A 72089-nucleotide genomic window follows, 5' to 3' on the forward strand; every position below is an offset into this window, starting at 1 on the left:
GAGGGTTACCTTCAAAGCATGGGTCTACAGGACCATTCGCGGGTAAACTAGGACAAGTGGAAGTATTGTTATACTGGGCCTTTATGCCCTAGTTTATTGTTTTGTACTTGTAATTTTCTTATACATCCCACTAGCTTTAGGACAAGTGGGAGATTATTGGGGTTGATGCCCTAAATCTCGTAGGGTTCAGTAGTTTGTAAACACTTGTATGAACAAACATATTGTGATGTAATAATATGAGATATTTTATTCACTACAGTCTTTGAAATATGAAATATTTTAGTTGCATTAACCACAAACCAATAAACTAAGATCCCTGGTTATTGTTGTAACTTAAGCATGTATGTGATGACATACAAGTGGATCATGCTTTAAGTGATAACCTAAATGGTCTGTAGTATATGGATAAAAGATGGAAACCTTATCTTGTTGACGCTACGAGTTTGGCTCGCTTTGTAGATGTTACAAGTGTTGTAAAATGCTACAAATGGTTTGATCCTGACCATTCATGTATTAGACATGTGTGCGGGGATACTCTATATAAAAGAGTTTATATAATACCGGACCACAAAATTTTTAGTCTCGTTATATAATATCATTCATGGCAGAGACTTTCATTTCACTAGGATGATTATAGGTAACATGACCTTAATCCTGAATGAGTTAGGAATTCCTACCTATGAGGGCGGTCTTTTGATTTGTATGGGTGAAAGTGGCCAGATCGCCGACTCAAACCTACCACTTTGAGAATCGTCTGATTGAGGAACTAGGAACTCAGCTACACAAGGCAGAATTCATTCCTTCCCTGATTCAGAGGTAAGTAGATAAATTGCTCTCTTAAAGGTTGATTCTGGGACTTGAACAATGTGGTGCCACACCTTATCTTGGCCCAAGAAGGATTTACTCATAGTAGGAGTATGATGTATTGTTCATTAGAGGAATCAGTTGCACTTAAGAAGTTTTATGTAATTATAGGGGCAAAACAGTAAATTGGCCCGACTGTACTTACGAGCGATTTGTGAAGGGTCATCGTACTATAGATTAGATATATCCAATGGGCACAAAAATATATATGTAGCGTGAAGAGTGCAACTATCAATCTTTAGTAGAATGTCTGGTAGTTAACGGATGGTGAATATCGTGATCAAAAAGTTTAGTCAGTTATTTACGTACTGTTGGAGCTTCAAGCTACAAGTTCATAAGGTCCCCTTGGTAGCTCAATGGATTCATGTTGAGATATAATTGACTTAATGTATTAGTTACATTAATTAGAGGAATTATTATTAAATATTATCAAGGAGAAAAAGAACTAAGGTTTATATATTGCATGAGATGTGATATTAGAACTATAGGTTATGAATATATTATTTATTTGTAATTAAATCATATTTGGGATAATTGGTTTCGGTTTTTTCTCCTAATAACCAACTTAGTGGGAAGTTGTGATTAGTTATGGTAACTGATGGATAAAATAAAAATCGTTTTCATTTTTTCACTATGCGATCATTAAGCGATTGATAATCGGACACACAAAAGAAATAGCTATACGATAGCTTAAGAGCATAAACGATCATGCAACGTGTTTGATATACGATAGACACTTATTTTCTAAACAATCAAATACTCAGTCTATATTACAAACTTTAGTCCCACTTACTCGATCACCTATACGATCTGTCAATTCCTTCGACCCTCTACCAGATCTATACAGAGACCACAACTCCTAGATTCTCACACCGAGAACACCAAGGTAGCCTTCTAGTGGTGTCTGCTTATGTTCGAGGGTCAAGTGTTATTTGTCCTTGTTCAAGGATATTGCTGAGGCGTGACGTTCGTGCTGGTGAACGATCGTGTTATTAGATCAAAGGAACGAAAAGAAAAGTTCTTCCAAGGGCAAGTTCTTTTGATCCTTAGTATTTTCCTTTTGAGACATGCTGTAATTTAGAGCTTATGCATAACTATTACGGTTTGATTGTAAATGTGTATATTCTGTCACAATGGGGTTTGTAACAATCTCGCTTTCTCTCACTAGTCTCTTTGGTAAGAATTCCTTCAAAGATAACATTTTAGGCCCAAAATATGGTCTAATGAAGGCACTCAACCTCGACTAAGGTCGAGAACGACCCTAGTCAAACATAAAATTGGGCATACCCCTTTGCCTGATAGGTTATCTAGGAAGGAAAATTTCAAAAAAGATACTTTGAGCGGAAGAAAAGATCGCCCCAAATTCCACTTTTTATCAAATATAAAGTTTTATAGTAAAACAACAACAAGATATGCATTTACTTAAAATTACGGCATGCTTTAAAACAAATACTTAGGGTTTCAAAAACCCTTACCTTTAAAGAACTCTTTCTTCAAAAAATCCTTTGCACAAGCCACGAACGGAACTCCTTCCACGCGGATCTCTGAACCATTTGAGAACTCTCTATATTCTCTTAGGATAAAGGATTCAAGCAAGAGTTACAGGTTTTGCTTGAAACCTTGGAAAAGGGAAAGATATGGAGAGGAGGAGAGAGATGAGAAGAACTTTTCTTCTCTGTGAGTTTTCCTTTAGAGAGAACACTTCTTCTCTGAGAGAATTAAGAAAGAAGGTGATTAATTCAACTTCTTGAATCCCACGTAAGTTAACTTGAGAGAATATGGGGTGGGAGTTATAACTCCTTCCCTTTTATTAATTTCAATTAAATCAATAAAGTAATATATACATATATATATAATAACTACTTTATTATATATATACACTATATGTTATATCAAATATAACATATAGCCTATAGTCTTATATTGCATCAATACAACATAAACTATAGATTTTATTTTCTCTCAACAATACATGGTATTTAATATAAATCACATTTATATTAAATTCACGTATATGGATCTCATCATATAATTAGTATTTGAATCATATTAAAATTCCTCTCATATTACTTTAAATTATAATGTATCAAATACATTATATTAATTATATCATATATATAATTAATTTAATTAATTATACCATATATAATTAATTCCCTCAATTAATTTGAACACTTCAAATTAATCCTCGATTAAATCCCTATTGAGATACAGAGGGGACCTTATGGATCTATAGATTGAAGCTCCAATGGTACCCAGATAATTAATTAAACTCTTTAATTAAATTACCCAACATCCGTTAACTATTGATCACTCCACTAAAGACCGGCAGCTGCACTCTTCACACTATAGATAAATTTTTGTGTCCATTGGATATAACCAATCAACAGTGCGATGACCCTTCAAAAATTGCTCATAAGTACAATTGGGACAAAATACCGTTTTGCCTCTATAGTAACATTTAACTCCTTAAGTACCACTGATTTCTCTAATGAGCAATAAGTCATAGTCCAACTATGACTAAGTCCCTCTCGAGCTAGGAGAGGGTGTGGCCACTATGTTCAAGACTTGGAATTAGCCCTTAAGGGAGTAATTTATCTACTTGCCCCTGCATCGAGGAAGGAGTGAATTCCATCTTGTGTAGCTGTGTTCCCAGCTCCTTAGTCAGAAGAGTCCCCAAAATGATAGGCTTGTTAAGTTAGCAGTCTGGCCACTCTCATCCATAAAAATCAAAGGACTACCTTCAGAGCATGAGTTCACAACTCACTCAGGATTCAGATCATGTCACCTATGGTTATCCTAATGAAATGTAAATCTCTATTATTAACGGCGTTATATAAATAGACTAATCATTTTATAGTCCAGACTTATACAAACTCTTTGTATAGGATACCCCGCTCACATGTCTCCACATAAATGATCAGGATCAGATCATTTGTAACACTTTACAACACTTGTAACAACACAAAGGCTCTTAACATATCTTTCAGTATCTGAATCATCCCCTCCAACTATCCATCTGTCTGCGGATGAAAAATCATACTGAATTGTAACTTAGTACCTATAGCCTTCTACAGGCTAGGCCAGAACTTGAAGTAAACCTTGGGTCTCGATCTGACATTATCGACACTGGGACTCTATACTTACTGACTATTCTATCTACATAAATCTTAGCTAGACGGTCGAGCATAAAGGTAACTTTTACTAGTACAAATTCGGTCGTCTTGGTCAGTCTATCGACTATCACCCAAATGCCATCATATCCTGAGGGCGTTCTAGGTAGTCCAAATAGAAAGTCCATCATCACGTGCTTCCACTTCCACTCAACTACTGGGAGTGGATTGAGTAATCCTGTCGACCTCTGCCTTCCAAGTTTCACTTATTGACAAATCAAACATCGGTCTACATACTCAGCTATGCCTTTCTTCATTGCAGGCCACCAATATGATCTCCTCAAGGTTCTGTACATCTAAGTGCTTCCTGGATGCATGGAGTAAGCAGACTGTGCGCCTATTCTAGAATAGCTTGCTTAAGCTGCAACACGTTAGGCCTAGAAAATTAGGTATTAAAATCGTAAGTTAAATCTGGAATCTTAAGCAAGCAGGCAACTGCTTGGGTTGAACAAGCAAGCAAATTTAAGGGCTTGACGATGATGTTGAGCGCATGCATTGGAGGTTGAATTGGCGCAAGGACGCGGTAAGAAGCATTAGACTATGCAACGCATATTGAAGCCGTAAGCGCAAGGTTGCGTTGGAGTTTATGGGCACAACCAGACGAACGCATGGGGCATGCGTTGATGTGCCACAAGATGGGCGCATGAGCTAAACGATGGGCACAACCAGACGAGCACATGAGGCATGCATTGATGTGCCACAAGATGGGCGCATGAGCTTAATGATGGGCACAACCAGACGAATGCATGAGGCATGCGTTGATGTGCCACAAGATGAGCGTATAGCTGAACGATGGGCGCAACTAGATGAACGCATGGGGCATGCGTTGATGTGCCAAGGATGGGCATATGAGCTGAACGATAGGCGCATGAGTTGAACGATGGGCACAACCAGATGAACGCATGGGGAATGCGTTGATGTGCCACAAGACGGACGCATGAGCTAAACGATGGGTGCAAAGGTTGCTGTACTATTATAAGTNACGCATGAGCTAAACGATGGGTGCAAAGGTTGCTCTACGATGGGCAATAGGCGTGAGCTGAAGGTTTGGTCGCATAGGAGGCTTGAATGCCTAACGCAAGGCATGGATGCATGGTAATGAAGTTGTTGCCTAGTCAAGTTAAGGCCTAAGAATTTGGCTAAGTGTTCGATGCACAGTAAGCATATACATGAAGAGGATTGCCAAAGACTGTGAGTGACTCTAAATGCTCTAAATTTTTTAAGTAAATTGCTAATGCTTATGAATGTTTAACAATGCATGTTTACTGAAAGCTATTTATGACAACTATTCTCAAATAGTTACTAAGCAACGCATCTCACATTAATGTTATACTTATGCTATGTTTTTCAATGACCATGAGGATACATTAGTATAGAATGTTTTGGGCAACTAAGTCGTTAAGAGATAAGAAAATACAAGTTGAGTATGTGTAGCTCAGTACTGAAGTACACGGAGAAAGTACTGAACCTCAGTCTTAGAAATTGAATAGCTCAGTATTGAAGTACACGGAGAAGGTACTGAAGCTCAGTCTTAGAATTTGAATAGCTCAGTACTAAAGTACACGGAGAAGGTACTGAAGCTTTGTTTTAAACTTTGAATAGCTCAATAATGTAGTACACGGAAAAGGTATCTGAGCAGCTCGATACTGAAGTACACGAAGAAGGTATCTGAGCAGTAGTACCTAAGGTATGACGGTACTTAAACTAGAATCACGTGAATGTAAGAAAAATTGTTATTGGTAGTGTCAAGATCACTCCACATAAGATATGGATTGACGTTGAGGAATTGAGTAAAGGCTCTCTCACAACTAAGGATGCAAGTTATGATCGTAGGAAGTGAACAAAAAGGGTTCCTTCCCAGTTAAGTAGTAATGCGCTAAAGAATGTAAAGGACTGAGCAAAAGGGCCACTCTAGACAAATAGACTAAGGCATAGTCTAGCAAAGTAAGAAAAGTGCTATGTGATGTTGTTGATAACATGAATAATAGTTGTCAAGTTTATGTTTTCAGTGAAAGCTTTCAGTTTTAATATGATATTTAGGTATGAACGTTATGTTTTAAATGTTATTCACTCACTGGGCTTTTAGCTCATGTTTTCAAATGTTTTCCTTTCAGATAGCAGTCAGTTCCCAAAAGACTTCTCTACTACTGCTCTGCCACTCAAAGCAGGTCGTATCCGTAGTGTCACTAGGATAAAGTACCCAGCCTTATCCATCTACTACAGACCGTTTAGGTTATTATTTAAACAAGATCCACTTGTATGTCTCTACATACTTGTTTAAATTACATGAAATAACCTTGGATCTTAGTTTATTAGATTGAGTATATGCTGATAAAATAACACTTATTTTATTAACAACAATATGTTTATACAAAGTTTACAAACTATGAGACTACAAGGAGATTTAGGACACCATTCCCAATAATTTCCCACTTGTTCTAATGTTTAGAGAGACTAATGTACAATACAAATAAAGTATAAAAATACAATAAACTATGGCACACACTATACCTCAGTAACATCTCTCACTTGCCCTAGATAATGTGCTGCATATCCCGTAGACCCAGACATTCTAAATGATCCTCAAACACTTTAGCCATGAGAGCCTTTGAAACGAATAAGCAATGTTGTGCTCCAAAGAATTCTTCGTGACAATCACATCACCTCGATGTACAATCTCCCGAATAAAATGATATTTTTGTTCTAAGTGTTTTCCTCTTCGGTGACTCCAAGGTTCCTTAGAACTTGCCACAGCACCACTGTTATCACAATAAAGTGTGATGGGCAAAGATATATTTGGAATAATTTCCAAATCAGTAAGGAACTTCTTAAGCCAAACAGTCTATTTAGCAGCTTCACAAGCATCTACATATTCGGCTTCCATATTGGAGTTTGTGATGCATCCTTGCTTGATGTTTCACCATACTATAGCTCCTCCATTCAGAGTAAACACTGACCCTGATGTAGATTTTCAAGAATCCCAGTCAATTTGAAAGTTAGAGTCTATGTATACTGTAAGGATCAAATCCTTATCTTCATATATGAGCATATAGTCACTCGTTCTCTAAATATACTTGAGAATCGTTTTGACCGTCATCCATTGATCTAATCCTGGATTGGATTGATATCGACTGACAATCCCTACTGCATAGCAAATGTCAGGTCTAGTACATAACATTGTAATATATAAGGCCGCCAACAGCCGATGCATAGGGAATTCGTCTCATTTCCTCAATCTCTTGAGGAATCTTAGAACATTGTTTTTCAGACAATATAATTCCATGCCTGAAAGGTAATAAACCCTTCTTGGAATTGTGCATCGAATATCTAACAAGCATCTTGTCAATATACGATGCCTGAGAGAAGACCAACCTTTTGTTCTTACGATCCCTTATAATCTGGATCCCTAGAACAAACTGTGCCTCTCCCAAATCTTCCATTTGGAATTGGGTGGCTAGCCATTTCTTAACATCAGTCAAGAAACTTACGTCATTCTCAATGAGTAGAATATCATGCACATACAGCACGAGGAAAGCTACTGATTCCAAGATTTTCTTGTAAACACAAGGCTCATCAACATTCTGATCAATGTATCAAATCTTATATTCCAAGATCGAGATGCTTATTTCAATCCAAAAATGGATCGATTAAGCTTGCAAACTTTTTGCTCTTGATCTTGCTCAATGAATCCTTCTGGTTGAATCATGTAGATGGTCTCTTCAAGATTATCATTCAAAAAGGCAGTCTTAACGTCCATTTTCCATATCTCATAGTCATCATATGTGGCTATGGATGAGAGAATCCTGATAGATTTTAACATGATAACAGGTGAGAAAGTTTCTTCATAGTCCACTCCCTCAACCTAGGTATAACCCTTTGCCACAACTCTAGCTTTAAAGGTCTATACATTTCCATCTACACCTCTTTTCCTCTTGTAGATCCATTTACAACCTATAGGTTTTACCCTATCAGGTTGATCTACATGCTCCTAGACAGAATTGAAGTACGTGGACTCCATTTCTTGATTCATGACTTTAATCCATTCATCCTTGTCAACATCTTCCATTGCTTGTTTATAAGACAATGGATCCTCAACACCATCATCAATTATGATGTTTTTGGGATTCTATTAACATCTTTTATTACAGGTGGGTTCACAACCCTTCCACTACGTCGAGGCAATCTCAACTCTTGAGATTGATGACTAAATGAACTAACATCAACAACCCTTGTTGATCTATCAGCCTGTTCAACAACTCTTGCTGACATCTCAGCAACCTCATTAGAAATCTCACTTAAAACAAGTTCACTTCATGGTTTATGATCCCTCATGTGATCTTCTTCCAAAAAGGTAGCGTTTGTCGATACAAATAATTTAACTCACTTGGATTATAGAAGTATCCATCTCTCATTTCCTTGGGGTAACCTACAAATAGGCATACTTTTGAACGAGGTTCCAACTTTTTAGGGTTTGCCATAAGCACATGGGCTGGACATCCCCAAATCCTAAAGTGGTGTAAACTACCTTTACGACCTCTCTATAACTCAAAAGATGTTTCAAAAACACTCTTTGAGGGAACGTTGTTCAAAATATAAACTGTGCTCTCTACTGCATATCCCCAAAACGAGTCAGGAAAATGAGCATAACTCATTATAGACCGAACCATGTCCAACAGGGTTCTGTTTCTCCTTTCTGATACACCGTTTAGGTTATTATTTAAACAAGATCCACTTGTATGTCTCTACATACTTGTTTAAATCACATGAAATAACCTCGGATCTTAGTTTATTTAATTGAGTATATGCTGATAAAATAACGCTTATTTTATTAACAACAATATGTTTATACAAAGTTTACAAACTACGAGATTACAAGGAGATTTATGACGCCATCCCCAATAATCTAATTATCTTGAGGCAACTTCAAAACCCTAGAAAACAACCTAGGTCAATTTTCTTAAACTCTCATACTTCTACACTTTTTCACTCTCCAACTTCAGCATTAGAGCGTGTGTGGTAAGCATCACACCAGTATACAGGTTTTCTCTTTTGTAGACCACGTTCTTCTCTCTTTCAAACAAATTCACTACTGGTGTCACGTGAAGGCCAAGTGTGTTTCCCCTATTCAAATTTTGGCATCAACAAGTTTACTTAAAGTTATGAATTTTTTCATATTTAGTATAGCTGGCAATCCCCGATTTGGTGGGGACGGGGGCGAGGATGGGGGAAATACCCCCCGTAGGGAATATTCACTATTTCTATTACTATTATCATTATATCTAGGGGTCAAACAGTAACGGCAACAGTAAATGTGTAAGAATTCATAATTCTCATGTTGTAACAGTAATAATAATGGTAACCGCAATGGTAGCGGTAACTATATAACGTAATTCTCAAACGCAATGGATTGAGCACCCTTCACTCGCCAATTAGTTTGTTTTTTTAATTATAGATTTGGAAGTGAGCCCTATATGTCATTATGGGTGCCAGATACAAGTAAACAATACCAAAAGTAATCAAATTGGGCCAAATTTTTATATTACCATTGATTTACTACATTTTCACTAGAGTAAACATGGCCTTAGAGTAAAATAATTTGCACCCTAAACACAAACAATTATACCCACTGACTATAATAACCAACTCGGTGCCCCAAAAACTCTCTTCACTTTTATTCTTGTCTTTCTATGATGGAGAGACGGGTGAAGAGATTTGAACTTCAATCTTCAACCTCACTGGTTGGATTTGAATTTGAATTTGGATTGAAGACCACCCACCTTGGATGACTATTAATATTCATGGAGGCTTCCAAAATTTTAAAATGAAATGAAGTAGAAAACTTGAACTACCAACTTTATTAGGAAAAAAATATAAATTATTCTTCGCAGAACTATATTTAAATTTTGAAAGTAAGGAATTAAACGAAATTGTATTTCATTTTTTAATATTTTATTTTAGTCGATTCAGAAATTAGATTTCAGTTTAAACAATTGTTTAAAAATCATAAATCTAGTTGTAGTTACCAACTAAATATTAGGTTGAATATGAACTAAATTATCAGTTTATGAACCTGTTTTATGTAGAAAATTTTATAAAGTTATTATTTTGTAATGTCTTTTAATTTAAAATATCTATTTTAATTTAAGAAAAATGAATTTAGTTTGCAATATAAAATATAATATTTATTAACATTTTATAAATATGTAAGTTTACATTTCAAAATTTTAAATTCAAAATTTGGATAAATTGAAAACATAAAAATATTGTTTCGAAAGTCGGACTTCATAGTCTAAAACTAATTTTCAAAAGCATAACCTAAATTGCCTACAATATTCGAATTCAAATCCATATTAATTAGTTAGTTTCTGAATAAATCTCGTGTGAATTTCTAAACCTATACGATAATTATTGTAGAAAATGAGACTTGAATGAATAATTTATGTGTGTTTCACATATGACAGTAAAGTATAGGTATAAATAGGGATACAAGAACCAAAAATAGTTAACAAATCTCCTAACAAACATCCTAACAAATCTCAACCTAATATATGGAAATCCTAACAGAAGAATATTTTTATAATTTAACATCCCTCCTCAAACTCAAGGTGAAAGGGTAGAGACCAACTTGAGTTCCCACAGTAGCTGAACAAAGCGGCCAGTGGGGAGGGCTTTGGTGAAGATGTCAATCGATTGCTCGGTCGTAGGTATGGATTGAAGACACAGAGTAGAATTCTGAAGATGATGGGGGACAAAGTGGCAATCAGTCTCAATGTGCTTTGTATGTTCATGAAACACGTCATTATGTGCTATCTGAATGACACTATGATTGTCGCAATGAAGGATAGTGGCAGAATTTTGAGGAGCCCTCATGTCAACCAAGAGCCAATGCAACCATAAGACCTCTGAAGTTGCATAAGCAAGTGCACGATACTCCGATTTAGTGCTGGATCAAGAAACAACCGTTTGTTTCTTACTCCGCCAAGAGATAAGACAATCACCCAAATAAAAGCAGTAACCTGTGGTGGATCGTCTATCCGAAGGATCACCTACCCAATCAGCATTAGAATACCCAGACAGAACCAAAGAGGATTTAGAGGAGAATTAAAGTCTATGCCCCAGTGTACCTTTAACATAACGCAGAATACGAAGAACAGCTATGAAATGGATAATGTGGAGAGTGGACATGAATTGACTGACAACATGAACCACATAAGCTATGTCTGAACGAGTTACTATTAAATAGATAAGGCTATCAACCAGTTGTCTATACAATGTTGGATCCTAGAGGGAACACCATTAAAAGAGGTCAGACGAACATTGGAATCCAACAGTGTTAGTGCTGTGGCAGAATCAGTGATACCTGAATGAGCTAAAAGATCTGATGCATACTTCGCTTGAGATAAGTATATCCATCAAAGCGCGATGAAACCTGAAGACCAAGGAAATAACTGAGCGGTCTCAGATCTTTCATCTCAAAATGTTCTCCTAGATAGCATCGGAGAAATGAAATATCCTGAGGATCATCACTAGTAATGATCATATCATTCACATATAATAGGAGGAGAACAATTCCACAGGAAGTTTTTCTAGTAAATAGGGCAGAGTCATGAGTGCTGGAGGTAAAACCAAGCTAGGTAACAACAGAACTGAAGGTTGCAAACTAGGCACGAGGAGTTGTTTGAGCCCATATGATGCACGATGAAAAAGACATACCTTCTTTGGTGGAGAAGAGCCATATGGTGGCTGCATATAGACTTTTTCAGACAGTGTGACATTGAAGAAAGCATTCTTAACATCCATTTGAAGAAAAGGCCACTACTTGGCAATTGCTATGGCTAATAGACTCTGGACAGAAATCATTCATGCAACTGAAGCGAATGTTTCCTCATAGTCAATACCATATTCCTGTGAATACCCTTTGGCCACCATACAAGCTTTATAGTATTCGATAGATCCATTAGACCGAGTCTTAATTTTATAGATCCATCTACATCCAATAGGTTTCTTGTCAGGCAGTAAATCAACATACTCCTAAGTGTGAGTCTTTTCTAAAGCCTGAAGCTCCTCATCCATAGCTTGCTGCCAAAAAGGATTAGTACAAGCCTCATGATAGGACTGCGGTTTAACTAAGGACATAGTAGTGGAAAAACAATGATAGTCTTGTAGATAATTAGGGATTTCTCTTACCCGGGCAGACCGATGAACAAGTGTAGGGTCATGATCAGCATCAGGGACATACGGTAGATTTGAGAGTGTAGCAGAAGGAGAAGAATAATCAAGCTTTGGGATGGTGGAGTGAAAGCCTCAAGCTCTAGTACGGGTGGAGTAGGAGACTCAAAGCTAGATGAAGATTCACAGCGGGAAATAGATCCGTGTTAGAATTAGTGAAGAATGATTGGGTACCAAAAAGGAAAGCATGAAAAGAAGAAATACTAGAAAACATATGATGTTCCCTGAAGGTGACATGGCGAGAGATAGGCAAATGGTTTGATATGAGATACCAACACCAGAACCCTTTATGTTCAATTCCATAACCAAGAAAGCAACACAAACAATCCCGAGGTTCAAGTTTGGAATGTCCATGGGGGTGAAGTAAAACAAAGCATGCATAGCCAAAAACTTTGAAAAATAGAATAAAAGGGAGGGGTGTCATACAACCGCTCAAAATGAGATATGTTGTGGAGAACAGTAGAGGAAAGGCGGTTGATAACATAAACAGATGTGAGTGCAGTTTCACCCCAAAAATTTTCAGGACAAGATGTGGAGAGAAGTTGTGCACGGACGGAGTTAAGAATATGATGATGCTTTCTTTTAGCCCGACCATTTTGTTAAGAAGTATAAGGACATGAGCGTTGGATAAGAGTGCCCTGTTGGGTCAAGAAGAAGAGTAGGTGTGAGTGCTTATACTCCATTGCATTGTCAGTCTGAAGAATTTTGATGGTTTGAGAAAACTGAGTTTGAATCATTTAAGCAAATTCAATGTAAACTTAGGGTAAAGAGGAACGATTCCTAAGAAAATATATCCAAGTAAAACGAGAGTAGTCATCAATGAATAATACAACATACCGATAACCATTTATTGTAGGGGTAGGAGCAGGGCCCTAAATATCGGAATGATAAGACCAAATGGTTTATCACATAGAGAAGCTAAAGTAGGAAATGACAGTGCAGGTTGTTTTGCCAGTTTGCAATGTAAACAATCAAATGAACGAAATTGAGAAACATTACTTAAGGTACCAACAGAAATTAAGCTATGAAGTTTGTCAGATGACGCATGACCAAGAAAGGTGCCACTAATACGTGTCGTATCTATGACAACTTCAAAAACAGATGACAGGACAGGAGGCTGAAAGAACGTGAGCTCAAATAATCTTCTCACAGGATTCTGAACCTGAAAATCATGAGAGGAAAAGAGAACAGTTAATCCCAGGTCACACAGTTGTCCAATAGAGACAAGATTAAAGGTCAAATTCGGGACGTGATAAGTAGTGGATAGGCTAATACTCACTTGACTCGACGTGCGTGGCTCATCTTCACGGCTTGGCAACAAAGATAGGAAAAAAAAACAGCACCTTCATCTTCATGGCTCAATTCTTCATGAAGATCTGGGCGGAACGAACGGAGGTGCGAGGGCAGGCTGGGAGCAGCAGAACGATGCGCGTGGATCTGAACTGCAAAACGCTAAACAAAAACACAAATAGAGCTTGATCAACGTGGATTAGTGCAGATCTGAATGAAGTAGCTACCGTCTGACAATGCAGATCTAAACGGTGCAGATGAACGATGTGGATCTGAATGGACAGAGCTTGATTAGTGGCTTTCGTCTGACAGTGCGAGAGGGTGCATGAGAAGCAGATTGGATTGGTTGTTTTGGGTGCACAGGGTTGACAGCAACAATGGCAAAAAAAGGGGAAAAAAAAAAAAAAGCAGAGCTCTAATACCATGTAGAAAATGAGACTTGAATGAATAATTTCTGTGTGTTTCACATATGATAGTAAAATACAGGTATAAATAGGGATACAAGAACCAAAAATAACTAACAGATCTCCTAACATATGGAAATTCTAATAGAAGAATATTTTTATAATTTAACAATTATAATTATGAATTTGTAACATGTTCTTGGTATATTAAATACATTGTCCATGATATTTGTCTTTGTCAATGATGTGTTTGGCAAAAGTTATTTGAAGTTTCCCAATAGAGATAGGTACGTGATAGGTTTGGTTTAGTAGCAATTTGGTGGTATCAACAATTAGAAGAAAAAATGTTATCGTCTTAAATTGAAATTAAATGAAAGGTTCCGTTTGGAAGAAGTATTTTGTGCCAAAATCTGAATTAGCTATTACATTAACGTTATTCAACTAGTTTTAGACCAAACCATGAGTATCACAAGATTACGTGCACATATCAATCAAATTATCCCATCTCCATTGATTTTATTTCCAACTTGCTCTTCTCCATCTCTCAAGTGGGTTTCTCCTCCATTTGATTGGCTCAAACTTAATGTGATGGTGCTTGGTCGGTCAAAACTTCAAATTATAATCGTGAATTTTGTTAAATCAATACTTATAGGAGTCTACGCAAGTATAAGAATTTATGCATTGATAATTTTCAAATATAATCCTAATAAAAGTTCTAAATCGATTCACTTATAGCAATTTATAAGTTTTATAGAAAATTTTAAATGATTTGCATGATATTTTTCAAACAAAATATAAAAAAATATGTAAATTGATACATTTATAAAAGTTTAATGTTTAAATTGATATACTTATGAAAATTCATGGTTTAAATTGATACAATCTACAAAATTCAGTGTTTAAATTAATACAATCATTAATTTATTGTTTAAATTGATACAACACGAAATCTAGGAATATAATTTGATATTTCTTCTAAATTTTATTTTTTAAAAACTATTTTTGTATTTTGTAATAATAGTGCAAAAATTCTAAAAACAACTTTTTCTTTTAATGTTAGCTAGTTCATCCAAATTTTAGATTTAAATTTTAAAATGCATAATTATATTGAATAAAGATGAGAACGTTTACAAACATAGTGTTTCATATCATAAACTCAATCATTTTTTAAAACTAAAATAATTATATATTATTACAAAATAATTATTATACAAAAAAATTAACGTAAAACTAGTTAATAAATTGATTGATAATAATTATAGGTCAATCTGCTGTAGGGTGATAACTACAACTATTTTTATAGTTTATAAATATAGTATAAAATATTTTTAAAATAATCATTTAAATTATAATTCTATTTTTAAATTTACTACTAAAAATATATTTAAAAATCTGGAATATAACTCCATTTTAACTTAATCTCTTATTTTTAAATTCCATATCAATCAAATTCTAAAATAATCCCTAATCACTTCGAATAACGACGGGGAAGAAAATTCCATTGTCAACCACTTAATTAGCAAAGATCTCGTCATTAAAATGATGCGATTGCTCTTAATTATGATTTATGTCAGCTTTTAATACAATAATTGATTAATAAATATATACGTGTGTCATGACGTTCAATCTCAAATTTCATTGTGACAATTTTCAAATTTATATTCTTAAAAGATTTAGATATAATTTTAGTTCCAGACTTTAGAAGAGATTATTTGTTTTATGGAAATTTATATATCTAAATTATAACATTTGTTTTATGATATGTAAAATGTTCAAATATCTGAATATTTTTTGATATCTTATGATGACGAACATCTCGAGAGTTTTTGATACCCTATTGAAACATGGGTTTTCTTGATACTCATGTTGACGACATCATTTTTACTTTGTTAACGCTTCTTATATATGTTTATATAAATATCATTCTTCTTTATTTTCATTTTGTAATTAAAATGAATCTTGTATACTTCACTCTCTCTGTGATATTGTAATTGTGTTTTATTTTTCTTAAGAAACATATTCAATTTTGAATTTAAATTAATATTCTAAAAAATATTAAATTAACATGTATTATTTTGTTAAGAAAAATAACAAATAAATTTTTATATAAATTTAAATTATATTAAATTAATTATAGATAATAAACATAGTAAAAGCATTATTGGAACTTTATATCAATTTTACATATTCTTGAGAAGAATACTACAAAACAAACCGTTATCTAAGTATTTTCGGATATTAAAAAATATTTTATATAAAAGAAACGTGATTATCTAAAAACATCATACATTGTTTATCTACCTTATTAAAAAAACAAACCACCATAAGAGAATAACTAATTTAAAATCCAAATTTTCAAAATATATATATACAAATAATTGATATATCCGAGCACCTATTTTTTTTTTTTTAAAGAAATGTTTGGATTATTTATTGGTATTATTTTGATATCTAATTTTCATCCACTATTATGGTCTATGGACGTACTTCAACTAATCTATATATGTAGTTTGAATACACTACACGTTAACACATTATATACACATTCAAAATCACATTATTCACATATTAAAAACATTGAAAATCGCCAACAAATTAAAAGTCCTCGAGTAAATTATCAATAAAATTCAAAATCTATTAAAAAAAAAAAAAAAAAACTCCCATTCTATATCGGTTAGAAACGGAAAGACCTTCAGAATGACGAACAGCAAACGGTCACGGTGGTCAAGTAAAGAAGAAAACTTGTAAAACATAAACTCATTATAGGCTGAGTCGCGGAGCTCGCTCTCTTTAAGACGTTTCGCAGCTCTGCCCAAGTGTGCAAGCAAGTGTGGAATATTTCTACGTCATCTTCAGAATAAAACAGCCAAAGAAACCCGTCGAAAATGCACCGTCACCGACCAGAACACACATCCTTTCTAACCCACTGCTCAAAAAACGGAAAATGGAAGAGTTAGGAGAGGAAAAGAACATTTGAATGGGAGTGAATGAATAATTCATGTAAACGCCTTATATAGGCCTTCATCGTGGAACAGTAGAGAGCGAAAGAGGCGGAGAGCCTCAGAACGTGTAATGCTCGGGCGAACGGAAGGACTTTTCTTTTTTTTCGGGTTTTAAAATAATAATACTTTTATTATAATCAATCACACACGCCACGCCCGACAGAACGGCGGCGCGTGTGAGATGTCCATCGAACCTACGTTGGTCTATCTTCCCATTCCCTCCAAAACATGGGTACCCTTGGGACCCAAACTCAAAGCTCAAGATTGGAGTGAGACTTCCAAATCAAAATTCTCCAATGTGGGATTCTCCAACCGAAGGTTGATTTTCTCTTTTTTTTTTTAAATTAAATTTTCACTCAACAATATCTCATCTCTTTTATTTGTCAAAAATATAATAGTGAATGAGAAAAAGACACTACTGATAAGCCATATAAAGGTAATCTTGATCAAGTAAATGTTATAGTGTAAATTTACTTGGTTATCTAAGCATAGTTCAGTAAATAAAACTAAGTCACTTTATTTATAATCAAATTAAAAAAAAAAAAAAAAAAAAAAAAAAAAAAACAAATTACAAATATTATTCTTAGAAATATTATGGTAGTTGTAATTGAACCCTCAAATTTTGAGTTGAAAGTTGAGCTTAAAATTTATACAAGTGTTAAAATTGGACTTTCAAGCTTACATAATTACAGAAATTGTAACAATTGTATAAGTCTGAGAGTTCTCTTCTTACAATTTGGAGTCCAATTTCAATAGTTATTGTCAGTTTAAGGATTTTACAATTAAAAGGTATATTTTTTTCTTGTGCTTCTACTCTTTCTATCTTTGTGTTGGAGTGATGAAAGAAAGTAATGCGAATCCTCATTCTATTATCATACAAAATTGGGAGCTTTCTTGACGTGAGTGCTCATATACCACTTCAAACGATCTTTGTTTGGTTCTCGTCTTCGTTGGTCATACAAATTATTCGACGAGTTAGAACAACACGCAGGAGAAAGCGAGATTTTAATCTATTGTTGAAAAAAAAAAGTTTATAATTTACACATATTTAAAAATTTCGATATTCTTAAAAATAATAATAATAATAATTCACAAAGTAAGAGACATTAAATATGAAAAAGAAAATGAAAAATTTTGAAAATATAATATTAAATTGTTGGTGGCGCCAAAGGCATGCCATAACGACAACCGCGACAATATGGGAGGTTGACTTGTGTGCTACGGAGTTAAATAAATCCGTGACGTCGGCAAAACCAACTCGCCTCCGTAACGGTGGTGGCACGTCGGCTTCCACTAAAGGAATCATCACGTGATACTGTACACGTGGCGTGTTCCACACAAGAGTCTTCCATGTGGGCCCCTTTCTTCTTTATGCCTCCGCTGTATCACGTGCATCACAAGCTGCCGCCCACGTGCATCACTCTCTCCTAGTTTTTCTTGAACCACACTATAGAAGTACAGATATAGTATCACTTGTTCTTGGGGAAAATTTTATTTGTTAAAATTATTAATTTATTCTATGAATATTTACCGTTTTAAAATTTTAAATATATTTTTATATGGGTTGTTTTTAAATATAGATAAATGAACAAATATATTTACAAAATATAAACGTTGATATTTACCACTATTGAAAATATTTACAAGATAATAAAATTTTAGAACTATCAATGAAAGACACGGATGAACTTCTATCCGTGTCTATCAGCGTCTATCATTAATAGTTTTAAAATTTTTCTATATTTGATAAATATTTTACAACAGTTTTAGCATTTGAAATAATTTCTCTTTTTATAAATTTTTAATTTTTTTTTTCATTTTGTAGTAAATTGATTTCTAATTTTTTTTAATTTATTTGACGTTTTTTAAATCATTGATCTATTGAATATGAATTTGAGAATCTATTATACATTTTTTTTTTTAGAGTTTAATAATTTGTTAAACATAAATTCAAAATTTATGGATCTATTAAATATATTTTAAAGTCCACGAATGTTTCAGACACTTTATTTGATAATCATTTGATTTTTAGTTTTTTTTTAAAAAAAATTAAATCTATAAACACTACTCCCCTTTCAAATTTATTATTTCTTAATTTCTAAAAACAAATAACAAAATGATTTTCAAATAGGGTATAGTGATTAAACCAAGGAATTTAAACAAAAAAAACTGGAAATTCAGTTTTTTTTTTTTTTTTTTTTTTGGGAAAAAAGAATTTGAATGGACGTTAAATGTTAAATATTTAAATCAACATTTTCAATGAGATTTCTTAGTTATAAGCTGCAACATTAACTATTTCAGTGTAACTTAAACCATTAATAAACTAAAGTTGAAATCCTCACTGTATTATGTATATTTTTATTATGTGATATGCTAAAATATTCTAAATTGGATAAATTCTGATATTTGGCACTATGATTATATTTAAAACTAGCTAGGGTGACTGGAATACTCATATTGATAGTTTAATTTGATATCACATGATGCCCTCAAACCTTGATTCCATCCAATATGATGGGACAAATATTTGCATTTGAATTTTACTTATATATATAAAAAGTGAAATTACCTCTCACAATTTACAATGAGATAATTGGAATACATTTTCAAGTGTTTAATTTAAAAAATATATATTTTAAAAGAAATTGAAACGTTTAGCGACCACTCAAAATAGATTTTCAAGTATATTTTAATTAGTTTTTATCCAAAATATTTAAATAAAAGTGAGTTTTTTAAAAATATATATTTTTTTTCACAAACCAATCAAAACGAGCCCTAAATCTAGTTGTTTGGTAGGCTATTTAGTTATATTATTCCGTTCTCAAATTTTCATTTAGTCGTGTGTGATAAAAGATAATTTGTGCAAAAACGTGTGATTTGATTTGATTTTTCTTAAAGGTGTTTGGAATATTGATCTAGTCAAAGAGGTGTTTCTTCATCATGATGCGGAGAATATTCTTAATAAAGAAAAATTTTATGTGAAAAGCGCATATCATTTAGGAAAACGTTTAATTAGTTCTCTTTTGGTTTCTCAATTGTCAAAAAGAAAGCTTGTAAGCTTTTGGAGAGTAAGGTGGGAGTCTGATTCGTGTCCAAGATCAAGATAGTAAGATGGAAAATTATTAATTACAACATTCCTATGACGCATAACCTTTGGAAAAAAATGGATTGTTACGAACATATCATTCCCATGATGGTTAGTTTTTTAAAACTAAAAATTTGTGAGTATAGTTGCAACTAGATTTGACTCGACATCAGTGTCATTCAAATTTAACATTTCTTTTGTGTCTGATTAAAAATTTTGTTTACATCGTGGATTAAAAAAAAATTAATAATAATAAATAAGGGCGGTTTGTAATCTAACCTAAAAAAGCTAATTAAAATTTACTTTTTCTAAGAAATAAAAATTGATAGATAAAAATTAAATGTAATTCAACGATAACTAGCACATATTAGTTATTTAGCAGCTGAAAATTTAAATCCCCATTATATGTTGTATTAAAAAAAGATTAAATTTAAAATGGAAGATAAAAGAATTACTTTTAAAAAAATGTAATTAGGTAAAGGAAAAATGAAAGGTTGGAAAGTCTGGCATATGATATGAAATGGATGAGTGTCGGTGGATCAAAATACATGGGTTTATTTTCCAAATAATAATAATAATAATAATAATTTTCAGAAAAATAATAATAATTTCGTGGATTTCACGTGCACAAAGTATCAAATATCCTGCCCTTCCATTCAATTTTTCTTTTATATATATATATATTTTTTATCAAACATTATGGGAGGAGGTCACCTGCTGCATTTAATTCTATTTTTCAGTGGTCCTAATTATACTAACTATATTTAAAAGTATTACTAAATAAATTTAAACACTAAATTAATAATTATATTGATTTTAATTTACATTATCTATTTCGTTCTCTTCGAAGAAACCTCGTGTAAAACTTATAATTGTATCCATTAAACTCATAAACTATCATAAATAATCTAATTTAAAACTCCTATACAAAATTTGATCATTTTGAAATCGTCCATACATTTACTGCTCTAATCATCCATTTTGTAAAATCAACATTTGAATAAATCTACACGTTTGAGAATTAATGTATAGATGATTTTAAAAAGTAATCATATACTAGATGGTCTAAATTGATTGGTTTAAGAAACTTAAAAATGTAATTGACTCAAATTATAAGTTTCACACGATTTTTGGTTGAACGAAATCTTGTGGAAAATGTAAATGCACAAAAGTTCATAGTTTAAATTGATATAATTATTGGTTCAAAAAATTGTCATGTCATTAAATTACTATTTTATTGGTATATATACGTTGCATGTCAATTGGATATACAATTTTAACATATATTATATATATATATATATATATATATATATATATATATTATATATATATATAATATGTATTGTATATAATGGTATATAATCTATTCAACTAGTTTTTAGAATAGAATTTAAATGAGAACTATTATTGTTCTTTTAAGCAACTTAATTGAAAATTATTAGTATTATTATGATTGAAAAGATCAATTGCCAATTATTAGTATAGTGCTATATGAAAAGCAAATTTGAGAATGTTAAACTACTTTAGATCAAATTGAAGGTCGTCAGTATAGTTAAGTAAAAAAAATCAAAGTATTAATAATTTTATTTAGAAGTACCATTTAAAAAAGCACTTAAAAGTAGTGTGTAAAATTACTATTCATGTTTGACTTGAAATTGTACATTAAAAAAAGAAGAAAAAAAAAAAACTTTTCACATCAACTCTAAAAGCCGAAAGAAAAGTCCATTGTCGGTTGCCATTAATATAGAAATCATAATTTAAGGAAATTACTCTTACACATATTAGCAACAACAATAAATATAATCAATTAAGATTTATTTACGAATTTACTCCTTATAATTTAAGAAAATATATAAAAGTTAACCTCAATAATTTTAAAATTTAGATTTTAATTCATATTATTTTATAAAATCTCATAAATAGTCCATATAATTGGATAAAATTTTCATACATAATCTTCATTATTTATGAATGAACTATTTTTAATTATAAATCAGAAGAATCAAAGTTATTTTCTCCGAATTATCAAAACTAAATTTAGTTCAATATTTGTTTTCTAAAAAAATAAAAATAAAGAATCTAGCTCAATATTCTGATGATGCTCTACGTGGCCCTCGCTTTAAGCGATGATTTCCACTTCACGATCAACGGCTCAGATCTCACCATCCATTTCCTAACAGTATCACACACAATTATTAGGCTAATAATTATTGGGATCATTTACCACATTATGGGACTGCAAAGATTTTATGGTTGGATATTTGTTCCCAATTGCATGTCTAAAATTTTCCTTTTTTTCCCCTTTTTTGTCAAATATTTCAAGTTGAAGTTTGATAGAAATTAATGGGTTAAATATATATAATTGTCATTCTTTTTTCTTTTTCGTCTCAGTATGTTTTGAATTTTCAATTCCATTTTTTAAAAAGTGTATTTTTTTTATAATGAGGGGACCAATCATTCACTTTAATATGTAGTAAATGTTCCTTGAACTTATTAAAACAGATGCCGTAAAGAGTTGTTGCATCGTGGTGGAACCATTGCAAAAGTGACGGTGCTAATTGCTATGTTGGTTGCTACCCAAGGTTAATACAGGCTCCAAATTCAGGTAAAATAAAATATTCGTAAAATAGTAAATAAAACAAAATTTAGTTCTTTTTCGCACAAGCACGATTACTCGAACCCGCTCATCTGTCCGATGTCAATGCGTGCGTGCGGTGAAAGGGTTATACTTGCACTACCAACACAATTTAGACTTACATCTAGCATACCTTAGTATTTATACCCTTTAGACATAGCTAAATTTTCCAATGTGAAACAAAATACTTGCACTCCCTTAACTTTTGCTATGGGCCTAAACTCAAAAGTCATTTCCAACATAGTTATGCTAAAATAACAATAATTTTGTTCTTTTAAGTTTTTTCCATTGCAATAACTCATTTTGAGTTAGTATACGCCTAGATTGTCACAAATCTATTTTAATACAATAAAAACAAGTCATTTGAATCTTTTTAAGAGAGGGTAGATACATTAATTGCTCAACTTTGCTCCTGTTCGTATTAGGCTTTTGCCTTCTTTTTTTCTTTTTTGAGTTAGGTGGAAAGATTTGAACCTTTAATATCCTTATCCAGCCAAGTTATGTTCAAATTGACATAAGCATTTACAAGTTTAATCTTGTATATGACTTAAATTTCCCATTATAGTTGTTGTCATATTCAATATATAGCATAAAAGTGAGGCCTTTCTAGAAGGCAAGGATGAGGAATTTGGAATAATTTTAGAAGATGCAACATCAAAGTCCATGGAGGAGAAAGAAAAAAAAAGGCAACCAAGAAGTTGTTAAAAAAAAAATGAAGCTTAAGCCACACACAAAATCAATCAAAATGAAGAGTAGGCAAAAATGAAGAAACCTGGTGGAAGTTAACTCAAATAATTATTGCTTCATTCATCGATCTCCTAATAACTTAAACATGAACACTTCCAAATACAACTTCTCACCCTTATTTCTCAATCCTTCCCACTCATCGAATGGAATATCAGCTACCCTTTCTTTTTAAGATCTTTTTAACCACCAAACAATGAAACCTGATCTTTTAACCTTTGAATCTGCTCAACATATAGGTTATCTTTTGAACCAAAAGTATAATTTTTCACAATTTCTTGATGTTGTTAAAGATGGAAATTGAATATTTGTTTGACAGAAGGATGGTTAAATAATAATAATAATAATAATAATAATAAGCAACTAGGAGAAGATCTCGAATTACTAACTGAAAAATATTCGAACGACAATATATGTTACATTACACATTTGGTTCCTACGGTTAGAAGAGTTAGAGTTTAATCCCTATAGCCATAAAAGTTAAAATTTAGTCTTATAGATAAAAACTAAAATTTTGTCAAACTATAGGGACTAGATTCTAATTATAAACTATAAGAATTAAATTCTAACTTTCTCCAAATCATAAGGACCAAATTTGTAATTTAACCAGCAATATATTAGAATAATAGACACCCTATTCTCTAAAATTATCCCTGAATCTAAAGCAGATAGGGAATGAAAGGATTTTATTTTGAATATACTTCTCATCATGGTGTTGGAGCTAACTTCTACATCACAAAATGGTTTGACAAATACAGGTCAAAAAATACATGATTTCTTTTTAATCCTATAACTTAGGGGTCAAGTCCATGCAACTGAAATTAGGGACTTAATCTAAAATATTTAGACACAAGTTCATGTAATACTTTAACCAACAAGAATTATATTCTTGCAATTATCTAACTTGAGCGATCTAGTTGGATGTTACATATCCAGAGCCAGGGACCTGTGGAGGGTAGGTTCCATTGCAATTGAAAACCAAATGCCATGCTTTACGATCAGAAGGCTTTTCTTTTAAAAGAACAAATATATAACTTCCAAGCCCTGGTTCTTTGTTCCCCTTCAGTTCTATTCCCACTCAGGACATCATCAAATCGACCACTCATAGAAACCGTGCTTTCGTTAGGAGAAGTAAAAGAATACACAAAGACATATAAAAAGACACCAGCTCCAAAAGAGGAAAAAAAAAAAACCTACAAAAAATAACTCCAATCCAAATGAACAAAACCGAGCTCATAATTACAAAAAGATTTGGTAACCAACGCCCAAAGGAGTTTAAATCTAGCCACTTTCCAAACACTGTCACTTGTTTCCTCTACCTCCCTCAAAATCTTTTATTCTTCTCAATCCAAATACCCCACAAAACCGCAAAGAAGCAAGGACAACCCTCTAGAAGTGCAAAAAATTTCTGGATACAACATTAATACCATGATTAAAATTCCTTTTGTCATGTTCAAAGTTATTTTCAAATGTCTTTAATCATTTGAAAACGAATTTAAATGTTTGGTTTTATATTTTGAAATGTAATTTTCATATCATCAATTTTTTTTATTTTGAACTATGTAAGACATATAAGGGAGTGAATTTATACATGATCAAATTGATTTTAACCATTTCAAAATGGTTACATCCATTAATAGAATGACGTGAATTCTTGGTATGCAATTTCTAAGAACGATGCAAATTCCTTCTTTATCTTTATTGATTTGACACAGATTCAACAAGGAATATAAATTTTTAACACTCCATCCCTAGGGTAAATAGCCTAACCTATAGAGCTTCTCTACTGAGTTCGTCTCTACTCACAGATCTGTACTCTTAGAAACACTTGTCCCCCTTCCCCAATAACACCACCTCTGATTCGGCAGCAGCCATTACAAACGTAAAAACACGTCTTATTATTCTCCCTGATAGTCTTACCTAAATGAGCAATATCGTTATCAAGGCAATTAAACAACGGATACAGTTATGAGTATATATCAATTCCATACTAAATTTGAAAATATAGAGATCTCCCCGAGAAAGTTGGAACCCTTTGTTCCATGACAAAATACATCAACGGCCATAAAATGATGAATTGATTGAATACAGTTCCGTATAATATAAGATATTTGGAAGAACGCGAAACCAAATGATAGTATAGTTACCATGCACAATGTTTTCCCGGATTTGCACATCAAATTAAGAATGCTTCTATATGACAAGTACATGTGACGCCCCAACAAAACAACCTAAGGGACAAGGGGAAAACTTCAAGACTAATCATCAGCAGGAAAGAGCAACAAAAGGAAAGCAGAAAGAACAGAATGGAAAAAGGAAGTCGTCAGTATTCTGACTGAAAACTGAATATTATAGAACAATAATTTGCATAGACCCATTTACTATTTAGGGATATCGAAACCAAAAAGAGTAATCTACTGCCAAGAATCTCCAACCAACAGTCAATCATCATACAACTTCTCAACCAGCTTAGAAAATATCACCATACATTATTTGGTAGTAGACTAGACATAACAAGAGTACCTGAGTTCATGCCGCAGACCATTTTTCATCAGTAATGCAAAAATGCCTTCATGAATAGTGATGAGAGAACTCCATTTAGCAACTTGTCCCAATTATACCCAGATAAGAATAGCTTTACAAACACAGAAAGATACAGAACTATAGAAAAAAAAAAAAAGAACTAATAAATCATTTCCTATGTAACAAATAAATGGTAAAAGTAAAAGCAGTGTTCATTCATACAAATGCTTAGTACTTTGATCCGCATGGGTCCATGGACTTTCCAGGATAAGTGAAATGGCTTGAAGGGAAAATGAAGAAGAAATATTTTGAATCTCCAGTAATCGTAGGCAAACGACAGCAAGAATCAATGAAAATTTTATTTTCCCGAGATCTTTAAACATTGCGTATCACAATTTAATTTTTGTGAGAAAATGATATACAAATAAGAATGCCTACCTCTTTGAGGTGTTGATTGATGGATAAAGATCCAAAACCTCATATGCTGATGGAAGCAAAGATCAACCTCATGAATAGTACTACTAACGCTGGAGTAAGAGCACTACCATACTGAAGTTGAAGAAACTTTCCAATTGATTAATATCAAACCTAAGGAAAAGAACTGAGAATACATTGGGTTCTATTGAAATTTCAGTAGATCATGAGTTTCCTAAGACTCAACGCAGATTTTGGTTCTGCAAATGCTGATAAAATTCATCATTAGCCTTATCCAGTCTACCACTTGCTTCATCCGAGCAATATGGACTTATTTCTTCATTGGGTATATTGTCATCAACTATAGCACTCACGCCACCTCTGAAGTTCCCTTGGCATCCCCACTGATTTCTTTTCTGTAACCAAGGGGGACCATACTTTGTATTACGCCACTTTTGCTGCCTAAAATACCTTCTTCCCAAGTCATATGACGATTCTTTTGTCCGATTCGGTATCTGTTGGTTGTTTGATGAAGTGCACAAATCCGGTTGGTAATTAGTACTTGTACTAGGAGGGCTTTCTTCTGAGAAAGAAGTTCGAGAATCATGGCTGTTGACCTGCCCTTCTTGAGAGGACTGTCCAACTGCAGTACCACAGGCAGATGTAGGCGGGCCTCTCTTACCTCGGGGATATGGTGGCAGGGGTGGAAAAGGATGAAAAGGCACTCCAGGAGCAACATCCCAACACTCCAGATTCTCTGCATGGGATGTTCCACATTGCTCAATGATAGAAAATGGAATTCCATAGGACACAGGCATGCGAGAAATAAATCTTTCCTGTGGGTGTCCAACCGTGGAAAAAGCACAACCCAAATCGCAAATATTCTGTCGAGGAGGATCTAAAACTGTTGAAAAAGCACTTGAGGAAGCCACAGGGGGATTGAAAGGAGATGAAAATCCAGGAGGAATATCTTCAGGTACATTCTGCACCGCACTGTCTGCCCTAATATCTTCATCTTGCCGACAACGTACTCCAACAGAGTCAGAGAGGGAGGAGTCCTTATCATCATTGTTTACTTTGTCTATCAACATTGATGCCATTCCAACACAATTTAATTGGCTGGAATTCAATTGCTGCACTGATGTTGATTCAAGCTTCTGCTCCTTGGATCTCAGATCTAGGCTTGTGTCTGCAGGCTGATCCCATCGGCTCTTACGCTTACGGACTTTTTGTCCATTCGATGAGTGACCAGCTGTGGAAGCCACAGAACAGACCTCCACAGGATGAGCATCTGGCAAAGATGTAGGCATCGACTGCTTGACACAATCAATTGCATCCGTGGGTCTGGAATCCTGATCATGCCGATAACTGTGCGATGCTGTAAACCTACTGCAGTTTGAACCCCTGTAAACTTCCAATCTTCCATCCTCCCTCTCCGAGTAACCAAATTTTCTAGAATGTCTGGGGAACCATCTGTCCCGAAAACTTCGGGCAATTTGATGTACCTGCAGGTCCATGCTTAACTCGTCAAAACTGAACTTCGAAAGCATTTGGCCAAAGATCATAGCTACGCTAAGTCTTCCCATTTTAAAGGAAAAGGATCATGAACTATATTTGAATGTTTTTGGACATTTTATAAAGTTTATTAGTGTTCTTTAGGAAATTGTCTTGATTTGGCATACATTTTAAACAAAAATATTTTTTACCATCATCTTTGAGCATCCCGGAGGCTTTCACGTAATTACTCTGTTTTTTTATACATTGCAAATCTGAACTGTGATTGAATGCGACTTTTGCATAGATATTTCATCTGAAGATAAATGTCTTATTACCCTGTTTGTGACTTCACTCTTTAATATAGTCAAGCTATGGGAAGCCCTTTTACCCCACCAGATATATTTTTATATATAACGTTCATTTATAGTTAAAGTTCTTGTCCTCTACTACTCTTTGCACTATTGCTCTTTACAGAATAGGTCCCTAAAATAAATTGTAGATGATACCTGTTTGTCATCATGCTCTGTCAGTGACAGTAAGGACTCCCTCAAACTGCATAAAAAAGTAGTCATGTAAGGATCACTAAAATACATGCAACGCAAGGATCTACCAATTATCACTCATTGCAAAAGAAAATCATTAGCTGAAGATACAGATAAGCATGTCAAATCCTTTGACGAAAGTTGGTTCTTTTCTTTCAAAAGTAACATTCAAAAGAAAAGAATTAACACATCTGTGCATGCATAGTCTAGCAAAGCCTGTTCTTTTTTGGAGTTCATACTCACGGGTGAAGAAAAGGAACTACTTGCCAACATTAGATGTCAAGTAGTTTCAGCAACTTTGCCTTCTTATACCTCACTCCCTATCAGTTATGATCATCCCATTTTAATCTGTTTAATATTATTTTGTACAACATGCTCAATGATCTGAAAGATAAACCTTTGTTCGACCAACCTAACCAAAGGAATCACACTAAGGTTTCACTTTACTTCAAAACCACTCTCATCAGTGTGGTTGTTTTAACAATGATAAACAACACCAAGTTTCAGCAAACAAACATATTTTGTTACATCCACCTCGTTGTTTGGTTTTACAACCTAAGCAAAAAAGTTCAACTATGCATTATCTGATTCCACTAAAACTCTATGAGCCCCACCACAGGGTAGGCACTAGCAAGAGATATAATTTAAGTGTTACACTAATATGACTCCTGTGCAACTTCCAATTATCGGGATTCAAATGTATATAAATGCAACAGAACGAAAACAGTAATTCAATGACGTAGGCACGACTATTCTATGCAATGGATTCAAATGCATGTACGTGCAGGGTAAATATCCCACAATTACTTTTAGCATAGAATAACAAAGCAAAACCTAATTTCAATTTGCACATTTGACAAAAGGAAGAAAATTAAAAAAGAAAAAGTTGAGTAATCAAGGTTTTTTTTTATAAGAAACAAAAATATTATATTTAAAAAGTTGAGTAATCAAAGTAGATCTAGAAAAGACCAATAAAAAGTGGATTGGCAGTTTTTGATGGAGTTTAAAGCACATGAAAAAAGGATGGAAAATACTTGGGTGCAGACTGCACCCATCTCTTGTGCAGCCCGGCCTGCACCCAATGAGATTGTGCCACATGGAACAAATTTCTTTAAATGGCTTTTTCTAAAAAAAATTTGTGCGAGTCTCCTAAGAGCATCAACTTTTTCATTTGTCTCTATGTCAGAGGAATTCACTCAATTGATAGCTGAAAACGTCAGCCTTATATCCCAATTTCACCTAGCTGCTGCATTTTGGGCAAAAAAGATAATGAAACAGTGGATCAGATCTTCTTTAGTTGTAAGTCGGTCTCAAGTGGTGGCATTTATTGCCCAAATTCTTTGATATTCTCAATGGTGCTTTTCTAGAATGATCAATGAAAAAAAGAGACTTTTAGGTACTAACATTATAAAAGTTCTCCTTCAGAACTTTGGTTTGAAAGGAATACAATATCCCAAGACCAATTGCAGATAAACCCTTAATTGGAGAGACTGAATGGTTAAGCTTCAAAATAAAGTTTGTACCGTGCACCTTTTTGTAACTATCCTCTTAGCTACTGGTGCCAATTGGAATGGTTTTATATGAAGGCCTAAGTGACACATGAAGATTTCTTATCATCTCTTGTATACTTCATTTTTAGTATATAAAGAAAAAAGTATATGTTGTTTCTCTTCTTAAAAACGAAAAAAGAAAAGAAAATGTTTGATAAAATCTTCATGATGAACTTTCTAAACTTAAAACTATAGAAGGAAAAAGAAAACAAAATTACACTGCACCATCAAGAAGAAACTGAAGTCTACATTAGCACATCACAACAAATTTAAACTACCACATAGTTGACCGCTATCTACGTAGTGATTAGGAAATGACTGTTTGAAATTAAGCATCACAATTTCTTACCTTTCCATTCCAGGGCAAGGAGGACCTCCATTAATATGCTCTGAGGTGAGTATCTCTCTCGTCACCAAGTATTCTAGGACCTGCATAAGAGTTTGATTATTAAACCCTCTGTTTGGTGTCAAGCAATGATTTAAAAAACTGTGATTTAAAATCTGAGAAGTAATTTTAAGATAAAGAATTGTTTGGAACAAAAAATAAAAGTTTGAAATACACCTAATCAAATTTTTGTGTTTGAATGGTAAAGGAGAACAGAAAAGAAAATACAAAATTTACTAATATAGGCTTTTAATTTGATATTATACAAAATTAAAATATGACAAGGTTAGATAAATACTTTCAACTCCAAAGTCTATGAAATCCTGCACAATCTAATCATTTTATTAGTCAGGACAAGCTTTTACATAACAACTCCAGTTTGAAATCCCTCACAATGCTTTATGCAATTCGTTTGCTCTCTCTGTTTCAAAGCAGGTATCTTCCTGTTTCATATTCTCAAAAATGTTGGTTTCTGTTATTTGCTTCCTCAATCTCCCATGGGTATTTTCAGATTCTTTGAAAGGAAACTAGTTGTAGCTTCTATGTGGTAACAATTGGAATTCAAAGGCTTATTTACTTTGGGTTAACGTGGTCAAAGCCATCGTTTTTGGGCTTGGAATGGAAAGAAATCAACTCATTTTTCCGAATTCTATCCTCTCACCTTATGATAGATTAATTTGGCTTCACTAGGAAGATATCTCCAGAGATTTCCATTGATTTTGGTATGGATGGCCCCTCACATGTGCCATTGTGGGTTTCAAGGAAGAAGCTGATACTTGGTTTCAGTACTTTATGGGTTTCAAGGAAGACGCTGATACTTGGCTTCAGCCTTAACAACTCTCTCTGATTTTCTTGGCAAAATCGTTCAACATATTGAAATGTCAGTCAAGGTACTGAACATAACAACAGCATATAGGATAATCTTTACCCCAAAAAATCAAAATTTCTTATGAGACCTTCATGTCTATCAAAAGAGCTTCATTTTGGTCTTCTTGGTCTGAGAAACAACCTCAACGAATCCACAAATTCCTTCAACATTTTCTTAAATTTGGTTCTTTCACAGCTCTGTACTGGCATAAATCTTTGTATCCATTCATTACAGTGTCACTACTTTTACTACTAGGTGGAGATATTCTTTGTAATCCACTTGGGGTGGTTGAGAGGCTACTTTGCTCCCTACTTTATATTTCATTTTATTTATGAATCATTATTTCTCCTTCCTTTTCTTTTTTGTTTTTATTTTGTGGTTTTTTTTTTTTTTTGGTTTTGATAAGAAACAAAAGAATATATTCAAAGAGGAGTAAAAGAGAACCGCCTAAGGGCGGGGGATGAGATGACCACCCCCCCCTCCCCCCACCAAAACACTAATGTATAAGAGCCTTCCAATTGTTGAAAATCGTGGAGAGGCTAAAATCACCAAATTTGTGTATTGGTGCGCCACCAAGAAGCTGTATGTTGAACAACAGTCCAAAAAGAATCATTATTTCTCCTTCCTTTTCATTCTTTAAATAGGAAACAATTTCATTGAATAAACAAATGAAATATACAAAAGGAAGAGCCCACCCAAAGGGATTACAAAAGACTTCCCCAATTGGATAAAATAGAGTTTAAACCATAATTGCTAAAAGGTAGAACACTTATATATCCATAAAGAGCCGTGAAAAGAGATGAATCGATCACTTTCTTCAAAATCTTTCTTTGCTTGAAAGATTTTCTTAAGTTCCTTCCATTCCAAATCCAGACCATCCAAAATCCAAATTGTAGCTCAAACAAAATGTTGCCATTATTTCTCCTTAAACAATAAATAACAAATAAAGAAAGAAAAGAAAAGAAAAGAGTGGAAGCCCAACCAACACCCTAAAGATTCCTCTTCCTTTCCAACCAAATATTGTAAATAATGTAAAAAAATACAAGCAGGCTAGTGCTACAAAAACTTCCTCCACGGCAAAATGAACAGCGAAAAAGTATGGCCACAAGACCAAGTTTGATAATCGATGATAATTAAAAGCTCCTCAATCCCCTCCCTCTGTTTATAACAAATGCCCTAACTCCGTAGCTAATTACCTATATGTCCTAATACCATACTAATATCCCTAACTAGGGCTCTTACACATTGCACATTGCACCCTTACACATTGCAGTTCCATCTCTCTTACAAAAAACCACAGCTTCAAAAACTTCAATGATCAAAAACTAAGTGATGTAAGAACATACCATGTTCTTTAAGATTAGTCCAAGCTGTAATCTTGTTTAGTTTCTGTTTATTCTTTATTTTCTGTTTTCTAACTGGTTAACTGTTCAACCAGTTCCCTCTTGAGTTAGCCAGGCTGGCTGGTTTCCTATATAAGGGGCCTCCATTTGTATCATTTGCATCAATTAATAAAAGCTTGAGGTATTATTTTTACTTGTGTGCATCACTAAGAGCATCATCAAGAAGCTGTAAATGGTTAATTTTGACCACTTTATACCTATGCCACGACCTATGAGGGCATTGGATAGTATATCCTTTTCAAGCAAATCCACCAATCCCATCAAGGACCAGATCAAAGAAAGAAAGGGAAAAAAACGAACTATCATTGCAGTTGCATAAAAGGCATGCTCCCTCCCTCCCTCAAGGATGTGCTTGCACTACGAGCATGCCTAACTAGGAAAAAGTAAAAATGACTCGTGTTTTTAAGCAATCTTGTACATGTTTAAAATATCTTATCTTTCCTTCAGAAGAAACAAAAGTCCTAATATGCTACACAGTAACATATCAAATAAATAAGATATATTTCGCCTGAAGTAAACACCAATTATGTACATATGTTTTTGGTAGTGATAGCAAAAGGTTTATAACTATCCTTTGAATACCAAGTCTGGCAAGAGAATGAAATCTGTACCACATTTTCCTAGTCCCTCTCCCCCATACAAAGCCAAAAAGGTTGGCACTTACCACCTCAATCATTTTGAAACAAACATTTGCAGTAATTCACTTTCAATATAATTGCAAGTCAGTTTTATACTAAATATCAGTTTCTTTGCTAATTACATACTTGATCCTTGTTTATTCAAATATTCAAATGCGACTGTTCATTAGTTACATTCAGAAGACAAGAAAATGATTTTAATTTTTAAAAGAAAACAAAATTTTCATTGATATAATGAAAAGAGACTAATGCTCCAAAAACAAAGTATTGAGAAGACAAGGATTTTTTTTGGGGGGACAACCCCGAGCCTACAACATTTGTACCTAGGTAGATGACCACCATAGATTGAACCTATGACCTCTTAGCCTTTTATCAAGGCATGCCCTTGTTTACCACTAAGCCAACCCATGATGGTTTGAGAAGACAAGGAAATGATTATATATAAATATATATATATATTGAAGTGGGAAGTTTCTTCCCAAACTCTGAAAAGGAATATTGCAATTGCCATAAAAGTACTACCTTCAAAAGCTTCCGAAGAATAGGTATCTTTTTGAAGTCACTTCTATATTGCTTCATTATGTTATGCAGCATCCGCAAACCTGAGAGCAAAAGGAGGGGGGAATAAACAGTTTATGGTATTTTATAAACCAAATGAAACAGCAAGACTGGCCACAAATTATACCCCGACCACAAAAATTATATATATATATATATATAAAACAATAAACTGGGGGAAACTCTACCATTTTTGTTTATTATGTCAGTCAATACTACTCGTGACTTTGTCTTCAAAAGAGCATCAAGGATCATTGAAAGATCTCGATTGCTGTCAAAGAAAATAACAAAAAGCATTTATCATCACCTGCATTACAGAAATAACTGTTCATAATATGGAACATCAAAAACATAATAATAATCTAAGGCAACCTCTGAATTGCTTCACCGCTAGCACTTGCACCCGATGCAGCAGTCAGAAGAAGAAGCTTTAAGTACCCTTTAGGAGCATCCTGTTTTTTTTTTTTTAAAATAAGAAACGATTTCATTGATTAAATATCCGAAGATATCCAAATGTACATGAGGACCCCAAACATAGGGGGTACAAAAGAAATCCATTCATAGGGAGTGCAAAACAAGGAAAGAAAAACTATTGCTCTGTATAGCCTGTAAATCTTCACACAAAAAAAAAAAAAAAAAAAAAAAACATTGTGAATGATAATATCGATTGCAAATATCTTTAGGAGCGTCCTGTTAGAGGAAGGAAAAAGCTTTTGGGTACTCAAACACTGCAAATATCTCTGAACAAAAAATGAGCACACTGCAGCAGATGCAAATCCACTTTTTGTTGCCCTTGGGTTGGGTAAAAACATCTTTTATTTTGTTTGAAACGGAAACAGAAGTACGGAAGAATAGGCTACATAAAAATAAACCAATACTCTTTTTTCTTTTTCTTTTTCTTTTTCTTTTTCCCTTTTTTTTTTTTTTTTTTTTTTTTGGTGATAAGAAACAAATTTTCTGGATGTACGAAATTTTCAACAAAAGCGTAGGCTACATAAAAAGAAACCGATACTCTGATCCATGAAAAAAAAACATCAGAATTACATGGAGAATGAGAAGTTGATGGTAAAGCATAAAAGAGCCCACTGACCATTCATTGCCAACGGCAAATAAAACCAAAAGAATAGCAGAAAATTCAACAAGTCAACATGCGGAAAGTAATAATGACTCACTTTTCTTTTGCTAATGCCCCCTTCAGCATCCAGAAGTTCATTAAGCTTCTCCTCAACTAAAGCATTAAATACCATTAACCATTATAAGCCCATCGCAGCTATTTAAGCTAAAGCTAGTATTCCAAACATGACTAACCTGCTTCAAAACGGTTGCCTGGAGAACCTTCAATCAATCGCTTGGGCTTTACAGAGGAAATCTGGGACCTGTTAGTTATTTGAATTTTTTCTACAGAGCTAACTTTTCCTTTCTTGATGGAACCTGGTTTACGTGAAGTTTTCATCTGAGGATGCGATTTTATATACACTTGCTTATCTTCAATAGCATCCAGCTTGGACTTCTTACGACCATCAATGTCATCAACTGATAACTTTGCCTCCTGCTCAATAGAGCACGTATTTTTGTCAGAAATATTGTCCACAAGAGAGATTTCTGTCTGATCAACAAAGACAGGTTTGCTTGTCACATCTTCAGTCTGATGGGTAATATCCGGCAGTGGAGTAGGTGATGCTACCTTTGAGTCTTCGAATTCCAATGAACTGTGCAATGGTGAAATGGTAGAGGCAGAAAGGTTAAGATGCTCTTCTTTTTCTTCTGAAATCTTCGATGCAGAAAGGTTAAGAGAATCCTCTTTTTCTTCTGAAATCTTCGAGACAGAAAGCTTAAGAGTATCCACTTTTTCTTCTGAAATCTTTGATTCAATAGCAATTCTGATAGGTTGATCTCTCTTATCCCTAATCCCTTTTATATGCCCTGAGGGTTGCATTTTAGCAACATCCAACGAACTAACTGCAGTTGGCACGTTATTATTCCAACTTCTACCATCTGCACGAAGCATCACTGGCTCTGGGAACTCTTCATCTGAATCACTTTGAATAATGACCTCAGAATTGAGGGGGTCTCCACCTATATAACCTCGACATTGAAAAGAACCACAATAACATTTTTTTGCAGCAGCCCCAAATACCCTTACATAATTGTAGTCAAACGTCACCTCTTCCCCCTGAAACAGGAAAGAATTCAGCTTCAGCTAATACAATGTAAGGAAGAAAATGAAATGGGGGAAAAAGGAAGAAAATGAAAAGGTTTTTTTTTTTAATGTTGCTACCAAAAACATAGCGAAGCATCAAATATCAAGCTGTGAACAAAAAATGCAGGAATATCCAAATCAGCCAAAAAATTAGGAGAAAACATTCAAGGATAAGTTAAAGAAAATGTATCTAAGATATGAATGGAAATGTCAAGGCTGTTCAATTTCATCCACATTCATAGTGATAATTGCAGAATCATGTGAAAACAGATTCTATGAGAGACTCGACTTTCTTTATCTTTTTTTGAAAGGGAAACAAGTCTCTTCGTTAATAAAATTAAGACAGACTAATGCTCAAAGTACAAGAGAGTTATATAAAGAGCATAAAGCATAAAAAAATTATGGAATCACAAGATCCTGCTTCGGTGAATAGTGTCACCGAAACTATTTGATTACAGCTCAGCTTCAATTTACTTGTCGAAAAACAAATTGAAACAGATATGATGTATCTGATGTCAATCTTTCATCAAGACATTTTTTTCATACCAAAAAACACTGAACTACAGTCGTGGAAAGGGGAATATACTTCATATCAAGAGAGCGATATGGAAGGAATTGATAGGAAAATGGTAATATATATATATATGTGTGTGTGTGTGTGTATTATAAAATTAATTAAAAAAAGCCATCTAACAATTGCATTTCAGGAGCCCTAAACAGATGGGGGTTACAGAATTAGATTCTATCATCAAGTCAAAAGGTACTGCTGAGCTTTTAAGGAACTAAGGAAATCACACGCACAGCCCTTTTCATTGACAAAGTAAAAAGTCTACAGTAAATGAAATTGAAGGTAACAAAAGCAAACAGTAAATGTACCTTCTTAATATCCCTTAGTGCAAAGAGCCCAATGCAGATTTCTCCATTCACCATCCACTGTTCCAAAACCAAAAAGAAAAGAGAACTAAAAACTCGTAAATTCTCCAACAACTCTCAGAAACTGTTTAAGTTGCTAGTACTGCCTTTACTTGACAGGAAAGTTTTGGGAAGAAAACATCCCCATTGCTATAGAAAGTAGGAACTAACCTAGTCAACACAGTAATATTAAAAATCTTGAAACTGTTAATAACCAAGGTTGGTTAACATGTAAAGTAAATACATAAAATTGATGTAATGACCATTAGTTTTCAAATTAAATTTCTTGGATGGTTTGCTTGTCGTCTAGCCAGTTTTGGCTCCTTCATGACCAAATCCTCTCCCAAGATCTCGCCAAGGGCACAACTCCTTTTTTGTTTATTTTCTTTTTCTTTTGATAAGAAACAAAACTTTCTTATAGAAGGAACGATTTCGTCGATAAATGAAATAAGGGGGGAAAACCTCCAAACACCTTATTGATGGGTTACAAGAAGGAAGTCCAATTGGAAATGAAAAAAGATAAGCTATAAAGTGCAAAAGGGTGTTAATTTTTACACCAAAAGAAAGCAGTAGAAAGAACTCTATCATAAAGCGTTCAACAGAAGAGGATGCAATGCAGTCATTTCGTTTCCTCGAAGATGCCAGAAGAATGCATGGACAAGAACCAACCAAAGAGTCTTCCTCAAACCATAGAATGGGTGTCCAACCAAAACAGAAGGAGAACATAGATAGAAATAGGAAATGGCGACCAATCGAAAGCTTCCAAAAGAGTAAACCAAAACTGAGATGCTGCATAAAAAGATGACCAGGAGATTTGAACATGGGTCAAAGGGAGACTAGGAGACACATTCACCATTAGGCTAGCTAAAGTCATTAAAGATGATCAGGAGATTGAACATTTGAATTGCACATAACACGCATAAGAAGGAGTTCTTCGTGGTAATCGGTCTGTTCTTCGTGGTAATCGGTCTGTTCTTCGTGGTAATCAATCAGAGTTGAAGATTTGAATTGTGCCACACACACTCACACACAAAACAGCTTTCATGAAAAGTGTATTCTTTCAGCTTTAATTAAAGTTGTTGGGCAATCAAAATAAATACTCATGAAAAGTTGCAGGCTTCAGTTCATGGCTCTCGATCTACGGCCTAATGGCCATTGCATATGTAAATCTTTTGAGGAAATGGTAGAACAAATATTTCACCAGATGTCCTTTCACTACTTACCAGAATATGGCATTCCCTATGACCGTAGAACATTGCCCTATGACCACCTCTGGTTGATTCCGACAGGCCACCTTCTAGAGTGTAAAGATATAGTTCTCCCACTCAACACAGTTAGTGTATTTTGCAAGAAATATTGATCGATAGGAAACTATTCCAGAATAATGAAAGGGGTGCTTCACTTTGCTAAAGTATATTGTTTATGTTTCCTCTGCTTATTAGACATAAGACTCACACAGTTCTGTCTGTAACTATGTTTTGGCTTGCATCAATTAGTTTAAATTATCAAATGCAATTATCATATTCAAGAAAACAATAACGAATATCTCTAACAAGAAAACCCCTCCAAAGAATTGCAGACTCAATAACAAATCTCTCTTCTCCCTGGACTTACAGAAAAATTCCAGAAGCACCAAAACATCCGTTGCCTCCCTACCTGGCAAGGGATGACAAAGCCAAGACAAAGCCAAGACAATTCAAGATTGAACCCTATCCCTCGTGTAATTCTCTATAAATAGACTCCCCCCTCTCTTCTATTAGGCAGATTTTGATGAATTGAAGTTTCCTCTTTGGATTTTACATTAATTGGTATCAGAGCATCCTACGTGATAGGGCCTGATGGTGAAAGGCAACACTTCCCCCTCCTCATCAGATGCGGAAGAACCAACACCCCTGCGATCACTCAACAGAAGACTCAGCAAGTCGAGTAATCCATAGAGCTCCTCAATGAAAAAATTGTAGCAATGCAGGCGTCCATGGTAGATATGCACAAGATTATGGAACAATTGACAAGAGAGGTCAAGAAAGTCTCAAACGGCAAGGGTGAAACAGAGGAAGCAAAAACGGGTAATCAAGAAATTCAAGACCAACCAAAATTGCTTCCAATAGTCGAGTGTGCAACAAGAAGGAAGATTACACATCTTGAATAAAAAAAATTGGGTTTTCTGACGAAATCACCAGCAAGGAAGAAAAGGTCTGAATCGGAAATTTGACATCAAAAATTGAAAGGATCGATTCAAACATTCTGACGAATAAGGAAGAAGACGAACGTGTGGTTGGACAGAAAGTTCCGATAAAGAGAGAAGGAGAAAGAAACCTCGTGGTTGACGGAGAAAATTGTTAGAATCTCGTTTGCAGACCATTTGCAGTCGTCGGCAAGATCCATGACCCACTCACAAACGTTCTCGAGGAAGAAGAAGATGTAAGAGATGAGCAATTTCGCGAAACAATCACCCTAATTCCTAACATTCTAACGAAGAAGAAAGAAGAAGGAGAACCCGTGAATGAAGAAGAAAATCGTTGGAAGATCCTTCGCAAACCATCTGCAACCTTCGACAAAGAAGACGAAGAAGACAAAGCAGCGGCACGATCTCGTGACGAACATTTTCACAAAATTCTTTTTCGATTTTTTCCTTCTGACCCGACCCAAAAGACAACCTTGGACCCAACCCGATTTGAGTAAGCCCACCAACCATTTTCTTTTCCCCTACCCGACAAAGAAGACCCAACTCGTTTTGGTGCCAAATAGTAAAGAGCATTCATGGTAGAAGCAAGTTCAGTTGGCACACGGCTGGTAAGGCAAGTGTTAGCCTACGTAGCCCATGGATTATCATTTCAAGATCTTGTTTGAAAATTAAACCTTGATTGTGTTCAAGCTTACTAATGGTTGTAGAATTGCATTTTGGCTTGATCCATGGATTTCATTTCAAGATCTTGTTTGAAAGTTGAAGCCTTGATTGTGTTCAAGCTTGCCAATGGTTGTAGATTTGCATTTTGGCTTGATCCATATTCCATGGATCGATAAAACACCTCTAAATATCTCCTTCCCAAGCTTATTCAGAATTGCTCTCAACCCAAATGGTTCAGTGTCGGATCATTGAGATACCTCCTCTTCCTCATGGTCCATTTTCTTTCAAAGATTAGGAAGAGATAATCGAATTTCAGAATCTCTTGGCCTCATTTCAGAAAGAAAAAAAAAAAAAAAGAAAAGAAAAAAAGAAGTAGCGGCATGTCCAGATAGGTGGTTATGGTCTCTTGAAGCAACGGTGCTTTCTCGGTCAAATCTCTTGTCACTCATTTATCATTGGCCTCCCCTTTAGATAAAGGGTTGAAGAAAGCTCTTTGGAAATCCAGAAGTTCCCTACGAGTGAATATTACGGTTTGAATCATGCTATTTGGGTCTTTAAACTGTTCGTCAGTCATGCAAAGGAAACTCCCTTCTCATTGTCTATCTCCATCTATTTGTACTCTATGTATGGCTGACAAGGAGGACCTTCAGCACCTGTTTTTTGACTGCTGTTATGCTAAAAAGTGTTGCCTTGTTCATTTGATTTATTTAACTTAAGTTAGGTCTTCGGCAAAGTATTTTGTGAAAATGTTCTGCAGATTCTGGTTGGACCAAGGATGAAATCAGATGCCAAGTTACTTTGGAATAATGCGGTCAAAGCTTGGCTTGCTGAAATTTGGTTCAAGAGAAACCAAAGAGTTTTCCATGACAAATCAATGCCTTGGTTGGATAGATCCATAGATAGCTCGAATCGATGCCTCTTCTCGATGTACACTTTCCAGCGCATTTGCTGATTTCTCCAACCAAGATCTAAGCTTAAATTGGAGGGCGTTCATATTTCCAGCTTATTAGCTATTGTCGTCTAGTTGATCTTATTTCATTTCCCATTGTATTGGTACTTGTTTAGTAGTCTGCTCTATTTGCACCATGTGTTTTGTCCTAGTTGTACACGAGAGTTTGTACGTTTGGGCTTGGATTGTTTGCTTTATCTTGGTATTATTATGGTACGTTTGGGCTTGGATTGTACGAGGGCAAGGGTGAGAGTAAGAGAGCGAGACCGTGAAAGAGGGAGAGGAGAGGGAACTATGAGAGAAAAAGGAGCGAGAGAGCTAGAGTGCAAGAGCGAGAGAGAGAGAGTGAGAAAGCCCATTCCGTGTGTGCAAAGTTCCTTTTTTTGGTAATTTCAATCAAAGGGGTCAAAAAACCCTCATATTCAGAAAAGTGGGGCAAATCTCCTCCCCCCCCCCCCCCCCCAAAAAAATTGGTGGTCATCCAATGCCCAATGAACCCTCCTAAATGTGTCTTCCATCCTACAACCGAAAGACCACTCAAAAGGATGAGGATCATACTTGCCCAATAATAAATCTATGGCACGGAGCCTAGAAATGCCATAATCACTAAACCAACAGAATTTCATTGTGCAATCTTAGATTACCTATTATATCCAAACCACCAAATTCCGTAATCTTTCATGAACTTCTCTATAATATTGATAACCAACACAAAGATCTTAAATAACAAAAGCAAGTCAGAATTTTGCTCAAGATTGATGGTCCACCTACCTCAAAAAGGAAGGCCTAGATAAGAAGAAAAACTACCACACTACAACCCACACTTGAGGCCCAATTACCTTCTCTATGAAACAATCTACATAATCATAAGCCTCTTCAAAATCAATTGATAAAATAACATCTTCATGTTTACTTCTATAAAGAAACTAAATCTTCATGTTTACTTTTATGAAGAAACTAACATAAAAATAACATCTTCATGTTTACCACTCCTATGATCCTCCATCACCTAATTAGCTATAAGAACTTGGTCTAGAATGTGCCTCTTGCCATTAAAAAACCCATTGACACTTGGTAATCAGACTACAGAACTCTTTCCTCAACCTATGGGCCAAAACCTTAGGATCACATCGGGCAATGCAATAATATGACACTGCTGCATAGAAGCCTTTCATTCCAGGGTGAAAATACTTATTTAAAACACACGCACACACAACACCAAGAAAATTAACAGTATGCTACAATTTTTTATTATAAGAACAATATGCAACAATGCTTAGTGATAGGGTATAAACCTTCTCTGTGCGGCAATTTGGATCACAACTGTGGTTAATGAAACGCCCCAAATTTCCCTTTCTGCATGCATCTATGACCTGCAAGACACATACAGACAAATTACAGACTTTAAATAACTTTCACCAAAGGGGAAATGAAAAAAATGACGTAATTAAGAGGAGTGGTCCTCATATTAGTTCCTCATCAGTAGTCTAGGATAGTATGGAATTTCTTAAACCTCAAGCTATAAATCCTTTACACAAAAAAATGTTACTTCTAACAGGATACAATAGGAATGAAAATCATTCTGACTTCGCAGTAATTTGACAATTATATTCTTAAAGCATTACTTCAAAGATGTTCAGATGAAGGAGAAAATATATTCCGTCCATATGTTCCTTTTTCATTTGTTTCTTTTCCAAAGGGGTGGGAAAGAAAACAAACAAGTAAGAATCTAAAACATTACAAGGGGCCAAAAGATAAATAAAGCTCTTTTTAATTCAATACCAGATTTCGCTTGAGAAAAATTGAAAGAACATAGACAGGCATACTGCATACAAAAAAGACAGCCCATTGAAGAAGGCTAACCCAGCCTATATTAAAAATAAAAGGCCTCCAATCAAAGATAATAACACCACGAGAATAATTACAAAAGTCCTTTTTTTAATAGAATCAACAACTTTCATTGAGAAAGAATGAAAGAATACAAGGGCATATAAAAAAACCAAGCCCACAAAAGCAACCCCTTAAAGGAAGGGCTTCCAACTAAGTAGAATGTTACCTAAAGAGTAATTACAAAAAAACTTCAAAACCGAAGCCCAAAACAAAACATGAAACCTCACAAAGGACCTAACCTCACCATGGTCCATATCGAAACCTCTAAACACCCTATTGTTTCTCTCCCCTCCAAATGTCCCACGATATATAGCACCCACCACAGCAAGCCACAACAGATGGCCTTTCTCTCTGAAAGGAAAATGGAGGAGGAACTTCCTTATCGCATGAATATCCCTCTGGCCAACAATCTGAATGTCAAACTCCTGCATGAATCAACTCCACACAAACCTCACAAATTGGCAACCCAAAGAAGGTGATCCAAATTTGCCTCTGCCTTCCAACAAAGTATACAGCAAAAAGGACCCATTAAAAGAACCATCTTCCTAGCAAGCCTATCCAAAGTGTTCACATGACCAAGTAAAACCTGTCAAATAAAGAACTTGATTTTCTTTGGTATCTTAATCCTCCAGACCACATCAAAGACCGATTCCCTCCAGAAAGATTTACAAGTAAAGCCCTAAGAAGGATTAGGCTTTCAGACACGAACATCCCTTCTCTCCTCCCTAAAATTGCACCCTTCCAAGGAAGAAAAAAGAGAGGCAACATCTCTCGTCTCCCTAATGGATAAACGACAATGGAAACGGAAAGAAAAAGAAATAGAGTTCCCTAACCAAACCAACGAGTCAAAGACCAATCAATTTTTAAAAGTGACAGATGATAAAGATGGAAACATATAACAGAGGGAGCTATCACTAACCCACTAATCTCCCAAAAATACGGAAACTCAAACACAATATCTTTTCAAGGATTCTGGTTTGTGCCTTTAACCCCTTTTGCCACCCAATCAAAGGGATGATTACCGTGCTTACTCACAATGATCTTGTTCCACACGGATTCAGGCTCAAGGGCAAAACGCCAATGCCACTTAGCCAACAAAGTTTTGTTACAAAGCCTTAAATTACCAATCTCCAACTCACCCTGGTTCACAAGGTGCCCCAAGGCACCCAACTAACCAACTGAGATGCCTTTCTTTCATCCACTCCTTGGAGACCGAACATTATGCCTGATGTTAATCTACATCTCCTCACTGGATCTTTTGGAGCCCCTAAAGATTCCATTGCTCCTCCCTAGTCAAAGACCCCAAAAAATAGAAAAAAAGAAATAATTGACGTGCTGAAAAATGCTTGAGATCCTCCTCAACGATAAATCTAAGTCTAATCAAACAACTGGAAAGCTATCTCAAACGGAGCGAGCAAACTGGCAACTCCAACTATGGTTTTTTAAAAAAGAAGGAAACAAGTATATACATACATACATACATATATATACACACACGTATGCGAGTATCGACCAATTGTGGTATTTTTAAGCTCTAAATAATTATGCATGTGACACTAATGTATCATCTCATGCATCTAAAGAAAAACCTTCGTCATTAGAGTACAGATCCCTCTAAGGAAAGAGAGAAGCTCCTTTCTCAAAATTTAAAAAAAAAAAAAAAAAACACTACACGACACCCACATGATACCATAAGGATACTTGCATTAGATTGAAGGAATCTACCATAATAAGTTATAAAACATTATAGTAGTTAAATATGAAATGTTATATACATTTCAGTCTTAAGAGTAGATAGGATCATTATTTTTCTTGAAAATGACACGAAACTTTTTATTAGAAAAATGAAAAGAGACTAATCCTCAATGATATAAGGAGAAACTAAAAGAACTAAACAAAGAAGTATAAGCATTAAGCAACAACATAGAGGCATAAACCAAACTAAAGTTTTGTAATAAAGCATAAGCAACAACATAAAATCAAATTGCAAAGGGGATAAGCAGCAGTATACCGAAATGAATTACTTTACTACAAAGAATTCCCACATTCTATAACTCACAACTTAATGATCAAGATGAGGTACCACAATAACAAGGTGACAGCCTAGCCACAAAAAGAAAGTTGTGTCGAGAACACAATTGAATTAAGAACACTAGCAAAGAAAATGAAGATCCAACCTCACTGCCATTTAGTGTCATGAAGTAAAAATGTCGATGACCATTCAATGCATATTCCTTTTGGCGTGCCTCATAAGCATGCATGTCGAGGACCTGTGTAGACAGAATAATAGAAATAAAAAATATATATTATTTTGGATAAGAAACAATTTCGTTAATGAATGAAATATTCAAAGAGATACAAAAGGGGCCCATACAGAGGTTACAAAATGGTTTTCCAATTAGATACAAGGAAATTTTTTATGAAAGTATTGAAGGGTTGAATATTTTTACACCAAAAAAAAAAAACATAAATAACAATGATTTGAGAACTGCTTCTGGTGATCGTTTCTTTCCTTTAAAAATCATCGAGTTCCTCTAAATAAAAAAATAAAAATGACATAAAATCATGAAAATTCAAACACATCAAAATATTTGTGTGTACCATTTCATTAATGAGATGAAATTCCAAAAAGGGGAAAGTCAACCCCCATACAGAAGGAGGTTGTAGATAACATCTCTAGTTGGACAAAAGAAAATTCATACTATCCTATCCCAAAATAATAATAATAAATAAATAAATAATAAATCATACTAACAAAGGACTTGGAAATCTACACGCATTCTAACAACTGACATGCTACCCTTCCATTGTTATGTTTATATCACCCGTCATGAAGTCATAAAGAATCTTATGCAAATGCAACCTAGAGCTTCACATAATCATGGACATATTCACACGGTTGCACAATTTTTTAGCCGAAAGAATGAAGTAGAAAAGGAGATTACATTATTGGTCCCACAAATATAATAGTTTCTTACCAACACATACAATCAACACAATAGATAAATCAAACAAAGAAAGAAATATATATGCAACTTTCAGGGGACATGAAAATTAACCAAAGATCGTGACAGATTGTGCTATAGGATACGTCTTCAACCATGGAAAATACTTCTTACCTCTCCAACATACTCAATGAGAAATTGTCCTTTTGATATATCCTCAAGCAACTGTAGCCCATAACCTTTCTTTCCACACCGCAACCACTGTAATTTAGCATACTTGCGCTTTTGGAACTGAAACCACATATTCAAAAATTAAATACACCCTTTCATTAGGACGTGATTTACTTTACCAAAAAGATGGATCAAACTCTACGAAAAAGTTGTAATACCTGTTGATTAGAACAAAGGTCCCCACATGGACATGTACCTCGAACACATTCAATATTGAGCATTCGGTTCAAACATTCATCTCCACAACCTAACCGGCCATCCAAAGCTGGTTTGCAATGACAAACCATTATCTGTTTAAGATTTATTAACATACAAAATCAGGACAATACAACATTTGCCTAAATGTATTCAATCTTGTAGCCTAATTGGCCACTGAAACTCTGAAACGTGGCTACCAACACCGACAAATCATTCTAAGATGAAGTACTATAAAATATACAAAATAGAGAAAAAGAAATTTGCCTACAAGCTACTGATTCTAACCATTGGTTATATGAGCCAAAAAAAAATACAAGAAAGCTAACAAAATTATTCTTTATCCCAGCAAAAGGGAAGATTGCTATTTTTGTTCCCATCCTATAAGAAAATAAAAGAATAATTAAGAAATCAACAATAGGACTAACTGATGAAGCAGCATCAGCAACAAAACTTTACAAGAATAGAATGACCATGATTCAGGGGCATTAGAACACCAATTCCATCCACTGTGTACTTGCCACTAATTTAAGCTTTGTTGAATATATCTTGTGCATTCGTCCATATGCGTTCCTTTACACATATTACTTCCACCAGCATAGCTTTCAGTTACAAAGTTTCCATTTTCATTTCTGAACTTTTTCACATCAACTTCGTGAAGCATGCTGTAGGCTGTCTTATCAAATATATATGTACACATGCACACACACAGTAGATTGCCCAGCCTTATTAAATCTAGATGCATTGCAGTGACAAGTTCCATTTTCAGATATTTTCCCTACTAGAGAACATATTACATGGATTCTCTACTAAGTAGAAATTACATTTTTTTACGAGAAATGAAACTTCAAATAAAAAATATGTACTACAAGATACAAAGGCACATATGGAATAAAAAGCTGTACAAAAGCAATAGAAAACAAAAGAAACCCTCAACCAACTTCATGAATCTTTTCTCTGCTCATTGGTCCATGGAATAATCAACCAAAAACAAATTCAGAAGAAAATTCTTCACTTCTCCCTCTCCCGCTGGTGCAGGCAGCCCTTGTGTACCAGGAATTTGTAGAGCAAAATCAGCCTTTTATTCTCCGTGGTACCAGTTCAATCTTGGATGGAGGTTCTTAATAACTGTTGTATGTACTATAGTGCTATCCAGATAAGACTTGCGATCTTCGGCAGTAGAGTTTTGCTCACCCACGGTGTTTGGGTAAGGGGAAGATTTGTTGGACAATCTAATGCTTGCAAGGACCTACGGAAGGGATAGAAAGAAATAGGAGATTCCCGAGGAGGTTTGTAGGGACTTTCTGGAACAAAAATTACTTCTTTCCTAGCTTCAAAATCAAGTTGCCGATGAAAGGACTTCTGTACTCCTTTTTTCATTGAAACTAATTGAAGGGTTTTCCCCAATTGGAAGAATTGTATGAGATAACTTAGTAGAAACAACCCACACTCTCTTCCGAAAAAAACACATAATTATATGCCAAAAGGCTAGGTGTCTAACCCTAGCCAAAGCAGCATAGCTAAAAAGAACACTCAGGAAAATCAAGAACCTGAGAACACAACATAAATTTCCATTATTAAAGGCATAACGATATGAAAATCGCCCAAACCTCACAGCACACTTCTCATATGTTCTTCCACTTCTCACTTCCAAGTTTCTCAATCCCAACTAATACACTTGATCAGTTTTGACCACACAAGTTAAACCTACTTTGAACTTTAGGGACACATGATTAAAATATTGATAATCACCAATCAAAAAAACATCATGTAGAAAAATGCACCTCATCAATAGTCTGAGTTTTACGGCTGCGGTGCAAAAACTGATTGCTGCTAATGGAAGCAAATTTGTTCTCTTGAGGAACAGCAGTCACTGAAAACAAGTACAGGAGTCACATTTCGACTATCAGAAATGCAGGATTGTGGGACAACAGTAACTACTACTATTATCATTATTATTATTGCATGCACTCGCTAAGGAAAATTGTAATTTAATCCTGAACTTCATAGTCTACCTGTTGTTGGATGAAAACTCTCCAATTCCCTGTAAGTTAGCCGTTTATTGGAAGCATTTTCTTCCCCAGATTCATCTGATATTTCCAACTCTGCATTAATCTCTGCATTTGACTTCTCTTGCGGGATTGAACAATGAGCAAAAGCTTTATCCACATTGTCCTTACAAGTCCTTCAATGACAAACGACTATAAATTAAAAATAATGGTAATGATAAATCAAAAAATGATTAGATAATTAAAAAATCCTTGTAGTGTTTATATATGGAATTTACTAAAAATAAATAAAATAAAATAAAATCCTTGTAGAATATTAGTTATAGAAAAGGAAAATCAAGTGCATGAAAAACAAACAGCTTTGGTGAACTAAAGACTTGAGGATACCAAAAAATAACTATTTCAAGTGCACTAATTTGTAAAATGCATATTTAAAAATTATGAACAAGATACATTCCCGTCAATAAAATATTATCATGACATGATGGTTTATATTAAAGTTCATTCAGGAAAAAATTAGAGAACTTTCACGATATCGAGGAAAAAGGAAGAAGTGAAAAACATGGAACTCAATTTAGAACAAGATTAGAAATCCCACCAGACAGAGGTATGGTATAACTTGGTTCTTCTATCGTGAGTTCAGTAATATCCCCAAAACGGAGGAAACATGCCACTAGGTAATATACTGAACATTCTATTTCCAGGAAAAAAAATAAATGGGTACATATTTATCTCTCTTTTTGCAACAAAAAGAAAACACTAAATTAAAAAGATAGGGTAACTCAAATAGTAAGCAACCTAAACAAGACAAAAGGTTGGCATTTACCCAATTCCCAAACCAAATTTGCTTATTGAAACCCAGACTTGGTTAAATTTTTTTCAATCCCAATCTCCCCATTCCCAAGTTTGCTCCTCCGTACAAATATTATAGTAAAATGCCGACCTGTGAAGATGTTGCATGAGAATGCAATCTAATATTCTAATGCATATTGCAAGTCTATAAAGGAAAACTTTAAACAATTTGAAGAAGACTTATGAATCATGGCCGCCCTTGTATTTCTTTCCTTTTTTCTTAATGAAAGAGGAATATGAGAAATAAATGTGTACCATGTGCAACTTGCATGTCCTAAACTATCAACAAGAGAAGCTGGTATGCGTCGCCATTTATGACAATCATCGCAGAGCACCCAAGCATTGCGAGGAGGCATATACTGCTCATTTGTAGCACCCTGTACCACACTCAAATTTACTGCCACTGTGGATGCAATGATGTCATCACTTTTCTCATGCTTGTCTACAAAGCAATTTCCTAAAACATTAAAAAAAATTAGAACTATTCTAGCACAAAAGCAGTAGAACATGAATATCTCCTTGTTTAGAGAAGGAAAAGAATTGCATCACAAGAGTACTCTTAATCAATTAAAGTAAAATTACCTAATATTTGGTGACTTCCCATTTCAGTCACAACTCGGTCACATAGATCCTCTTTGATTTTACTCTTATTAAAAGACTTCCGTTGGTAAACCCTCTCTTTTGAAGCATTCTTTATTTTGTTTTTTGAGCCAGGAGCCTTCAACTTGTCCTTGCTTGTTTTAATAGACTTGGAACCTTTGGGATGTTTCTTCTTTGCAGATTGAGAAGGAAGAAATGTTTTTGAGTTCTCTGATTCAGGAAACACACTGCCAACATCTGTTCTGCAACATTCTTTATCTTTGAGAATGTTGTCTGCTTTTAAAACCTCTTCTGGAAGTTCAATCTCTGTCAACAAAGGCACTTGCTCCATAGATAACTCCTTAACAGTTAAAGCGTAGTTTAAAATATTTGCATCAGTGTAAGTAAATGTCTCACCAGAACCATGTTGATTGTCCACGTTCCGTCTTCTTCCATGCTTCTTTGATGACTTGGACCTGTTACTGCAAGCAGAAGCACCTGTGCCACCTTCCTCAGAACAACTAACTGCCTGACAGGGCTTCTCCTTCTTCCTTCCTTTCGTACTGACAGCATTTCCAGAAGCAGAAAAATCTTCTAAGGATGCCAAAACCGAGTCCTGCAAAATTTCCCGACGCATTGCTCCGACTGGAATATCTAAAATTGAATTTATCACTTCCGAATCAGGTGAAGTTCCAGGATCCGAATTCCTGGTATCACTTACCCTTTCTACAGGCTCAACCAAATGAGGGGAAACACACAGATTATCATCTGCATGTTTTGCAGATGACTTGTCTATATTAATAGTGCAACTTGAGTCATTATTAGCACATTGTTCATTCACAACAGAAGCATCAGGACATTTCTCTTCTTTATCCTGATTCCTGCTGTAGCAAAAGATCTTTTTTAAAGGCCCCTCTTCGGGCTTTTGATCATCAACACCAAGGGTAGATGGTGGAAATTCCAAATTACCTTCCCAATATGATTCATTACCATAATTGCAATTGATACCCTTGGCAGACAATGATGAATCAACAATTTCGGGAACCACAATGTTCAGAAAATTATGACCCACATTCTTCCCTAATTTAACCTTCAGACGAATACGGTTGGTTGAAGTTGAAGTAGCACATTTTCCTTGGGTCCCTTTTCTTGATCTATGTGAACTTTCCTTTGGTTTTTTCTTATTCCGCTTGATACCTCCTTGATTACTTTTAGATTTATCATTTCCTTGCTTCTGACTTTGATTTATCAGAACATCATCAATTTCTTCAAATGACTGAATAATATAGCCCAGTGATCCCCAGGGTGAGGGACGAGCAGGCCTAGATAAAGAGCTTCTCCTCCTTCTTGCAGTATCAAAAATCAGTGGCTCTGGCACTTTCTTTTTGCTTTTCCTGGATGCCCTTTTTGTCACAGCTTTTTGGTTTGATGTTCTCCTTTGGCCACTCCTCTTAGAAGACGTGATAACTGTTTCAGGACATTTAACTTCAGAAACACAGCCAACTTTCTCTATGTCATTATGGTCTTGATCACCGACACTACATGAATTAACAGAACTAATATCCTTTATTGGAAAATCTGCACCATTCAACATCCCATAAAATTCATCTTTTTCAGAATTAGGGGGCTGAGAAAGCAAGGGTGATGCAAGTAGTTCAACACAGTTGTGGTTCACTTGAATAGTACCTTCCTCCAGATTGCGGTCATTTTCAATCCCAGGAACAATATGTTGTCCACCATCACTATTATTATTAGTCAAGACATCAATATCGTCTTCCACAACCTCTGTAATGTACTTGGATGAATTATTGTCACGCTTTTCATCACACCAATCATTCTCTGAAGCATCGATGGTTAGTGGTGAACCATCAGATTGCAAGCATTCCCCAATCCTCTCACATTCTTGTGAAGGCAACATTTGCAAGCACACTTCAGGATTGCTGTTCATAGCAGCAACTTCAATAACTGTTTCTCCAGAGGTACCACTTAAGCTCTTCCCCTCCATCTGGCAAACATACTGATCAAAATTGGCAACTGATAGTTCCATATATGTTGGTAGTATTTGACCACTCTGTAAAGGGGACATCTCATTCAACACATCTGCTTCTATTTCAACTGAAGCCTCAGTTATCCTGTCTGCAGTCTCTGAAAATGAACAACCAGCACCATCATTTTCCAGCTCGTTTTGTTGTATGAAGTCACTTGGCAGTCCATCGGCAGAAGCTGAATTAGAAACAATTTCACAGACATAAGGAGATTTTAAGTTATCTGTACAAGTACCCATCCGTGCTAAAACAGGACCATTTGCTACAGTATTATCTCTTTCAACTTTTGCAGGAGCATCAATTATACAACTATTGTTATCAAGATCTTCGGGTTTAACAGAATCTACTAATGACCCATTTAAAGACATCATTTCCATGGTAGTTTTGCATCCCAAAATATCAACCAAACCATCAACGTCTTGAGATTCTTTCATATCCAAGCTCAATGTTCTATTCCCCCCGTTGCAAGCTTCTTTATCCTCGTTTAGACAGGGACCACTATCGCCAGAATCACCATCCAACCTTTTATCCATTAGCAAAGTATCTGCATGTTCGAAGCCTCTAAATGTCCCATCCTCCCCTGCAGTACCAGACTCCGATGCATTCGTGCAGACACAGGTCGTAGTCACTTCCAATCCCCTATCTGGCTCAAACATCTGACCGTCACTAGAATCAGATGGAAAGGAAGCCATCTCCTGGCGTGACTGATGCTTGGGAAGAGGTTGACTCGAACACCTAACCAGCCGAGTAACAGAGCCGCGAAACGGTTCCCCGATCACAGCCGGGTCATCACATGAACCCATCTATTTTATCGATAGCGAAAACCAATCGATACCCATAACTCAAAAATTGCATAAAGCAACAAAAATAGAAGCCTAAAACGCGACTAACCCGAAACAAGTAAAATGTGTGTATCCAATCTCCTTCAATCAAATCCCAGTTCTGCTAACTCAAACATCTACAACCGGAGAAAACAAGAATACTCTCGTCGCATTCCAAAGGAATTCTAACAGGGGCAGATAACCCACCAAAAAAAATGACACTAGCCCGACTCTCTGCAGCATTAAAACCCTAATTTCAGAATTTGTAAAGCAATGCAGAAACATCCGCGCCGGAAAACACAAAGTTCTGCCAAAAACGAAAAGAAAAGTCAGAAATAATCAAAGAAAGACGGCAAATTACCTGGTGGGAAGATGAAAATTGAGTAAACGGATGAAGTTGTGAAGTATTTCAATGGCGTCCAAATTGCTGCTCTTATGAATTCCGTTTGCAAAGAGAGCGATAAAAAGAGAAAAAAAATTAGAAAAGAAAAAGAATCGAAGAGGGATGTTTACGCCTTATAAACGTTGTTCTAAGTTCCAACTTCTAACAAGAGTTCCCGACCGAGAGAAGGAATTTGGTGTTGATTGGTAGTCGGTAGAGACCGTTTTGCCCTACACGCTCTGATCGTACGTTTTAGGGTATTTTGGTAATTTCACTTCCCCCTTCCTTTCTCCTGCTGCAAAATGGGTTCAAGTATATGAATTCTAAAGATTTGGGCCACCCAAATTTCACGTAAACAATTGTTAGGGTTCAACTCCTTTTTTTATATATAATATTCAATATTAATACTGTGATTTTGGTTCATTATCTTTTGTTTTTTAATAAATAAATAAATATATCATTTTTTATTTTTTATTAAAAAACCCATTATCATCTCTATCTATAAAAAAATAAAAAAACTTTTCAAGTTAGACAGTAATATAAATTGAATATATCAAATATGAATTTTTAGCAATGAAAAAAAACTTATCTTTCGTTGGAATATATATACACGAGGTGATGTTTGGCTTTTTTTCTTTTTTATCAACTTTCAACCTTTTTACTGTAACATCCCCTTTCTTTTAAATTATAAGAACAAATACCAATTTAGTCTTCCAACGGCATAGTATCCTTGGATTAAAATATACATTCTTAGTTCTTCAATTTTTTAGAATAGGTTTATTTCGTTTCTAAGTTTTCAAAATATACTTTTCTAGTCCCTGAATTTTTAAAAATAGGTTTAAAAATCCTTTACATTAATTTTTGAGAAATTTTCACAAATAGAAAAAATGTCAAACTAATTACAGAAATAGCAAAAAAAATACTGATATGATTTTATAAACATCCATAGTGTTAGACATAAACTTCTATCAGCCTCTATCAATCTCTGTCAAAAAATATTAAAATTTTGTTATCTTGTGGAATTACAAATTATTTTTTTTAGATTATCTTTTCTCTCTAAAATTATTTTTTAAACATATTTTCGTAATTCAAAATTTCATATAATTATATAAAGTGTAAATAAAAATTGGTTCAAGGACCTAACCTATTCTTATAAATTGAATGACTAAAAAGGTATATTTTGAAAACTCATAAATTAAATTCACCTATTTTAAAAAGTCGGAACTAAAAAAGTACGTTTTGAAAATTTGGCGGGCCTCCGCTTTTCTTTTCATTAATGAAAGTTCCAACAATTGAACACTTTCTTTGGCAGATGAGTTCCTCTCGATTCTAGCCCGTAGGGTAGTCTCTTTTGTTGCCCTTGGTCTTTGCTTTTGTTTCACTTTGACAAAGTAACTTTATGCTCTAATATGAAAGTAACCCGGCGAAACACAAACAATAACTCCGGAAAGGGTGCCGAAAAGGGCGAGGGCTTCCTAACTCTGATTCACCTCCCCTGTATGGAGGGCAAAAGCAAGAGAAATAAGTGAATCAAAACTGGCAGGAACCGAGGCCGATACGTCTCCAGCTTGTGTTTCAATGATGGGTAAGGCGGTCAAGCTACCTGCACCTGGTCCGATCGTTTAGCGGCTCTTTCTAAGAGACGGGTCTTCGCTCGTGATCGCTTAGAGCCCCTCTTCCATCAATAGGTACTCCCAACGCGTCGACCACATGCCCGAACATAGCCTTTTCCGCAGGAATATCCACAATCGAAAGGACTAAATGCACCTATTCTTCAAAATTTGAGGACTAAAAAAAATAGTTTAACCTAAATTTTAAATACACGTATAATTCAAATGTTTTTTTTTTTTTAGACAAATCAATATTAATTGTTTTTTCAGATAATTAAACATGTTAATTTTGAATCGCCTACTTCCCTGTCTTTAATTATTATTGCCAAACGAATTGGATAGATATTTTAAAATATCGTGCAACTTTTATTGGGGATTAAAACGAAACATAGTCAATTTAAAAAAGGGAAAAGGACAGGTCAACACACAAACTAAGTGAAATACAAAAATACCCTTTAATACTTTGTTTTCATATGTTTTGGTCATGGAGCAAAACAAGCTTTGGGACAAATAATTAAATGTAAACACATTAAAATAAATTTGTTTCTGTTTTGGGTTGGGTGTAATCTTCATTAGTCAATGAGTCTAATTTAATGAATAGTAGGGTATTGATTATCATCTCAAAATATTTATTTGTTCTCCTATCCTCTATTGTTGAATTAAAAATTTAATAGATATATGGCATGTAAACTTTCCAATATTACCAAGAAAGCTCGAAATCAACCAAATTGCCAACTGAATTCAATATGTCATCTCACCACTGATGGATTCGTCGTTGGCATGTCACACATTTTCACCTTAACTTAGTCGAACATTGTTTTGATTTAAGTGCTAACTCGATTTTCCTGTTAGAAGGTAGAAAAAAGTGCATTTCTCTCAATATTTATTGTCGGGAGAAGTGTTATTTTTCTTTGACCACATCCTCGCTGTTAGGATAAGCAACATATCTAGACGGGTTTTTATTTGTCATGGAGAAAAGGAACATTTCTCCGAACGATTCAATATATGTGGCATCGTTAGAAGTTATTTTAAAATATCTAAATTAAATATCATTTCTTTGTGCATTTTCTTACGCAACATAAGAATCATCAAAATTAAGTGTTTTTTTCAACGACTACAATAACTCATCAGGAGATGTTGTTTTCCTCAACGGTTCTAATTTGGTGTGAGGAGAAGTTAAGTTAAAATCTTGAGTGCACTTCTCCCATATGTTATGTTAAAATCGATGGGAGAAGTAACATCTCTTTGTAGGTTGTCACAATCATTTGGAAAAATAATACTCCTCCTTATGGTTCCTACGTTCCATCGAGATAGGTTTGAAATGAAACACTCAAGTTTTAATTGAAACGTGTGACTCACATGGTTGAAAACGAATTTGAAGGATATGGTGATGCTTTAATCGTGTCGAGAGAGGTAAACCACAAACTTATCACATTTTCTCTTTATCCTTCCTTTCATGCATTATCTTTCCTCTTCAATTCTATGTTTTTTTCTTGTTTTTTTCTTATCTATGTTTGTCGTCGCTTCCACACATTTGCCACTAGATCTTCCATATCTAACATTAATAGTGCTTGTTATCAGGTGCTTATTTTATTTTCTTATTTTCTTATTCTCTTTCTCACATCAGCACTCGTCTCTTTCCACACTCTCTTCTATATGGATACGATAGTTTTACAACTTAATGGATATACAAAATTGTGTATTGTTATGAACGGATATTTATAATGCAATTTTTGTTAGTTTTGTGCTTGTTTGGGACTTTGACTTATAAGTTTGTAAAGGGGTTAGTGGATGGTGAAGAGCTAAAGGCACTCCTCGACAAAAATATATGCATTGAGATATGTTTTGTGGACACTAGTTTTTTGGCATTGAAAAGTGTTTAGTTGTTTTTCAAATGGAGGGGGTTATTTAAATAAAAGGGGTAATTGCAACTATAACATCAAACCCAAAGTATTAACAAATATAGTTTGATACAACAAAATTTAGATCTAATTTCCAGAGTTTATCAGTGATAGACTTGTTGAGTTTTATGCCCTAAAACTCGTAGATGGTAAATGTTATTAATTGATCGACATCAATAAAGAGTTATAAATGTTAATTCAATAAATGTTATGGTTTGTGTTGTTTGTGAAGGATCCCATACCGAGAGTTCCATGAGCGTGTTCAGATCGCTCCGATTTCACAATGACCGAAATACAAATGATATACATTCAACACATACAATTATACACATAAATCTAATTATCGGCATGCTCATAAAATAAATAATAGGGAAAGGATTCCATACCAGTTGAAGACTGTCTTCTAACTTTAGAATCCCAATGCAGCAAAAACCCTCCAACAGATCTACCAACACCCGGCGGGAATGTCGACTGCAACAGCACGATCAACACGAACACGAGCACTGCGGCGGGGACAACACCACCACTAAAGAACCCTGGGTATTCTCGGAATGAAAACCCAAAGAGTGGGCTTTGGTGAATTTGGCAGAGGACAGAGGACAACGAGTCGTGTAGACGATAAGCAAGTGGGAGAAAATATAGTGCTATTGTATAGCAGAAGTGTTTATCGCATAGAGTAGCTACACGATCGTGTATGAAAAGTTGGATGATCGTTTAAGAAAAACGTATACGATCGTTTAGAGAAATCGTGAGGTAGACGATCGTTTAGATGGAGAAACAACTATCGCATAGGATCTCGGGCGATCGTTTCATGGAATCTTATTGAGCGGTCAAAGCATATTGAATTCACCCTCCAAAATGAAAACTTTTTTTTTTTTTAACCTGTCGGTTACTATAACCGACGATGCCACTACCCACGTCCGAACGTGAAAAAAATTGGTTAATTATCATATAATAATCAATTAATTAATTAATAAATATAATCATATTATATTTATATCCTATAGTTTGATATCACATATCTACTATAGTATTTTCTCCTCTACTTGATATAAATCATATTTATATCTAATTTCCTCAAAAGAATGTATCTCATACATTTAGCCAATTATATCATATATAACTAACTAGTCTAATTATATCATATATAATTGAACTTCCTCTTGTCAATTTGAACATTTCAATTAACCTAAACACTGGTTATTGACTTTATCCAAGCTACCCAGAGGACCTAATGGACCTGTGGCTCGAAGCTCCAACGGTACGTGAATAGCTGACTAAACTCTTTTAACCACGAGATCCACCATCCGTTAACTGTCAGTGATTCCACTAAAGACCAACAACTGAACTCTTCTTACCACAGATATCTTTACATGTCCATTGGATATAAACAATCATGAGTACGATGATCCTTCACCGATGTTTTGTAGTACAGTTGGGCCAATTTACCGTTTTGCCCCTGTAGTTACATCTCACTCCTTAAGTATCACGATTCCTCTGATGAACATACAACATAGTCCAATATGTGTGAACACCTCTTGGGCCAAGAAAAAGTGTGTGGCGCCACATCGTTCAAGCCCCGGAATCAGTCCTTAAGGGAGTCATCTATCTACTTACCCCTGCCTCGGGGAAGGAGTGAATTCCATCTTGTGTAGCTGAGTTCCTAGCTCCCAAATCGATGAATCCCCAAAATGGTAGGTTTGAATTAGTGACCTAGCCACTCGCACTCATACAAATCAAAGGACATCCCTCAATGGCAAGAGTTTCCCCAACTCACTCAGGAATTAAGGTCGTGTTACCTATGGTCATCCCAGTGAAGTGAAGTCTCTGTCATGAACGGTGTTATATAACGAGAAGTTGACACTTCGTGGTCAGATCTTATACAAACTCTTTGTACAGGACGCCCCCGCTCGCATGTCCCCAACACGAATGATCAGAATCAGACCATTTATGACAAGTCACAACACTTGTGACCATTCCACAAAGCGGGTTGCATCCGTAGTGTTATCAAGATAAGGTTTCTCTCCTATATCCATATACTACAGACCATTTTGGTTATCACTCAAGACATGATCCACTTGTATGTCACTACATACATGCTCGAGTCACATACAGATAACCAGGTATTTTATGTTTATTGGTTTGTGGTAAAGCAAATAAAACAGGTAAATGAGCAAAATACAAAATTTGAAGTAAATATCATATATTAACAACACAAGCGTTCGTACATACTGTTTACAAACTACAGGACACGAGACTTTAGGGCATCAACGCCAACAGTTTGTATGTCTTGTCTTAATAACCCTAAATCTAACAAACTATCATCAGAGACTGTCTTATGAGTCTTGAACTGTATGTGGAGACATACAGGGATCAGTGTCCAAGATACAACCTAAATGGTCAATGGTATAGGGATTAAGTTGAATACTTTATCCTAATAACACTATGGATACGACTCACTTTGTATTTGATACAAATATAATGATCCAACGCGTTCGTGTAGTTGACATGCGAGTGGAGCTATCTCATGCGATGAGTTTGTATAAGACTGGACCGTGAAATAGTAACCACTAAATGCAACACTGTTAACTAGTTAAGTTTTTATTTCAATAGGAAGACCTAGATATCTTAGTCTTAATCCTGAGTATATTATGAACTTCTATTCATGAGGGATTGTTCTTTTATTTGTATGGGTGGGAATGTCCAGTTCGACAACCCAATATGTCTACCATTTTGGGGACAAAATCAAGTGGGGAGTTGGGAAAATAATAATACAATATGGAATTTGCTCATTCCCGCCTTAGGAGTAAGTAGGTGAGTGTTCCCTTAAGTGGTATCTCCGAGACTGGAACAAATGGTCTACCCTCTTATTGGCCTAGTAGGGATTTCTATTTATTGGTTGGACCATAAATAGACTGTTCATTAGAGGAGCACTGGAATGGTAATTTGATCCAGTTGAAATTACAAACACTTTACTGGTCTATATTCGTGGACACAAATATATCTATATTGAGAATGGTACAGTTGTGGGTCTTTAGTAGAGTGTACCCACATTTAACGAATATCGATTAACTTGGTTAATGAGTTTAGCCAATTAATCTCATATCCTTGGAGCTTCTAATCTACAGGTCTACCATGTCCCTTTGTTAGTTCACTAGAGGATATTTAAGAGAGATGGTTTGAATTGTTCAAATTAATTTGAGGAAATAATATATTAATGTGATTAATATATAGTTGATTATGGATATGATCTATAATTCAAATTAAATTAGAAAATAATATTTAATTAATTGAAGTAAATTAGATTCACAAAGAATAACGAGGATTGGAGTCCTATTGGAATATTTAAATAAGATTCAATTAATCCCTCTACTAGAATCCTACAGAATAATTAGGTTTATCTCGTGGTAGTGTTCAAGATTGTTGAAGAAAGCATTTGTGATCAAGATCGTTGGAGGAGTCGTTCGTTGGAACTTCGAGAGGATTGTTCGTAAAGCTTGGGAATCTACATAGGTAATAATGGTTTGAATCTTTTTCCAAAGCATGCTAATTTACATGTTTATATTATGTTTTAATATAATGAATTTGTTTACGTAAAAATCGAATTTAAAGATGCAAGGCATTTTCACGCAAAAGATTTCGCTGCGAGATTCGGTCCCTTTGAGACTATATCACTGAAAGATTTTGCTATGTTTTCAATTTTGTAAAAATATCGTTGTTGCTACCAAAATTTGGTACCAACAGTAAATTTATAATTTTTAGGAAAGAATTAAACAAACGCCCTACAAAATAAAGAAATTCGCATAGTTGTGGTGCTTGGCCACCAACACTCTGACGATCAAGTAAATAATCGTTTAAAGAGAGTTAGAGAGTGGAAAGTCCATGGTATATTTTGGTGTACCTCAAATGTCATGAGCCCTCTTGATTTTATAGAAATAAGTTTCATAACAGTTATCACTAATTAATTCCTCGAGTAATTAATCGAGTCGTTACTACCCGTTATAAATCGTCAGATTTATTTCACTAGTGATTCGAGCATGTAAAAAATTATAACACTCGTATTAGGTCATCATAGGGTCAATGACACGCACAAGTGTATGCATCTGATAACTCTAGAAAAGAGTTATAATTCCTAGCTTAATTTAGGCTAGTTAATGGACTTTTAATGTTAATAATTCTATTTTGAGGTATTGAGCACCGAAGAGGTAGAATCGAACAATTTGAGTCAAACAAGGTTAATATGAAGCAATTTGGAGGCATTTTGAGCATTCAAGCTTCAAATGAGGAGAAATGACCAAAATGCCCTTGATTGAGCGTCGTAACACTCGTACATGTATAAGTCCAATGCTCGCACAATGATAAGAGGCAGGACTTGAAGATACAGAGCAGTATTGCAACGTTGCGATGATTAGCGGAACACTAGCGCATCCATGCATGCGTGCTCGCCGCAAGTAGGCATTGCACGTAGAGTTGCGCCTCTGCTCCAACACTCAAGGGTTACTGTCAACAAGAGAGTTGCAATGCTACGCCTATGGTATATATGCTTTCTTTCCGAATTAGGTAAGGGGGAGGATGCAAAATCTGGTGGAGGCCGAGGAGTGGCTGATAGTTATTGTTGGGGTTGCTGCCCTAAATCTCGTAGGGTCCTATAGTTTGTAATTGTAACGTACAAACATTTTATCTATGTAATAAAGTATTTGATGTTTTATTTCAAAATTAGTTGCATTAACCACGAACCAATAAATTAACATTCAAGATTATCTTGTAGCTTAAACATATATGTAGAGACATACGAGTGGATCATGTTTAAGTGATAACCTAAACGGTCTGTAGTAGATGGATAAGGTTAGATACCTTATCCTGGTGACACTACGAGCATGGCCCATTTTGTAAATGTTACAATTGTTGTAAAGTGCTACAAATGATCTGATCCTGATCATTCAAATGGTTACATGTAAGCGGGGATATTATATACAAAAGAGTTTCTATAAGACCATACCACAAAATGTTTAGTCTCATTATATAACATTGTTCATAATAAAGACTTACATTTCACTAGGATGACCATAGGTAACATGACCTTAATCCTGAGTGAGTTGTGAAATCTTGCTTATGAGAGCAATCTTTTGATTTGTATGGGTGAGAGTGGCCAGATCGTCGACTCAACAAACCCACCATTTTGGGAATTCGTCTGATTGGGGAGTTGGGAACACAACTACACAAGGAGCAGCTTTCGAGGTTTGAACAATATGGCGCCAGACCCACTTTCATACCCGAGAACCCGGTTCGTCCTCACTTACTCATTCCTCGATTCCCCGCGTGCCTGCTTCCTCATTTGGCATTTATTCGTTTCTCGATGCCTCGCCAGCCGGTTTGCGTCAGTGCGTCTGATTCGACCCAATAACTTCGCTCCAACCCGATGAACCGCGTCTGACCAGACTCGTTCCTCGATGACCCGCACGTCTGGTGGTGGCTAAGCGGGTCCAGATGGTCTGGATCGGTCCGGTTCAAGCTGGTTTGACCAGTTTTTGCCTCTTTTGAGCTGTTTTGCTGGTTTCTTAGGTGGTTTGGGTTGGTTCAAAGAGTTTGAAGTCGATTCGAGGGAGCTGTTTGCTGATTATTGTAATAAGTGTAGCTTTTAGGTAGCTTAGGATGCCAAAATCGGTCCATTTTAGTGTGTGTATTTAATCATGCATTGTAAATGTATGTATTAAATAATTTATCTATTGTGTGCATATTGTGTGCATATTGTATGCGATGTAGATTTAAAATCCCACCATAGAATAAGCATGTAGCATGCATTGCAAGTATATTATAAGTGTTATAATATATTGTATACATGTGTAGGATTCTTGTTTTAATATAATTTGTTATATTAAATGCATGGAATGAATGTTTATATAATTTTTAAATAAAAACATGTTATGGATGTAAAGCATGTTTATTATTCTATAAGTTATTATAGAATTGGATTGGACATTAAAATCCATAACAAAGATAAGTTGCATGCTCACGTAGGTTAAACCACCTATTTTAATAGTTAAAATAGGTCGACATCTTGTAAAATACGTTACAAACTCAACTGGTATATAATCCTATCTAAGGTTGGGGGTACTTAAGTTGACGTCTACGGAACACCTCCTACCTAGGGATTATGGCCAAATAATTGAGCATTGTTAACCGGTTTTATGAGCACACATGAGTGGTATAAGGTGTTAAAATTGGTTTTTCACCTAGACATCGTAGGTTAAATCCAATTATATATACTTGGATAAACCACATAGACTTAGGTTGTTTAATTAGCTGGAACATTCCTAAGTAAAAATTTACCCAAAAACAAGTAGAACACATCCGTGGGAGTTTAATAACATATATGATATGTTGTTAAAATGCTTCAGTGGGAATTTAATAACACATATGATATGCTATTAGAACACTTCAGTGGGAGATTAATAACATATGTGATCGCGTCCCTAAGAGTTCACATCGAGATTCATGCGACACTTTGTGTCACTCTGGAAGTGGCCTCAATTCGGAAAGTGTTTGCATGAATCAAGATTAAGGTGAATAGGGGAAGTTGTTCATAGCAAAATCAAATACACAAGGTTTTGATTTTAATTCTCACGTCCTTAAAAGATTTTACACCATAAAATTCATACGACGCTTCGTGTCACCTTGAAAGTGACCTCAATTTAGAAAGTGTTTGCATGAATCAAGATCAAGGTGATTGAGGAGAAGTTGTTCATTGGAAAATCAAATACGTGATTTATTGATTTCAACTCTCATATCCCTAGAAATTTCACACCATGAGATTTATACGATGCTTCGTGTCACCCTAAAAGTGACCTCCATTCGAAAAGTGTTCGTATGGATCAAGATCAAGGTGAATGGGGGAAGTAGTTTACAGTAAGTGGGTGAAGGATCTGTGTTGATGTGTCCTACAGTCTCTTCCGTTGGTTTGGACCATGAGGTTCCTATGTTGCGCCTGCTGGTTAGCTTTACACGGCCCTTGCTAGTCATTTAACGATGGCTATCCCCTCGGAAGGTTGTAACAGGGGATACGGAACAACTTAAACTCCATAAATGGATATGATTTCTTAGGTTGTTTCCCGATTTTGACTCTTCAATTCAGTAGCATCGTTTGGATCGCTAATCTCCAAGATCTAAAAATGGAGGGTAACACTTACATAATTACTAAGTGTTAGTAAATTCTTGACTGAAAATAGTAGCTAAATGACTATCGAAATATGAGTTATTATGGAGATAGTATTTAGTCAATAATGTCTCGCTTTAGTGGAGGAGTATTTGACTACCCCTCGGTAGCACTTATTCTGACTCACTATAGTATTGTTGCAAATAAAATAATGAAATTTGGGTACATTATTACTTTGCTAAAATTTGATTAGGTTTAGAAGCAATTCACAAATTATAATTTGTTTATAATTTCAGCATGTTGAATTTTTCAAATTTACTCGCTTCTGACATTTTTTAACGGTAAATCAACATGGAAATCGAATATACTAGCAGTTAATGATTTAGACTATGTTTTAACATAGGAATGTCCTTTATCTCCCAATTATGCTACCCACCAGAAAGCATAACAAAGTAAACATAATTTATTTGTCATTGAGACGTGCTTGGTGGAAAATGATACGTTAACCTGGATAATGGATTTAGAAGCCGCTAATCATATCTGTACTTTTGCTCAGGAAACTAATTCCTAGAGACAACTTACAGAAGACGAAATAACCTTTAAAGTAGGGACCAGAGAGATTGTTTCGGCTAAAGCAGTGGGAGATATAAAGTTATTGAAGATAGACATATTTTACTTGAAAATGTTTATTACATTCCTTTTATGGAAAGAAATTTAATTTATATCTCATGTTTGTAGAACAAAATTACAAAGTTTTTTTTATTGAATATAATGAAATGTTCATTATCTCAAAAGGTAATATAATATGTTCTGCAAATATAAAGAATAACATATACATGTTAAAACTGATTGAGGTAAAAGCCGTTTTAAATATAGAGATGTTTAAAACAGCTGAAACTCATCATAAGAAAAGAAAAATTTCTCCAAATGTCTATCTTTGGCACCTAAGACTAGGTCACATTAATCTTAATAAGATTGGGAGATTGGTTAAGAGTGGACTTCTAAACTGGTTAGAAGATAACTTTTTACCACCATGCGAATCTAATCTTGAGGGTAAGATGACCAAAAGAACTTTTACTGTTAAAGATTTTAGAGTCAAAGAACCCTTAGAGCTGGTATGACTACATTTACCTATTACACAATAAGTCCAATACACTTGAAAAGTTCAAGGAAGATAAGGCAGAAGTTGAGAACCAATTAGGTAAAAGGATTAAAACACTTTGATTAGATCGAGTTGGTGAGTACATGAACTTAAAATTTCAAGACTATTTAATAGAACACAGAATTCAGTCACAACTCATAGCATCTGGCACACCTCAACAAAATGGTGTTGCAGAAAGGAGAAATAGAACCCTGTTGGACATAGTTCGTTCTATGACGAGTTATACTCAGTTGCCAAGTTCCTTTTGGGGTCACGCAGTAGGGACTGCAGTGTATACATTGAACATGGTTCCCTCGAAAAGTGTTTCAGAAACACCTTATGAGTTATGGAGAGGACGTAAAGGTAGTTTACGTCACTTCAGGAATTGAGATGCCCAGCACATGTGTTGGTGTAAAATTCGAAGTAGCTAGAACGTCGTTCAAAGGTATGCCTATTTGTAGGCTATCCCAATGAGACAAAAGGTGGTTTCTTTTATGATCCTCAGGAAGATAAAGTATTTATGTCGACAAATGCAACATTTCTTGAGGAAAACCACATTAACAATCATCAACCTCGCAGTAAGCTCGTATTAAGTGAGTTAATCATAGAAACTACAGATAGATCAACCAGAGTTGTTGATCAAGCAGCTCCTTTAGCAAGAATTGTTGATGAAACTAGTACTTCACATCCTTCTCAAAAGTTTAGAATGCCTCGACGTAGTGGGAGGATTGTGCAACAGCCTGACCGGTACATGAGTTTAATTGAAACTCGGGTCGTCATACCTGATGATGGCTTAGAGGATCCATTGACTTTCAAACAAGCAATGAGGGACATGGATAAAGACCAGTGGATAAAATCCATGGATCTCAAAATTGAGTCAATGTACTTCAATTTAGTCTGGGATCTTGTAGATCAACCAGAAGGGGTAAAATCTATTGGTTGCAAATGGATCTACAAAATAAAATGAGATCAAGCTAGTAAGGTATAAACCTACAAAGCTAGACTTGTGGCAAATGGTTTTCCCAAAGAGAGGGGTGGACTATGAAGAAACCTTATCTCCGGTTGCCACGATCAAGTTATTTAGGATACTCTTATCAGTTGCCACTTTTATGACTATGAAATCTGGCAAATGGATGTCAAGGTTGGAGGAACTCTTATCAAAGAGAACCTATGAGCGAAAGCAAGACCGTTCCAAATTCATTGTGACAGAATTACAAATATTCACAAATATACAAGCCAGTTATGCATTTTAGAACAAATTACGGCATGCTTTGATAAATTAAATACAAAGGAACGAGAGACATACCTTTTGAAGAACTCTTTTTCTACCTTTTTCTCGCTCTCTTTTGGATCAACACCTCTCGCTGTGTTGCAATCATCTACCCAAATCTCTCGCTGGCGCTCAGCAAACGAACAGTTTTCTCCACGAACCATTCAGTGATCTTGGTATTCTCGGAGTGAGAATCCAGAAGGTGTGGGCTCTATTGGATTTAGTAGAGGGAAAGAGAAAACAACGATCGTATTCAACGACTAAGCAAGTGGGAAAGGTTTGTGTCTATCGTATAGACTTGTGCTTGATCGTTTAGAAAAGGTGCACGATCATTTAGTAAAACAGGTTTGATCGTTTGACGATCGTTTAGTGAATCTCGCTCAGACGTGCGATCACTTAGTAAAAACAACACGGTAGTTTAGGAAACACTTGAGGCTGTCGTGTAGGCTCTCGTAAGCCAAATGATAAGCAGTGTACAACCACTGAAGCGGTAATGTGGTTCTTTTCAAAAAAATGAAAACATTTTTCATTTTATCCTTCAATTATGAAAATTGAATACAACCTCCCACTTTCACGCATCGTTATGGAAAAACCACCAACAATTATCTCATAATTGTTTAAATATAAATAAATATAATAACTAACTTATCATATTTATAACTTGTAGTTTTAATATCACATCATATGCAACATTTAAACCATGGTCCTTTTTGAAGGAAATCGAATTCGAGAATTTCACGAGCAGTGGAAATAAGTTTATTCCAAATCACAATCATGAATGAACATTACATTTACATTCGACTTCAAAACAAGCGGTTATACAATTAATATAGAAATTACAACATGAAAAAAACTTAAATGAACAAAGAGCAAACTCTACGAACATTTGAAGATGCGTCTCCACGCTCTTTTGCGCACGATCACTCAAACAACAGCAACCTCGAAGGCTCAATCTACACAACCGCAACACAGCACGAACTCTTCGCATTCGTCCTCAACGATCGCCTCGGTCATGAACTCCTCAGTAACACGAACGGCCTCCACAACACCTCGACAATGTCGATTTGAGTATGACACCACCAACAAGGCTACCTTGGTATTCTCGATGTGAGAATCCACAAGGTGGGCTCTATTCGAACTTGGAATGAGGCAAACGAAGGAGAAAACACTGATCGTGTACACGACTGGGCAAGTGGGAGATGGCGGTGACCTATCGTATAGGTCGATACCCAATCATTTTGATAAAGCTAAGTGATTGTCTAAAAAAAGCTATGCGATCGTCTAACAAAAGCTATGTGATCGTTTGGTAAATACTGTACGATCGTTTAGCTCACCACTGCACGATCGTTTAGCTCGCCCAAGCTATCGTTTAGTAAATCTTTATTTACTTGACGACTCTGTGAGATCCTTTTGCACGATAGAGAAATCTCCAAAAAAATTTATGAAAAATTTCAACAGTTTGTAAATCTTACTAAAATTAGGAAAACCATTTTCCTTTTATCTCACGGTTACAATGAAAATCCAATAACCACCTACTCAATTGGTTATTAAAGAACAATAATTCATTATCCAATAATTAATATTATTATAAATATAAATGATAACCAACTTATCATACTATATTTATAACCTATAGTTTTAATATTTCATCTCATGAAACATATAAACCATAGTTCTTTTTCTATTCCATGGTACTTAATGTAAATATCATTTACATCAATGCTCCATTAGATGTATCTCATACATTATACCAATTATATCATATATAATAAAAAAAACCTCTTATCAATTTGAACATTTCAAATCAACACCAAGAACTGATCCTCAACGGAATCCATTGAGCTACCAAGGGGACTTCATGGACCTGTAGCTCGAAGCACCAACGGTACGTGAATAACTGACTAAATTCTTTAGACACGGGATCCACCATCCATTAACTGTCAAGCACTCCACTAAAGATCGATAGCTGAACTCTCTTTACCACAGATATATTATGTGTTCATCTTAACCAATCAGCAGTGCGATAATCCTTCATAGATCGCTCGTAAGTATAGCTGAGCCAATAACTGTTATGCCCTTGTAGTTATATTTTTCTCCTTACTGGATACATTGATTTTGACTTTCAGACCGATTTAGATTCTGGGAAATCTTCTTCGAGGTTAGTATTCACTCTGAACGGAGGAGATATAGTGTAGAGGAGTATCAAGCAAAGCTGTGTTGGTGACTCCACCATAGAAGCCAAGTATTTACAACGAGGAGACGTGATTGTCATGCATATTGCCTCTAAATAAAACTTGGCTGATCCATTTACAAAGGCCCTCTTGGTTAAATTGTTCAATGGTCACCTAGTGGGACTAGGATTGCGAAATAGATAGAACTAAGGCAAGTGGGATAAGTATTGGGTATCTGATTCCCTAGTTTATTGTATTTTTTCTCTATTTTACTCAACATTGTATATCATCCACTGGAGTTTTAGTCCAGGTAGGATTTTGTTGGGTTGTATGTTCTAAAACTCGCAGTTTGTAATGATTAACATATTATATTATCCAAAAAGATGTTATTGACATTTATTCAATAAAACTGTTATTGAATATGTGAATTGCACTTGTAAAGTCTAAATCTAATAAACTAAAGATCCATGGTTATTATTTGAATACATGAACTTTATGTGGAAACATAAGAGTGAGTCAAGTTCAGTAAATAGCCAAAATGGTCTATAGTATACAAATAAGGTTGGTACCTTATTCTGGTAACACTATCAGATACGACTCACTCTGTAGTTGTTACAATTTATTGTAAAGTGCTACAAATAAAGTGATCTTGATTTATTCATGTATTGACATAAGAAGTGGGAGCGTCCTATGCAATGAGTTTGCATAAGATCGAACCAAGAATTAAATCACTCTTACTCTATAACGTTGTTTACTATTTAACACTGTCTATTTCAAAGCGATGACCTAGGTAACTTGACCTTATCTTGAGCTAACTATGAACTCCTGTTTATTTGGGGTTATCCTTAGACTTTCATGGGTGAAGGTTGGCTCAATAAACCTCCAATTTCAAGAGTAAGACCGGGTAGATAGCTGGGGACATAGGGTGCAAGACGGAATTCACTTCTACCTTTTTTTAGGGATAGTAGAGAGGTTGTTCCCTTAAGTGTTGACTCTGGGTCTTGAACAAGGGGCCCCACCCTCTCATTGGCCCAAGAGGAACTCGGTGATTGTATCACAAACTAATTGTTCGTTAGAGGATCAGTGATTTTTAAGGAGCAAGACGTAATCTCGAGGGTAAAACAACTTTTGACCCAACCGTTATTACGAACAACTTGTGAAGAGTTGACTTACTAATCATGGTTATATCGAGTGGACATAATATATCTACAGTGAGGGGAGTACAACTACTGGGCTTTAGTAGAGTGACCTGGTAGTTAATGAATGATGGTTAATTAGGTTAAAGAGTTTAGCCGGTTAATCATAGATTGTTGGAGTTCATGATCTGTAGGTCCATGAGGTCCCCCTACTAGCTCATATCAGACTAAACATTAGAACAATATGATGAACGAATTTGTAGTATTCAAATTCAGTTTTTTGAGCAAAGCGTTAAATATATACGATATACTTATCCCAATGGTTAATTGTGAATTTAACATAAAAAGAGAGAAAATAAGAGATGTTTAAATAAGATTTAAATATCAAGATTATGAGTAGGGATTCACAAAAATTGGGATTTTTGTTGGATTTGATATTAAATTGAATTAATTAATTAATTATTTATTTATTTAATATCAATTTAGTTTAAAAAATTGATTATTATAACTAATTTTGAAATTAAATGGAATTGGTCAAAATTGCATTAAAAGTCAAATTGTTGACTTGGTAAAAATACAATAGAAGTCAAATAGTTTACTTTTGACTTTGAAAGTAAAAAAGTCAAATTTGTTGACTTTGGATTTTGAGAGTCAAACTTTGACCGAGTTAGTGGAAAGATCCAACATCTGTGAGTGGGATATGCCAACTTTTGCATGGCTAAGTGTTGTCTTTATTTGAAGACACTTGTCCCACTAAATCTCACTTTGAGTTAGTGGGTTTTTTAGTGTCAAATTCTCATCAAACTCAAAGTTGCATGTTTGCATGTAATGTTCTTTAAAAGGGAGTGTTTATTGCTTTTGAAGAACTCTTAGCCATAGTGGGTTTAGATGAGATTATGTGATAATCTCGTCCCTTTTTCTCTCAAAGCTTTAGCTTTTTCCTCTCCAAATTAGTCACTCATTGGATTCTACCATCCCGTACTAAGGTCGGAGAATAGTCGGAAATACTCTTATGGTAGTCTACGAATCGTTTATGAGGAGATCAAAGATGATTTGGAGAAGATTCAAAGACTACAACGGTTGTATTCTTTTTTTTTTTTCCGTTTTTCTTGTTTTATTGCATGCATGCTTATCTTTGTAATTAATCTATTTATAGTACTTTAGATCCGTTTTTCTTCCGCTATGCATGTATTCGTTCCATCAGAAATTGCATTGAATGGCTCTAGAAACTAGATAGATCATTCCTAGTTTACATTTATCCCTTGCATTTTAATTCATTGCATGTTTTCATTTTATACAAAACCAAAACCTCATTTTTACTGCTTTTTATAGTCGAATTTAGTTTAAGAGAATATTTAATTATTGGCCTCTCTATGGTTTGATCTCGTACTTTCTGCTTATGTTACTTGTTAGTATAAGAAGTAGGTTTCGGTGATATAAATATTATATTATTAATATATATATATAATATATATATAATATATATATTTTTTTTGTTTTGGGTTGAAATTGAATTAACGTTAGTGATTTTCGAATTCGAACAAAAATGGCGTTGTTTGTTGGGGAGGCAAGTCATTTATCTCTTTTAGTTGAATTTGACTTGTAAACTTTAAAAACCCAAAAATAATTTTCTTTTCTTGTGTCTACTTGTTTTCTCATGGCAGATGATGTGAATATCTACTACGCACTTCGTACAAGGCAAGCGGCTCAACGTAAAGAAAAAGATGTAAGAGAATTTCATGAGTTTAGAAATCAAATTTCTGAACTAACCTCTCTTGTTCAAGTTTTGGCTACTAGCTAATTGCAAGAGCTTAAGACATGCCGAATATGTTCATTTCAAGGTCATCCATCTAAATCATGTCCTTAGCTTTCGCATGGTCCTAAGTATGATTATTATTCCTTTTGGAGATGCCTAGCCCAAGCTTAACATCGATGTGCACTTATTCTGCCAATTCAGGTATGTCTTTAAAAAAATTGGTTAGGGAACTTTCTAACAATTCTGATGAGTTTGAGTAGGAGCCCTTATTTGGTCAACATGAATTCTCGAGTTTCCAGCAGGATAGATTTCATTATGGATCAGAAGCTAGAGCTGAGTTTCAGAGACTGAGTGACCTCGTTGCTCATATCACTAAATCAGTTGGGAGACTCGATGAGTCATTGTTGTAATCTTTTGAGATTACCGAGCTAAGCAATGAAGTGATTAGCCTCGATCCCTATTGAACGCCTGATTCCTCAAACTCAAGGCCAAGGTATGATGTTGAGTTCTTTAATGTATGAACTTGTTGATAGTTCTTCTCAGTGTGTGTAGGATTCTATTGAGAATCACATGGAAACTCAAGCTTCTATGTTTGTTGAGGTTGGTCATGTTTCTCAGCTTGCAAATTCCATGCAGACACTAGAGAACCATTAACCTAAGTGAGCATGCAACTGTTCTTTGTTATGGATTTTAAATGTCTAACTCAATTTTATAGCAACTTACAAAATTTTAGACATGCTAAACATCCACAACAAACAACAAAGACATTCAATATCTAATATAACTATCATATTAAATAAAAGAAACCCTAACATGCATACTATATATTATAATATATTATAACATACTTTCAATGCATGTAACATGCTTCCTACAGTGGGGTTTTAAATCTACATGGCATACTGTACGCACATACATGAATTATTTAATTATTACATACATCACATGCATAAACAATTAAACACTAACTGATACGATTTTAGTTTTGGCATAAACAAGCATACAAAAAGCCTAATTATTACAAAACAGCTTCTAAACCCGCTCGAACTACTCCAAAACGAACCCAAATAGCTTGAATTGGACCTGAACCGTCTGAATCGGACAAGAAAAGTATGGATTGGACCAGCCAAAAACCATTTGAGGTTAAATCGGACCAGACCTCAAGAGAACCGGTCGAATTGGCTGCTCTCGTTCCTTGCTTAATATCTCGCTAAGGCTCATCATTTAGCAATGACTACAATCATCTAGCGTGATCGTTTAGTGTTTGCTTGATTGTGTAGCAGCCA

At 35.0% G+C, this 72089-nt stretch overlaps 1 protein-coding gene across 5 annotated transcripts; it reads right to left on the reverse strand.

Moving 5' to 3' along the window:
* Positions 1–26275: 26275 nt before the first annotated feature.
* LOC120075567 (histone-lysine N-methyltransferase ASHH2) lies at positions 26276–52955 on the reverse strand. Of its 5 annotated transcripts, none has more exons than XM_039029073.1 (19): positions 52645–52952; positions 49421–52517; positions 49094–49295; positions 47993–48162; positions 47762–47850; positions 45941–46072; positions 45726–45842; positions 44784–44876; positions 42012–42089; positions 36884–36940; positions 35492–35980; positions 35116–35356; positions 34980–35035; positions 34180–34259; positions 33996–34078; positions 33772–33851; positions 30305–30384; positions 28370–28415; positions 26276–27871 (listed from the first exon to the last, which is right to left on the reverse strand). In XM_039029073.1, exons 2-19 carry the CDS (start codon positions 52263–52265, stop codon positions 26609–26611), a joined length of 6201 nt encoding a protein of 2066 aa, XP_038885001.1. In that variant the 5' UTR covers positions 52266–52517; positions 52645–52952; the 3' UTR covers positions 26276–26608. The 5 variants fall into 5 exon arrangements, with proteins under 5 accessions (XP_038885001.1, XP_038884999.1, XP_038885000.1 ...); XM_039029071.1 differs by having other exon boundaries at positions 35116–35980; positions 49421–52265; positions 52354–52517; positions 52645–52951; XM_039029072.1 differs by having other exon boundaries at positions 35116–35980; positions 49421–49744; positions 49835–52517; positions 52645–52950.
* Positions 52956–72089: the final 19134 nt, after the last annotated feature.

The sequence above is a fragment of the Benincasa hispida genome, chromosome 4 (genome assembly GCF_009727055.1).
Source record: "Benincasa hispida cultivar B227 chromosome 4, ASM972705v1, whole genome shotgun sequence".
In the NCBI taxonomy this organism is placed as follows: Eukaryota; Viridiplantae; Streptophyta; class Magnoliopsida; order Cucurbitales; family Cucurbitaceae; genus Benincasa; species Benincasa hispida.

What these genes read in the sequence shown, in the direction of transcription:
- LOC120075567 (XM_039029070.1), bottom strand. Translation starts at nt 52,265, where the DNA reads ATGGGTTCATGTGATGACCCGGCTGTGATCGGGGAACCGTTTCGCGGC. An exon ending in GGGAAGTCACCAAATATTAG is followed by an intron (nt 49,296 to 49,420) that starts GTAATTTTACTT and finishes TTAATGTTTTAG; the next exon opens with GAAATTGCTTTGTAGACAAG. An exon ending in GGACATGCAAGTTGCACATG is followed by an intron (nt 48,163 to 49,093) that starts GTACACATTTAT and finishes TTGTCATTGAAG; the next exon opens with GACTTGTAAGGACAATGTGG.